The 72,089-nt window shown below is 38.8% G+C and overlaps 1 protein-coding gene, 1 non-coding gene and 1 pseudogene across 2 annotated transcripts; all 3 read right to left on the minus strand.

Moving 5' to 3' along the window:
- Positions 1–23,593: 23,593 nt before the first annotated feature.
- On the minus strand, positions 23,594–23,926 carry LOC110931454 (mulatexin-like). Its single transcript, XM_022174848.1, has one exon. It carries the CDS (start codon positions 23,924–23,926, stop codon positions 23,594–23,596), a length of 333 nt encoding a protein of 110 aa, XP_022030540.1.
- Positions 23,927–29,963: 6,037 nt separating this feature from the next.
- LOC110927668 lies at positions 29,964–37,227 on the minus strand (annotated as a pseudogene).
- Positions 37,228–40,474: 3,247 nt separating this feature from the next.
- On the minus strand, positions 40,475–40,581 carry LOC118490833. Its single transcript, XR_004890058.1, has one exon. It is a non-coding gene; the product is annotated as a small nucleolar RNA R71 (small nucleolar RNA).
- Between the last annotated feature and the right edge of the window lie 31,508 nt (positions 40,582–72,089).

Here is a 72,089-nt window from a genome sequence, read left to right on the forward strand (position 1 = left end):
ATAGGTTTTGTGACTAAATCAGACAGTTTGAATTTTCCCTGTCCAAAACCAATCAATTCTGTTCCAATAAGTGACAATGTCACAAACTTTGACACTGTCAAAGTTGAAGATTGTGATGAGACACCTGATGATGAAAATGTTAAAAAAGAAAAACAAAAATTGTTTTTAAATTTGAAAGAAAAATTTCAGAAAATTGTTTTGCAATCGACCGAAAAAGGTGAATGTTCTAAACAAAAGCCTTTAAAGAAGAAAGTGGAACAGAAACAAAAAGAGAATAAAAGTTCATCAGATCAATCATCCAATCAAAAGAAAAAATTACAAAAAATAAAAAATGAAAATTCAAAATTTGTTGGTAATAAGTGGTGCAGGTTTGACCACAGTGCTCAAGAGACAAATCCAACAATCAAGAGGGGAAAGGAATATCACCAAGCCAAACAGTGCTTTGATCTGAGCGTTTGGTATGAAGATGGTGATTGGTACGATAACAGAATGTGTTACAAATGTGGTTATCAAGGACACATTGTTGTTAACTGCCAGAGACAGAGATTTGAGACAAGAAGATGCTATAATTGTCAAATCAAAGGATACATTGCCAGAGATTGCCCAAGGAAATCAAGTGAAAGATTGAGGGTTAATTCTCAGAAATTGGCAAAGAAACCAGTCACTGTCAAGCCAAAGGAACTGAGAGTTTCAGACCAGAAAGTCAAAAAACAGAAGGTCCAAGAACCTAAAGTTCAAGAAAAGAGAGTGAAGCTTTCTCAGGGGCAAAAAGACAAACTGCGAAAGAAGAGGAAGAAGGCCAGAGAATATCTGGAGAAGATTTTGTCCTCGGGTTCACCCGACAGATCGAATAAGAGTGCTGATGAATCGATTCACTCGACAACAAAGTCAAGTAAACCGAATTCGCCAGATGCAAATCTGAGGACGAAAGAGGAAAAGAAGAAGGAAAAGGTCGGCGATGAATCTGACGTGCCGAAGTCAGACAAGCCACCTTCAGGCGATGAATCTGGCTCATCAAAGGCAGACAAGCCACAGTCAGGCAATGATTCTGGTATGGTAAAACCAGAAGAGCCATGTGTTGAGGTAAATGTCGAGAATTCTAGTTTAGCAATGGATGAGAAGAACTTTCCACCATTGTTGAACAAGAATTCAAAATCACCCAAGGACAGTCAGGCTTGGGTGAAACTTTTCAAATGAAAAACCTGACTTGCCGGAGTTCCCAGGTTGGTAATCGTGGAACATGAATCGGCACATTTCTTGAGAAATTTCACTCTGGTGATTTTTCGTCTTTCAAAAGATTAATCAGGGACATTAAGTTGTACTTGATTCATCTTTCCTACAAGTGGTAATTTGTAAAACAAGGTGATGAAACCCCGAGTTCATGAAATGTCACACAAAACTAATTTTCCGGAAAAACCATTTTGATTAAAACAAACTTAAGTGTTTTGAAATCGTAATGGGAAAATAGTTTGTTGTGAGGGGGAGTTCTGATTGTTTACGCCAAGTGGATGGAGAATTGAAGTGATTCTCATCAAGTTGTCAATTTTTGTATAGTTTGTTTCAAATTTTTCCTAGAAAATCAAAATTGAAACATATTTTGATTTTAGGGGGAGAAAAATTAAAAAAAAAATTAGAAAATTTGAAAATGTCAAAAACATTAAAAATTTAAAAATGAGTTTTGTTGTGAAAAAGAGGAAATGATTGTAAATCAGTGGACTATCACAGCATGCTAAAGAAATGTAATGTAAATGTGATAAACGGTCTCACTGATGATGTGATGATAGGTTTTTGTACATTTAGTAGATTTATTCGGGATATAAACCTAAAATTTCAAACTTGTGAAATTTGTGGGGAACACTACTTGGATATATAGGTAACCCCTGAAATCTCGTTTGAAAGGTCTCGTATTCTGATATACTAGGTGTTTATATTCTATGATGTCTGGGGTATTATTCCGGGACTTCTGCTGAACGGTAGTTCTGACCTAGTCCTTGGCTAATACTTTCCGCAAAATGCTTGAAACATAGCATAAAGCCCTCAGTTGATTAGACAATAAAATTGATAATCATCTGTTGTAGCTGAAAAGATCCTCTAAAGGGGACACACTGTTAAGTCGAAGCTGATATCTCTCTGCTGAACGGAAGTTCTGACCTGAGATCCCTCAGTTCTCGCATTTAACCCCTAATTTATGTACATATATCATTGTAGTATTCTTGCCTGTAAGACTGAATATTGGGATTCTGGATACGGGAGTATATTCAAGAGGTGGGACACATGAATTGAACTAAGTTCATAAAATACCTAAATAGTATCCTGAATAGATTGAAAATTGTATGAAAATTTAAGAGGACAATTATATCGTCAATCTACGTGAATCGTTTAACTTAAAACGATTAAAAGCTTAACGGTGCTTGTGTTATGTCTCAAAAACTGATATGATCCTCTTGCACAAACTCACAAAAATATGTTTGTTTTGCATTTAAATTTCTGTCTTTGCATTTATGTTTCATATTTTCAAAAATCCAAAAAGATTTTCGACAACTGATGGTGAAGAGCTGATTTTCAAAATCTCAAAGGCTAAACTTGATGAACATACATGTTGGTTAAGACATTTGAAATGTTTAAAATGATTCATTAATTTTTTTTAATTTGAATTAGAAATTGGAATGTTTCAAATTTGTGATTAGTGTTTAATTTGTAAAAATTCTCAAATGATTTGTTGATTCATTAAGTTGAATCACAACTTTATTTGTTTGTGATAGAGTGTTTGAGATATACGCAGATGATGCAGATGATGAGCTGAACAGAGAGAAGTCAGGAGATAATTTCTATGGTGGTAACAAATCCCAGATGTCTATCCTAGCAGGGTGATAGGGGAAGTCTGATGAAAGTTATAGCCAAAGAAAGAAAGATCCAGGCAGAATTTCTGAAGAAGACCAAGCTATATCCGAGAATGTCATGTTGAAGACTCTCACTGAAGATTCCGTCAACATTCAATCTGTTGATACGCAAAGCCAGGTGTCGATCCCAAAAGCACGGAAGCTTGACGCAAGGGGGAGCCTGAAGAATCTGAAGAAAGAGAACAACGGAAGCTGAAGACAGATCCATCGGGATTCTGTTTGAGCTAGAGTAGTTGAAGACTCTCACTAAAGATTCCGTCAACATCCAAGGGGGAGTTTGTTAGTGCAGTTGTCTGTCGACTACATCTTTGTTCGAGTTTTAGAGAGAGAGAAAGTCAAGTCGCTACGAGTTTCACTACGAGATTAACTACGGCAATATCCAAGGGGGAGATTGTTGATGCATTTATTGTCTATCGCCTTCGTCAATCCGAGTCGTAGTGAAAAGCCGGAAGGAATCAAGCGCATAATGTCATATTTAGTTAGAAATGGCAAGGTGGCAAACTTGTAATTAGTGTGAACTTTCATTAAATAGCCTTGACCATATAAATAGGGGATTATGTCACTAGTTTAGTTAGTTCTTGAAAGAGTTTAGGAGGAGACTTGGAGGAGAAGACTTTCTAGAGAGAGAAAGTAGAGAGAGAAAGTTGTGTATTTGTGATTCTTGTACCGTACACGTCAAATTTAGCAATGGAATCACATTAGTAGTACGTTATCGTGTGTTCGGTCACGTTCGTTCACGGATTCCGCACGTGAAACGTTCGTTACGCAATCGAACGGTCAAAAAACCGGTCCTACATATAACTCAATCGTTTTCATTAAGTTGACAACTTACCGTCGAATCTTTCGGTTAACGATTCGGTAGAGCTCGGTGACACGTAGTTTAGTTACCACTTTTATTTAGAAACTTATAGATATTCCGTGTTAAGGATATTATAGAATGCACGCTAGCGAATCACGTTTGGAAATGACACTATGGAATGCACATTTAGCTAGCTTTGCACGAGGATATCCAAGTGAGTTCATAACCTCACCTTTTTATGGTTTTGCATTTTTATAAATGTTTTCGGGGTGGAAAGACATGCACATTTTGCAAAAACATACAATGTTTTCGAGGGACAGCAATTTCATACTTCTAAACCATGTTACAAACAGGTTTTAACTCACATAAATGAATTGTGATTTTCAATAAACTCAAATGGTTTACGGACGATTGAACGATGGGTTATAACATGAATGATTGAACAATGGTTTATAACACGGACGATTTGAACGATTTTGGATGATTGGTTTATGGTAAGTGATTAGATAACGGGACGGGTGTAATGTGATAAAAGCCTGGTGGATACACCGTTGGTACTTCCTATATATAAGTGCTTTTATCACATTACATGTCATAGCGTTATCTAGATCACTTGGACGAATGTTTTCAAACAATGTCATACAACGAGGTTTACTTAAAGATATAAACCATACGAGTTTTCATACAAGACGATTTACTACTTGGTTTTACTTATATCCACTTGTAAAGTTGATAAAATATATTGCAATATCAAACACTTTTGATTTCAAGGATTACACTCGTCGACTCTCAAGGTTGGACGAGGTATTGCAATATGAATTCAAACCCATGGATTTGACATACAAAGCCTATGTGCTCGCTGGCATTTTTATTCTGACTGTTTTTCACATATGTTTCAGGTTCTATTATGTGACGATTGTTGATTGTTTGCTTCACATAGGATGGACGCGAGCTTTAGTGACTTAAAAACCTGAAAGACAATTGTTGTACTTATTTGTTTTGTATCAAAACAACGAGTCTATTAATGAAATAAAACAAAACTTCAATTACCATGTGTTATGAAACAATGATTCTGTAACATGACGTACTCCCCGACGTTTCCGCCGCGGTTTGTTGTATTACGTGCGGTCGGGGTGTTACACAAAAGGTGATTCCGGCGTAATGGTGCCGCCGGAATATTTGGTGTGAATCCTAGATTCCGAGTATTCAATGTGACTGAGAGAATAGTCGGAGTTAATGTGCTTGTGAGAGTAAATGATAGGGTTATTCAATGGATACCTTAATGTGAGATAAAGGTGGCTTATGTAGAAGGAACCACTTATCAGTCAGGTGGAGATCACAAAATGATCTAACGGCTCTCTGTCGGACAGAGGGATCCTTGCAGCGCCACAATGTGACCCTTTTCTATTGGAGAGGTGATCTCCGTCATTAATGAGTCATGTACTTTCCTCATACTTCTCTGGCGTCCATGTTCTCTCTCTTCTTGCAGGTATTAAATGGCCTTGCAGGGGAAAAAGGCGTGACAGATGTTCCTGTTCCCGCCTTTTCCCATATAACTTGCCAAGGAACATTACTTGGGCCCGCTAAGAAGCCCAATTGGGACAGTCCAGACGGGGGGCCCAGTCAAGGGGCCCTCAGTCAAGGGGCCCTCGTCGACACTTTATGATATTTTTCCTTGCAATCATTTTCTTTTATATTCAATTGTCGTTACTTATAAGCATATATCTTAAGTAGTTCATAATTGGTTAGTCATGGGAGCCCTAATGAGCTAAGATTACTATGAATAAGTGATTGAAGTTTATAAACATGGGATCATTGATTGGTTTAGCACTAAACCTATTTCTCAATCGATTATATTATCACTTTCTTAGATCTCAGATGCTCATGGTCCTCAACATGATGCACATTATTATGGTTAGATGAGACAAATCCGCCGTTCCGTTAACTTGATGATTATAGAGGTTATCTTAGGTCATATAGATGTGTACGCAACGATTTAGTAAAATATTTTCATCTCTTACCTCAATAAAAATATTTGTAGACCCTTCATATATTTTGAAACTATGCAACTGTGTAGACAAATTTGGGTGAATTAATGTGATTGGTATTTGGTAGCATTTCTACCCTACAGCCTGCTGACATTTTGTGTTTAGCAGGGTAGGGTTTGCTATTTAGAAAGGGGTAGTGGCACAACTTGTTATCCATCTACCTGTCATTAGTCTATAATCATCTATGTTTTAAATGATAACAAAAGTTATTAAAAAAAAGTGGAGGTTGAGTAAACAAAATCCTAAGTATATACAAGCTTGGTTAAATTGATGCCTTGTACTCGCATCAAATATAACAATAGATCATAGACATGCGTAGCAGTATAATGCATAAACAACTATTGCATCACTTTATAATAATATAATGGTAGGGTTAAGTTATTCTACAAATACTCCTAATTGTAAGAAGTGTAAGAAAGATTTATTGGGTGGTGGTGGGTGTTTAAGTTTTTTTTTTAGTCGTTTTTTTAGAAACCTTTATACCCTTCTTACAATTAGGATCCTTCGTGTATTTGATCCTAATCCTATAATGGTATATGTATGTCTCACACAATGACAGGAGTGAGAGATTGCTGGAGTATTGGCATACGTGTACGTAACGTACTAGATATGTTAGCATCAATGTCTTCAAAACCTAAAGGTTCATACGCAAAAACAACACCCTGATCATGAATTATTTTCATAATTATATTTCTTTATGAATATGAATATTTGTAATATGCCTATTAACTTATTAGGTCATAAACCTATAAGGCTGTTATAGAATAAGTTAGATTTTTATTTAAAAAATAATAATTGAATAACTCTGTTCAACAATTTAGAAGGTGTGTCACACACACACATTCTCACACGTTTATTTGAAAACAATGAGTTAATTTTGACCTGAACAAAATAAACCACAAATCATGTACAAAGGAAAAATGAAAACATTTACATGTGAATGTTGACATAAGAATATATATAATGGTTAATTTTTTGTTGCTCATATCTTTTGATAAAATATAAGCTACTTTAAATAATTATTATTATTATTATTATTATTATTATTATTATTATTATTATCATTATTATTATTATTATTATTATTATTATTATTATTATTATTATTATTATTCTCTATCCAACAAACTATATCATATATAGGTTATAGGGGAAGGTTCAAATGAAAACCAATAGTTATTGTCAAAACTCGAAAACTAATTAAAAAGCCAAAAAAACATACCATTTTTTTTTTTTGCATAATAATTTTCGCTACTTTTAATATATAAAAAAAAATTCAAAAATTTTTTTTTTTTGTAGTGCACATGTGTAGTACTACTACACATGTGTATGACATGTGTAGTATTACACATGTGTAATACAATTTTTTTTTTTTTGAAATTTTTTTTTATATACAAAAACCTGCGATTTTTTATAAAAAATTGAAAAAAAAATTTGGTGTGTTTTTTAGGCTTTTTTTAATTAGTTTTCGAGTTTCACAATAAAAGTGGTTTTCATTTGAACCATCCCATAGATTATATTACTAACATATAAAATATAACATATACATCTGTAGATAAAAAGGTAATGATCAAAGACTAAAAATATATGAACTAATTATTTCAATGATTCTTTTCACTACACATTTGTGTTTGTAAGAATAAACTTTTTTAAAATATTAATCATTGACTAAGAAATTAATAGTTTACATTTGTTGTACGTGTAGTAAATTTCTTTGCCCAAACAATATAATATATGTATATATCTGTGTGTATCGACGGTGAGAGAGTGAATGGAATTTGAGGAATAATGCTTATAAGAATCCAATGCTTTAAGTGGGAATTCCATCGCTGAAAGCACACAATCGTTATTCATCATCATGATGAAGTATTGAAAGGAACATGTTATGTCACCATCTCTGGTTTTAAATCATTTTCGACTGACAAAAAGTTTTAAGCCTTTAAGTTTCCACTTTTAAATCAATAATAATAAAAGTCAAAAGGTTCAATTTCACTCCATTTTTACACCCTTTTTAACATTTTCCATAAATAAATGGTTATTTTTTATGGGTTGACTACCAAAAAATCAACATTTGAATTCCATATATCATGGCTTTAAGTATATGAACAAAAGATAAAAGATATAAAACGCATGCAAGTAAATGTTTTGTCTTTTAAGAACATCCATGTTGCACTGGTTTTATTCTCAACCATTAAAAATGAATGAATCATGATCTATGTTTGAAAGATTTCACATCTAAAGATATATTTATATAAAACAGTCTCGTTTAACATTGATCGCAGTAGCACGAAACAAAACGTGAAAATGCATTACTAAGGAAAAAAAGATCTAATATCATGACTTTATATAACCCACAGGAGAAAACCCTAATGTTTAATAACTTAACTACTTCATTTGAGGAAGTTTTTATTGATTTGGCACTTCCACTTTCATCAATATATAACTTGATAGACATAAAATGTAAAACCTCTTAATAGAAGAATGCTTAAGCAATATTATTATAGTTTTTTCCTCTGAGAAAATGAAGAACAAACAATGATGATATTGTGAATAACCCAATATTTCTTTGAACATAAAAGAAACTTAAAGATGAGAGAAAACTAATCAATGGCATTCTAACTTGTGTAGATGATCAGATGATTTTATGGTGGTCTTGATGGAAACTCGAGCAAAACAACTAAGGCCATATGTTATGGGGCGTCGTTAAAGGTGGGGCGTTGTTGGGGCATGGGGTGGGGGCTTAGGGTAAATCACGGGCGCAACAATGGAGAAAAAGAAGGAAAGCCGGGGAGCCGCTAGAAGAAGGGGGCATCGTTGGGGCGTGCGACAAGATGGTTCATCGTGCTTAGGTGGTGTCTACGTGAAGCCTCGTGGCAACGCTTTTTTCTCAACAAACCCCAACATAGCCCCTCCATAACAGATAGTAATAAGATCATACAAGTACGTATCAACTTCATGTGTCGTTTATCTTAACGTCTCTCATGAATAAACTTACAGAGCTAGTTTAGCAGGCTGGCCACCTCCGAACCAGCAATCTTCAACGCCATCAACACGTACATCATGTGGAGGTGGACAGAATGCCAAACTGAACCTGTATGTATGTCCATGAGAAACCCTCCCTCCTTTTAACAAGAGAGATGAATCTTTGAAGTTTGAAAAATAAATAGATAGAAAGAGGGGTGTATATGTATATATATATGGAGAGAGAGAGAGAGAGAGAGAGAGATAGAGATAGAGAGCTAGAGAGAGAAGATCAAGAGTTATCACATTCATGGGATTTTAGTGAGTTCATAACATATGTAAAAAAAACCTTGGCGCAGTAATTTGAAATTGTTCAGACAGTTATGAGCATGTCAAAAAAAAAATTGTTACTCATAATGCATGACATTAGAACGATTAAATTAAACATTTACCAATATATCCTTCACCACACAACTATATATTTATATATCTTAATTCAAGGTAAATTAACCGAACAATCACATACCAGCATACCACCTCCCGATGATGAGCAATCATCTATCCAATTCGCTTATGATCTCTCTTTAATTCCTTATAATATTATTATCAGCGTTAGATATATTTTGAAATGTTTAGAATTCTATCAAATATAAATAAGTACATTCCTTTAATATATATGAAAACACTAGAAAGCAGGCATTTGCGACCCAAAAATCAATCACAAATTTCGGCTGCAAAATAACTACCGGACACAATCACAAGCTGTTGCAAAACACGATTACCCACGAGGATTTTTGCTCATGTCTTTTTGGTCGTAAATAGCCATTTATAGCTGATTTGTGATTAAAAAAAAAAACACGTTAAAAACACCCGAGTTTATATTGGTGTAAACAAGAGAGTCAAGTTAGGTTTGATGAGTAGTTTATAAGTATTAATACTTCACATGTTGGGTCAGTCTGAATAAATGTATTTTCGTAACACACTATTTTATAGTTTGTTCTTTATTTCGTACCAATAAATGTATCAGTCTGAATATAAAGCTATATATATATATATGTAAACACAAATCAAAGTTTTATAAAAAGAAACCAAAAAAAATAAACTGCTATAAGCATTCAAATACAAATTTTAATTCCAGTTAAATTAATAAATAATTTTCTTTTCCATTTTCGACTTGTTATTAACAAAACACGTCCAAATTAACCCGTTTTCACATAATTAGCATCAAATTGTCGGTTTAAATTTTAATGAGATTGATTAAAGTCAATTGTTGACATTGGCAATGGGTTCATATCATATGATGGCACTGGTGGGGACTACTGTGGGGGGTAGAAGAAAGTGAAGAGTGGCTTTTCATGGGAAAGGTGCATGAGCGTGCATGGTTTTTGTACGACCCTCTATTTTTCCTTTACTTGCTTATATGAAATACGTAAAATTATCTAGAAAATACAAGTAATTTCAGTATGATATACTGAAAATTTATATTAATAATCAAATTATATTTTTCTTTCCCTTTTAACTTGTTGATTTTTTTTTTCAAACTATATGCCCATAATGAAGGGCTACATATAAGAGTGTTTATCAGTTGGACTAACAATTGAGTCGATTTATTTGGATTTTATTTTTTTTTTGTCCCTAAAAGATATCCGAATTTGACAGTGTTCTAATCGATCCGAACAAATCAAATTTAGTTTTGATCAGTTTCGGTTAAAAACCAAACAAACCAATTTCAACCGAATAAAGTCAAATGAGCGAAAAGTTCGGGGGGTCGGAAACCCCCCCCCCCCTCTCAAGCAAATCGAACTAAAAAAAGCATATCCGAAAATCTATTCTATGTCTGATTTCCCAATTCGGATTTGGTTATAACTGATCCAAAATCCGAATTCACAAATCGGATTCGGTTTTTTGGGTTACGAATAAGATTCGATTTTATAACAACAAAGAAGGAGGGTAGCCATGAACAAAAACATTGCGCGGACGTCCATGGGAGGTTGACTGGATGAGAGAGAACTTGTCGCCACGGACGCTTAGGGATGAAGATGTGAGCTTTTTTTCATTTTTTTCTGCTTATTTAAATAGCTTAGTTTACTACAATAAATAATTTGGCTAAAAAATACTGTAAATATAAAATACGATGACGATGTATAAAACGTAAAGATAAGTGAAAGCTAGATCACTTGAAAAAATCTTTTTAGAGTGGATGATGAAGGTGTATGACACATTTTTAAGTGAGGGATCACCACTACGTTAGTGTAGATGGTTTTAGAAAGATAACCTTTGAATTTTTGCATTTTGATCCAGCCACTACAAGAAAACGGGGTAATAGCGTGTTTCGCATTTTGAATAAACCCCAGCCGTCCGATCATGATAAGGAATGAGTGGCTAGGGTTTAATGTGGGACACCGTGTTCCGGATCGACCAATAGCGGCGACATATAGCCTGCCGCCGCTATTGCTCAACTTTCTTGTAGTGAGCTACGGTTACTAATTCAATTCATTTTGTTAATATTCCTATTTTAATTCTTGTAGTTTAATTGATACAAAACTACTTAGGTTTCGTTGTTAAAACATTATTGTTATGTATTTTTATTTATGGTTCTCTATTAGATTAGAGAACACGGGTAATCATTAATTTATAAAGAAATATACATATGCTAAACAAATTTTAAAAGCATTTCGTTTTCTTTCTTTTGGTTTTACCATATTATCGTTCCCAAATATAAGGTGTGATTATCTTAAATAAGTGCTGTCACTTGAATGCTAAACACTTAATAATTTGTTTGAATGTCCTGTGTTACACAGACAGAAATATAATTATACAATAACATCATCTATATGAATTTCTCTTTGGTACCAAAATTAATGCCCCTAAATTCCCTTATCTATTGTACAAAATCCAAAAGTACAAATATCAAAGCAAAGAGTACGATTCTCTTTCCATTCCAAACTTCAGGTTTTAGTGGTAGTTCTTAGTGCATGACAAGCTGCAAAAAGGAAATTATGGTAAAACGGGCTTTTTCTTGTCTCCCACTTTCTATTGTCAACTACACATGATGCTTCAAAATTCAATTCTTTTTCACATGTTTTGTCATATTTTTATTTTGCTAATTGATATACTGTATATAACAAGTTAACAACTCTATTTAGTAAATTTCGCCAAAATTAATGGTACGATATGAGGAAATTAAACTATAGAAAAATCATGCATCTATCCTAAAGGAGATAAAAAGTGCTTCTAATAAGATCCTCGACTTCATTTGCATTTTAAATAATTTTATTAAATATTGTATTTTTTAAACAATGTTTGAATGGTTAAAACTTAAATATAATTAAGAGTTAATTGTCCGGATAGTCCCTATGGTTTGCCATGTTTTCACTTTTAGTCCTCACCTTTTCAAAATTACATGTTTGCTTCTTGTGGTTTAACAAATTGTTATTCGGATAGTCCCTACACCAGATGGGGTTTAACTTTTGGTGTTAAGTGGGTATGAATGACCAAAATACCCTTACTAATTTATATAATCAATATTCAATAATTTATGTGGGAAATTTTGTTAAACCACAGGGAGCAAACATACTATTTTGGTCATTTCACACCCACTTAACACCAAAAGTTAACCCTCATCTAGTGTAGGGACTATCCGAGTAACAATTTGTTAAACCACAAAGAGCAAACATGCTACTTTAAAAAGGTGAGGATTAAATGTGAAAAAAATGGCAAATCATACGGACTATCCGGGCAATTAACTCTATAATTAATATATTAGATTATTATCATAACAAAATAGTTCTTTTTTATTAAATAATTTATGTAGTTTTATACTACGAAATATTTTTTGCAAGGTAACTTCAGAGCTGGAAATTCACAACACTTCGTGTCAACAAGATGATGTGACGGGATGTATTAAAAGCTTGCATAACTTAAATGCAAAATTGATGTAATTAAGAAAAAAGTCGATTTATTCTATGTGATTTTAACTAGATGTAAACCCCGTCATGTTGCAGTTAGGGTTTACAAACTTAGATGTAACGTATACCAGGAATACCAATTTTGTCTTTTTGTGATATGTGTTCCTTTCATGTCTACGTATTTCTTTTTTTCTTAAAAAAGTACCTCAAAACATATATAATAATAAAAGGGTGTACCTATTGGCATACCCAAATGCCTATATGCACACTAAAAAGAGTTTTTTTGTCTTATATGCACACCCTGCAGTGTCGAGCTGTGGTCAAAGCGCTGCTTTTTGGTCCGGTCAACCAGAGAAAAGACTGACAGGTCTGTTGACCGGATCAAAACGCCGAGCTTTGGCCGCGTTTTGGTCCTGTCAACCAGACAAAAGACTGACCGGGTGTCTGGTTGACATGACCAAAACGCGACCAAAGATCGGCGTTTTGGTCTGGTCAACAGATCCGTCAGACACCCGTCAGTCTTTGTCTGGTTGACCGGACCAAAACGCCATACTTTGGTCACAGCTCAACACTACAGGTTGTGCATATAGGACAAAAAAAGCCCTTTTTGGGCTGACTATCTACACACCAAGTGTGCAAATAGTCTCCCCCTAATAAAAAAAAAGGTCCTAATAAATCCACATGGTATCATCTTATTTACACATGGTTTATACGGGCCGTATAAGCTTTATACGGCCGTATAGAATAAAGTGAACCGACAAAGGCTGTGCCAGCAACCTTTGTCAGTTCACTTTATTCTATACGGGCCGTATAACCTTATACGGCCCGTATAAACCATGTGTAAATAAGATGATACTCTGGTCGTATATATAGTATACGACTACTTTATACGGGTCGTATATATCTATACGGCTCGTATACAATGAATTTCCTTTATTTTATTGTTTTATTACTATTTGACGCTACGTATTATTCCTCGATTCACGTGCGAGTAGACGTAAGATTCTCTGATTCGATGTTATATTCCTCGATTCTCGTGCGATTTATGTGATTAGACGTTAGATTCCTCGATATTCGTGCGAGTTATTTGATTCGACGTTAGATTCCTCGATTCGCGTGTTAATCATTTGAAACGATGTAATATTCCATAAAATTCTCTATATAAACGACACTAATTTCATTCATTTTCATTCAACTTCTATTCGTTTCTTCTATTTTTCTCTGGATTCAAATTATTTACGCTATAATGTCGGGTTGGGGTAACTTTTTTAATGTGTTTGATAACGAGGCGAATCAGGGGAGTTATGATAACAATGAAGATAACAAAGCGGGCATGTTTGATCTGAATGCTCCGTTTGATCCCATTCTTGCGTCGGATGCAGGTCAGGATAGTTGGGGTTTGGATGCAATTCAGCCTAATTATGCTGGTTATTATCCATCGCAACACCCGGTTAATTTTGAAGCCCCTCCTGTTAGTTTTGGACCACCGACTGATAGTTCTCAGTTTCCTCCCATAAGTGATCGACCGCCGGAGGGTCCAAATGCTGACCAGGAACGTAGTGAGTTTCAAAACAAGCAGGTATAACATTTAATTATACGTTTATTTGTTGTACGTTAACTATTTTAGTGTTTTTACGTTTGATGTTGTTTTTATTAAAACCTTAGATTAGGGTTGCTCAACGGGTCGTGTTCGCGGGTTGGTGGGTTCAACCCGACCTGAACCTGAAAATTTTACACAAACCCGAACTCGACCCGAAGCCGAAAATCGTATCATACATAACAACCCGAACACAACCCGAACTTTCATGGGTTAATTTATGACGTAAAATATATTGTTAAAAAAACATAATATAGTATAAATGTGTAACGGGTCAAGCCGCCAACCCGACCATGTTGACCCAAACCCGACCCGTTAACCCAAATGGGTTCGTAGGTTCAACCTGAAACTGACCCGAACCCGTTTATACTAAAGCTAACCGATTGGTTAATCATTAATTGACACATATAAGTGTTTTCGTTAGAAATTCGCTAGCATGGATGAATTGGTAGAGTGGTGTAGAGACGTTGGACGCGTAAATGGCTACGCCCTCGTCACCAAACACACCATCTACGATAAACAGGGTAGCGGTCAGCCGTTAAAAATCTGGCTTACGTGCGATTGTGCCGGCGAGTACAAATCAACAGCCACGGTCAGACGCAGCGGGACCAGGAAAACCGGTTGCAAGTTCCAACTGATCGGGGCATACAAAAAGAGGTTAGGTTATTTGGAACTAAAGGTTGATGAAGCTAAACATAACCACGAACCATTTCTGTATCCAGAGGGTCATCCGTCCCTAATGAGGCTGACTCCATCAGAAGAGAGGACAGTGGAGCAAATGACGCATCAGAACATAAAACCACGAGACATTCTTGCTGCCATTAAAGAACAGAACCCCCATAATGTCTCAACAAGAAACACCATATACAACGCTCGGGCCAAATTGGGTCGAATGGAACAAGTCGGCGAGACTCCAATGCAGATACTTTTCGACCGGTTGGGGAAGGTTGGGTTTGTTTTTTTACCATAGAGCATCTCAAAACGGCGAACGGGTCGAGGATGTTTTCTTCATCCACCCGGAGTCGAACATGTTGTGGCGCACCTTCCCGCATGTGTTGCTTATAGACGCCACCTACAAGACGAATCGGTACAAAATGCCGCTAGTCCAGATTATCGGCGTTACATCCACGTTGATGTCGTTTTGCATTGCTCATGCGTTTGTAAGCAACGAGAAACAGGAAAACTTCACATGGGTTCTACAGAGGTTGAAACACTCATTAGACAGTGTTATGGAACCTCGTGTAATAGTAACGGATAGAGATCGCGCCCTAATGAACGCATGTGCAACCGTGTTTCCCAGGGCTAGACATTCATTGTGTAGGTGGCACATACAACAAAACATCTTCAAACATTGCAGGAAAAGCTTTAAAACAGATGATAAATGGGAAAGGTTTCTTTACAAGTGGGGCGAGCTAATTAACTCAATGACTGATCATGACTACAACTACTGGTACGAGCGAATACGATCAAACTTGCCACGCAAAAAAACCGACGGTAAGTTTTATATAATTTTTGCTTAATAATCGTTTTTGTTTGACTTGTCTTAACTGCAATTGACTTTGATTACAGAGATTATGAACTATTTGGATTCAATCTGGTTACAACCATATAGAGACCGGTTTGTTTCGTTCTGGAGCGACCAACATCTGAACTTCGGTCAACGTACAACGAACAGGGCAGAGGGTCAACATGCCCTTTTGAAGCACTACCTAGGCGACTCTAATTACACCCTGGAGAAAGTGGTACCACTTATCGATAAGCTCATAAGCAACCAGGTGACAGAAATCAAAGGCCGCATTGAAACAAGCAGGAGCCGAACATTGGGTCATCATAACAAACCAATATTTAATCTCCTACTAAAGAAGGTTTCACATGCCTGCCTAGAGTTGATATCAGACGAAGTAAATGAAATAGAAAAATTAATGTTATATAACCGTACATGCGCGTGCCGTTTATATACAAGTTGTGGGTTGCCGTGCGCGTGTCGGTTGGAACCGTATACAACGAATGGTAATACATTATTCGACCAACCACATTTTATAATCATAGCCTTTCATCACGCAAAATCTTATTGATGTTTTATGTTGTTTGTTGATATGTTTCTTAGGTGAAATGATCTCGTTGGAGTTGATAGACCCTTTTTGGAGAAAGTTAAATTTGGACTCCATAGTGGAACCGAGCAAGGTGGACTTTTTCGACTTAGATGGTGAATTTGCGCTTCTCAAACAACATTTAAGTGCTCAGCCGAGAGAACTCAAGAAAAACTTGATTCAAAAGATGAAGGATTTGGTACAACTCAATAAGACGAAGCTTAAACAACCAGTTGTGCAAAAAAACACACGGGGTCGTCCAACTTTAAAAGCTCAGCAACAAAGGAAGGATGATTCGTTTACGGAGCCTTCTAGACACAACTTTTTTACAACACAGGACCAGTATAGTGATTCACAAGATGGGTTTGGCACACAAGAGTCAGCGATCGAACCTACCAGGCACAGCTCGTTTGTCGAGTCACAAAGTTATTGTACTGAAATACCTATGTTCTTCGGCGAGATTGCGAAAGGCGCTAAGAATTCAAAAACGAAAAACAAGGTGCAAAATCAAAGGAAGAGCCACCAGATTTACCTTTGCTGCCTGTCGGACAAGTTAATATGTTCTTGCACTACCAAAAGTTCATTCCACCGTGCTTCTATCCACACCTCAGTCACATACAAAATGTGCAGGGTGATGGTAATTGTGGGTTTCGATCTATAGCAGTCGGCTTATCACTTAAAGAGTGGCAGTGGCCATTCATACGGCAGAATCTTCATGATGAGTGCAACCGGTTCCACGAAGTTTGGAAAAACATAAATGAAGTTCAGTATCAACAAGTTCTGGAATCATTAGTTTGGTCCGACCAAATAGTCGGAGCACCTGAACATAAGTGGCTACAAATGCCATTCACGGGGATTCTGATAGCAAACCGGTGGAATGTCATTTGTCTCTTATTAAGTGACCTTGGTTGTGCTTCATTTTTTCCCATGTTCAAAACAGCCGAAGAAAGTATTCCGCATCGAACAGTCGCGCTTGTACATGTAAACAGGAACCATTTTATTCACGTCAGATTAGAAGGGGAATATCCAATGCCAACCCCATTAGGATACTGGCGACAACCGACACGGAATACGCCAGCAGAAAGTTGGTATCACTATTACAAGGAACGTATTGACCAATATAATACGATCGTTGATGAATATAGGACCAGGGATTACATAGATATAGGGATGTTGTGAATATAAAATGTTATTTACATGTTTTGACAATTTGTAATGATCAACATACACGTTATATAAATGTTTTGGCAACTTGTTGAAATTGAATTTGAAAAAACGTTTAAACGAATCAACGTTAACGCATACCGACCGTATTTTCGTCAGTTCCGCATATAGTAATTGAAAATAAATGAAAAATACTGAATTGTATACGGGCCATATAAAAATATACGCCTCGTATACAGTGATCGTATATTAAGTATACGACAGAATTATAATAAATTAAATTAACGTATACGAGCCGTATACACTTATACGGCCCGTATACACAAGAAAAAAGATCGTATAAGTTTTATACGACCTCATTTCCACCATACGGCCTCAACATTCCACAAAAAATTCTCTTCGGCGTTTTTGGCGTTTTCTTCTCATTCTTCCTATACGGTACGTTTTCGTATAGTAAACTTTCAAATTCCGTAACATGTTAGATTATGATCTTGTATAGTAAAGCGTAGATAGGCATAACGATTACGATTGTATAATTCAATTTGAAAAAAAAATTGAAACAGAAAATTGTAACTGATTATTCAAGTGTATACGGTTGTATAAATTGTATACGATCGTATAATGTTTGATTATTCAAACTGTATACGATCGTATACAATTTATACGACCGTATACACTTGAATAATCAAAGGTTTGTCGACCGTATACATTATATACGCTCGTATAACCTTTGAATATTCATACATTATACGATCGTATATTTATATACGGTCGTATACCTGTTTGAATATTCAAAGGTTATACGAGCGTATATAATGTATACGGTCGTATATTTGTTGAATATTCAAACATTGTGCGAGCGTATATGATATGTACAATACGTTCGTATACAAGAACAGTATTCGTATAATACGTTAACGATAATCGTATAGTGATTGCTAAGTTGTAATTGTTATTTGTTACAGACGATATGGCTGAGTCATCAGCAGCTGGTGCGGCCCGTAGAGGTCGAGGTCAGGGTCAGGGTCAGGGTCGGGGCCGTGGACGTGGACGTGGACGCGGACGGGGACGTGGACGTGGACAGGAGGAGGAGGTTGTGCCCGATTTTACTGAGACGGGGCAGTTTGTTAGAGATATCCCCCAAGGTACGGTTGCCTATAGGGTTTTGGGCAAATTACGGGAGATGGTGCTGGATGCGCCTCGGACCATAGATTTTCAGTTTTTGACCGATATTGGAGCGATCGGTCGGGTCCGGGAGCTCATGCCAGCTAACTCCCCGTGGGATTACTTATTTGATGCCGCCGCAGAGCGGGCCCACAGGGAGATTACTTTAGAGTTTTTATCTACCTTTTCATTTACAGACACCCGGGGTGGGGGTTTTCAGCATTTTTTTACGGCAGAGGCCGTAGCTTTTTCTATTTGCGGCAAGAGTCAGAGGATGACACTTCCTCAGTTCGTTGTTGCCTTGGGTCTGTACTCACAGGAGGACTCAAGGTCCCGCGCATTTTTTGATGCGCCAGTCAGCACGCACACTGACGTGTTGTAGCCGTATTGGCGCACTATTGGGTTCGGGGAGTTCGCGAAACCGAAGCAGCGATCCCCGAAGGCACAGGCGACTGATCTTTACGACCCGTTACACCGATACCTACATCGGTGTATCGCCGTGACGATCGCCGGTCGTCATGATAGCAGGGAATGGGTCACCCAAAATGACCTATTCTTCTTGCACGACTTACTTAGCGGCGGGAGGGCCAACTTGGCGTACAAGTTGGCCGCATATCTCGCCGACTACGCTTTTAAGCGACCCTCTTCCCACATCAGCTGTGGGGCCTTCGTCACCCGTCTGGCGGAGGGTTTCTTTCGCCTCCTGTCCCCGCAGGTGGCAAGTGATATGACCCTGACACGCCAGCTTGACAGGGTTGGGAGGGACACAGCCCTATCGATGGGTTTGGCTCGCGAGCTCGAGGGAGGGCAGCTGGTTTGGGCTTATGGTGTGGGTGAGGGACCCCGTGGAGAGGGTGGTGATGAGGGTGGTGATGAGGAGGGAGACGATGGTGAGGGAGGCGAGGGGGAGGGAGATGGAGGCGACGAAGAGGGAGGCGACGGAGAGGGGTCGGTCATGCTGGCGATCGATCACAGGTAGCTGCGGAGGAGTTACGGGGTGATCGCCCGTACGTTCGACGCAGCGTGAGACAGCGTGTGATGCCTCCACCAGGGGTGGAGGAGAGACTCGTTCAGGTCGAGTCGGATGTAGCTGCAGTCAGAGGGGATTTAGCTGCAGTCAGGGGGGATTTAGCTGCAGTGAGAGAGGATGTACGGTGGATGGTCGAGGCGATTGTGGCTATGCATTCTGCCGCGCCCCTACCTCCACGAGCTGGCGTAGCACCACCACCACCACCACCGCCGTAGCTGCTTTTTGTATTATTATTATAATTTTTTTTTTGTTATTTTACGTTTGAAATTTTGTAAAAGTTTATCTTTTTTTTGTTTTAGATGTAAAACATTATAAATATTAATCTTGTGTTTAGATGTTAACTTGTTTGTTTAATAATTGTTGTCGTAGTTTATCATAATCATATCACATATTTATCGTTTTACATACTGGAAACTTACTAAACATTATAAATACGTTTAACTATAAACTCGACTCGTAACATAATCCGATATATACAATACTATTTTAAAATTTACAGAACTTATTAAACGGTTTCCCGATTGCAACAAAAAATTAACTATTCTATACATATTTATCGTTTTACAAAGTGGAAACCTATGAAACATAATAAATACGTTTAACTACAAACTCGTAACATAATGCGATATATAAAACACTATTTTAAAATTTTCAAAATTTATTAAATGGTTTCTCGATTGCAACAAAAAATTAACTTTTCTATACATATTTATCGTTTTACAAAGAGGAAACTTATTAAACATAATAAATACGTTTAACTACAAACTCCTAACATAATCCGATATATACAACAAACGGTTTCGCGATTTCAACAAAAAATTAACCTTTCTTGCTATACGGGCCGTATAACATTATACGGCCCGTATACAGATTTCAAAACTAAAAACCCTTGTCCAACCTTCGAAACAATATGCAAGTATGTATACGACCCGTATATAATATACGGCCCGTATACATATAAAAACAAAAAAACATTCCACTCATTAAATTCTGTGCATAAACATTCTATACGGCCCGTATAATTATATACGGCCCGTATACAAATTGGGATGTGAAAATAAGATTATAGGGGTGTGGAAATAGAACAACCCTAAAAAAAGTCTACGATTAATCTATCTTCTTTTAAATATAGATTAACATGTTTTAAATTACTATTTATTATACATCGAGTAAAAACTAAAATAAGATTATAATTTACTTTATAGTGCTTGGTGGTGTTTTTGACGGTGGCTGTGATGGTAATAAACAAAAGGTTTTACCAAAGTTAATTTTTTATTCGATAAAAGAGTTGTTGCTTACCTATATGTATAAACATCCCTAGTTACCCACTATATTTATCTCTCCCCAAAACCTTCCTCTATTTCTCACTCTCTTAAACTCGACTTTTCCTTCAATATTTGATTTCATAAATGTTGTATAACATATCCTCAAATCTTCCAAGAATCTTTACATAAATCTCTTTTTATGAGGTTATACCTACATACATATATAATATGTATCTGTATATGTAACCCCTCAACTGTGTCCAAATTATTGAAAGTTATTTCCAACCCCCACCATCTCAAAACCTCGTCATCAGTGCACTTAACACCAGCACCGCCTCGCCAGAAAATTGGTTGAGGGTTGTTGTTGCCTCCTAGGACCACCCCCTCTCTCATTATGCACTCAACATCTCCTTATTTCTGATTCGACGGTTCGGTTTTTAGATTTTTAATAACCGAAAATTTTGGTTCAGTTTTCAAATAACCATTTTCAATAACCGAAAATAATTGAACCGAACTGATATGTTATAATAGTATGTCAAATCCATATATTTTTATGTTTAAGTTGTTTAAGTGTTTAATCCATGATACTAAGAATTATTATTAATTTTATTCTTGATTGTCAAATATTTATAATAAGAACATAACATGTTTATGTATTATTAAAATGATTTATCCATTCTTTACAAGAAATAACTAAATTTAACATAAAAATTAAATGATTTTCAAAGTATTATAAAAGAAAATGTCTTAATAAAAAAAACATTAAAATGGATTAAAAGGTTATGTTTAGATGAACACTATTAATAAAAAAGACTAAATATATTAACCTAAATGTAATCATTTAAGAAACATTTTTAAACTTTGAGTTATACTTTTAATTTTTGAATCTAACTTAATTTGTTTAATAAACCGAAAAACCGAACCGAACCGTTGTTAAAACCGTAATAACCGAAAACACTGAACCCGAACTGTTTTCAAAAACTGAATTTCGGTTACGGTTTTGATTTTACCCAAACCGAAACGTGCACACCCCTAACCACCACCCAAGAAAACCAATAAAAGGATAAATGGAAAATAATTTGTACAATAAAAGTAATGATGCCTATAATTCTTATAAATTAATAGTATATAAATTACATGTTTAAATAAATTAAAAACATTTATATATTGATATTCCAAAATCCCTTTTGTCAAATTCTTTAGAAAAAAACTAGCAATTCTGATGTAAAGCACCGTATAAAACAAGATGAGCTATCGTCTATGCACCATTTATGCTTTCTTTTGAGGTTGATATTTTGGTGTTGATTTATCATTTATTATTTTTTACAATGAGAATCTATTACCAAAAAATTCATAGGTAAAGAAACACCACGTTAATCCAAAAGTTAACTTGTGGAATTAGTCTCGTTCAAATAAGGTTAATCTTCTTTTTTTCTCTCCTAATGACCGCTTGATCCATGGCTTGTTGGGGTCACGTTTTGGTTGGTACGAGTACCACTGGCGTGTATGGCCCCAACTTCAGTGTATTCTCCCTCGGCATACTTGTCAACTGGGTGGTTTTGGACGTGTGCGTTGTCCAGCTGGTTTTGGACGTGCGCGTTGTCCGCTACCGGTCCAGACTGAGAGTTCAAACCGAGAGGGGAAAAAGGTGTTCTTCGATCTACCAAGAGATCAAAAAATGCCAAGAAGAAAGAAGATAAAAAGTGATAGTAAAAATTGGTGGGCGCAAATGAAGAAACACCAAGTTAATCCAAAGGTTAATCTTCTTTCTTTCTCGCCTAATGACCGCTTGATCCTACAAAACAACACAACACCGTGAATCTCATTACAAGGGAGAGGATTAGGGGGTTCTACTTGAGAATAAGAACTTGTTTTGAGGATACTAAGTGTGTGTCTTAAATGACAGTGCAAGAGAGCAATGCTTAAACTTGGAGGTGAATTCCTCTATTTATAGCCGAAGATAGTAACGAATGAGATGGGCTGATGGGCTTTGGGCTCGACGTCGACATCAAATAATATCCCATTTGTCCCCTTGGACACAATCGTTAGTGTCTGCAGGCAAATGGAAAGATGGCGCATGCTGATTGGATCCACATGGCTTGATAGTTGTCCTTGCTGTCGGGTCTGCCATCAGCAGTTAAAGGAGATCAAAGAGCAGTGAATGGCACACAGTGATTGGTGACATGTCACTGTCCTTTTGTACGTCTTGTCTCCTGCACGATTGTTCATCATGAGCCTCCACTGGACACAGCCTAGCGTGCGTCTATTGGTCGCATGCTCTGTCACTTGTACTGGTTGTACTATGCCTTACTGGCGTGCGCCGTAGAAGCTTGCGCAGATATTCTTGAAGGTGACTAAGGTGCTATTTGTTTTTGCAGGCATAAACTGTCTGCAAGCTGATTCCGTCTGTTTTCATGTCTGCAACTGAAGATATGGTATGAAGCTCTGCAAGCTGAAAATATAAGAGTGTTTATTTTTATAAATTGATACTGTCTGCACAAACAATCATCATACACTTTGTATCTTCACAATTAACATATCCATGATCCAAGTATCCAACTCACATTTTAATTAATGTATCTTCACAATTAATAAATTAAAAAATTATTAACTTAAAAAAAACAACAACCCCATCTTCACATTATTCAACGTGAGCGGCAACTATCTTCAACAACCCCATCTTCTTAAAGATTCAACACCTTCTTCAAGATTCAACACCTTAACGACCCCATCTTCAACAAGCATAGCATACCTCCTGGACCTAACCCTTAACCCAACTGGTGAGGTCAGAGATGGTGATGGTTTGGAGTTCGTCGGAAGAGTCGGTGGTGGTTTGGATTTCGTCGGAAGAGTCGGTGGTGGTTTGGAGTTCGTCGAAGGAATGGGTGGTGGTGGTTGAGGGGGCGGAAGGAAAGGGAGCGGTGGTGGGTGAAGGGGCGGTGGTGGTGGCAGACAGAGGCGACGGCCGGCGTCGTAGCTTCCTCCGAAAGAGGCCTTCATGGTTTTGTGTGGAATTGAGAAGAAGAAGAGGATGCTGGAGATGTTGGTAGCAGGATGTTTAAAGGAGTCGTGTGAAGATGTTTGAAGGAAGGGTTCATAGCTTTTGTTTTAAGATGAAATAAGCCATTTTCAGATCTGTTTAAAAAAACAAACAGTCTTCAAGGGAAACGTCTGCGCGCCTACAGACAACAGTTCCCTTGAAGATGTTTGAAGAAAAAACAAACACCCCCTAAATCTAAAGTTCAAATATTAAGTTCACTTGTTTTGGGTATGACCTTCCGCGCACGACACAACCTTGTTGTTGCGCATGTCGGCGCGCGATTTTGGACCATACCCCTTCAAGTCCCCCAGTCCAGTGCTTCTTCCATGTGTGGATGTAAGGGGGTGGAGCTCTGGACTGGTAAAAAATTGCTATGTGGATGCGTAATCTACTTATTGTCTGAGTTTGGGCTTGATACTGGTTAGAAGCGTGCATTCGTAAACTTAAAATAGTAGCCGGAAAACTCATACGATTTTCAACAATAAAGTTACAGAATGCTATAGTGTAAAGGGTTTGTAAAATATGTTGTAATAGTTGTTTAATCATCAGGTTTTGTTCCAATGGTGTGTTTTGATCAAACGTTGTTCGAGTAATTGATTAATTTTTTTGAAGGATAGTGTTGGTTTAAAAAGATACTTGATTTTACTCTGTTTTTAGGGGTTTTACTCTGTTTTGTAGACTATTTATTAAAAAGATACTTGATCAAACATTTGAATAGGGGTTTTTACTCTGTTTTTAAGGGTTTTTACTCTGTTTTGTAGGCGATTTTACTATGTTTTTAGGGATTTTTACTCTGATTTAAAAAGATACTTGATCAAACATTTGAACAAGGGTTTTTACTCTGTTTTTGTAGGCGATGGTATGATGTTTGTTTGGTTGATTTGTTGTAAACATTTGTACAGGGGTTTTTTATTAATAAACTGGGTTATAAAGATTTATTAATACACTGTGTACACATGTGTATTCGGTGATTTACACTTGTGTATATTGTTATGAAAATCTGTTAATATAGTTGGTTGTACACATATGTACATGGTATTTTTTTTATTTGTTATGAAAGTTTGTTAATACAGTGGGTTGTACACTATGTCCACATGTGTATAAGCAGTCGATATACAGGTGTACAAAAGGTTGTTTATGTCACACCCCAACCGATGGCGGAATCATCGGGACGCGACACTAGGCGAATCAGATTGCTCAAGAGAATCCATAACAACTTTATTGCGACAGTATTTAATGCGTTCATTATCCCATACTAATAAACAATACAATCACATAAGGTATCACAGATTTCTTGTCCTCTCGAACAATACAAATCTGACAATCATAGATTTTAGGTGAGTTTCTAGACTTCCTAGCTTGATTTGATGTAGACTGCGACTAAACCTGCAACATACGTTAAAACAACGTTAATACAAACATATTGGCGAGTATACAAGTTTTGATAGTAGCGAGAAATTGATAAAAAGTGTTGCGAATTACCAAATACATAATGAGATACCTCAACATATATACATACAAGACAGATACTACCAGCTAAGTCACTCGAGCTGCGATTGCGATTGCTATTCATCCTAACAAGACCCCGTCGGGTGCTATAGTACTATACTAGTTAAGGCGGGACCTCGCGAGTATAAGTTCTAACACATATGTAACTAGTATCACGTGTAAATATGCATAACAGTCATTCGCAAGTGATAAACAGTTTGATTGAACAATTCGTTTGATAAATTTGATTTAATAGGAACATATGTTACACCCAAAATGCGTTAAAAAGGGGTTCGAGTATACTCACAGTCGGTGCTCAGCAAGCAAACACAACTTGGTTGGATTGAAGGGAGATCGCCTGAGATTAGCCTGATTGCGTATTAATAGTGTAAGCGTTGCATAGTGCGTTACACGGTGTAAAAGTGTCAATGGATCGGACAGCACTCTGATCGGATGGCAATCCGATCGAGGGGCTGGTCGATCGGGTGACAATCCGTTCGGATGGTCGTCCGATCGGGTGACCATTCGATTAGATTTGCTACCTCGTTTGGGAAAGATGTGTTTGTGTATGATAGTTTGCCTTTTGAAGTTTTCGTTGTAGCATTTTGAAAACAGAGAAGTTTCTCTACCTTTCAGGTCGGTCGATCGGGTGGCAACTCGATCGGATGGCTGTTCGATCGGACGGTGATCTGATTGGCAAGGCACTTTGGTTGATGCTAAGTTCACAGCAGACTGGTCGCTCGATCGGGTGGAAATCCGATCGGGTGACAATCCATCGAAACTGATGTGTGATGAGGTTTTTGTAAAACGTTTAAGTGTTGAGAATCCAAAAGTCAGCCGATCGGATGGTCGTTCGATCGGATGGCAATCCGATCAGACGGCAATCCGTTTGTTGTTCTGATCCTTGAATGTTTGAAAATTTGTTTAAGTCTTGACCCTAAGTGCAACCCGACCGGATTGCAAGTCGATCGGGTGGCAGCCCGATCGGAGGGCAATCCGACCGGACGGTAACCCGTCCCACAATCTGATCGTTTTACAACTTGGCTATTTCGTTAAGCTTTTGCGATTTGATCGAGACAGTACGACTACGAGCCAAACAATGGAACTCCACCAAGTCCGAGTCACCGGATCAGATGGGAATCACCCCGTCCGATCAGTTAACTGTTCTCGACGGTTATTCGTTTTTAACACGACAAGCCGGTCATCTCGTCGATAGGAACCAGTTCTCAAACCGACACTTCACTATAGGAAGAGTAGAAGGTCTGTACGAGCTCTGTTGCTACCGGTTTCGAGTGAAAAGTTAAAAAGTTTAAAGGAAAACTTAGATTCGGCTTAGATCTGGGTGAAATTAGTGTTTATATACCGTTGAATCTATCAGATCCGGACTGTTCTTGATGAGATGAGGTCACACTTCATTGTTCCTAAGAACTCCATGATGACATCACCTTAGAACAGCTCAAATCCGAAGATTTATCGGTGAAAAAGTGAGATTTGATGGTGAAAAAAAGATGAAGGAGTGCGTGTAGATCATAGAAGTACAGGATTTGAGGTAGAAACTTACAAGAATTGCGAGAAATCGAGAGAAAATGGCCCCAAAGCGTGTTGGTCGAGTGACAGCTGTCACATCACTGTTCAAGTGATGTGACAAGGGCTATTTATAGGTGAAGAGGAGAAAAGGGGAAGGGAGTGCCATGGATCGGATGGTTGTCCGATCGGTTGGCTGTCCGATCGACCAGTCATTCGATCGGTGGTCTCCGGTGAATTGTGTTTCAATGTTTTGTTTCGATTGTTAAGCGTTGCGATAGTTTGGTTACACATTCTCATCCACATTTCATATATTTATTATAATTAGCCACGTTGGGTCGTATATACATATCCATATTTCAAAGTTGCGATACAATAACTGGGTTTCGTTTCGAATATACGATTACTTCGCGACGCTTCACGGTCATCGAGGAGGGTAGAATAGGTCCTCTCTCAATGTTATCGTGAACGTTAATGTGTGTTTTTGAGTGATGAGTTGCACTGCGACACATCACGGCTGTCAAGGAGGGTAGAATTGGTCCTCACTCGACATCTTCATGGTTGTCAGCAAGCGCAATGTGGTGTGATAGTGATAAAGTATGCGAAATATGCGAAAAATACTGCGATTTAGCGATATATGCGATATAGCCACATTATGATCCGAATCTCTGGTGCTAGGCGTAACGAGTGTAACGAGTAGTAACAACGCATGAATGTGCGGGTTGTTACAGTCTCCCCCACTTTAGGAAATTTCGTCCCGAAATTAATCCATAAGAAGGGTCGCGAGATTTGATGCGAGCGAGTAAGCGAATAAGCGACGAGATAGCGAGCGATCGATTGAGAACCTAACGCGCGATAGCATTGCGAAGGCTAAGCAAGAGCAACGAGTTAAAGCGATTCGTATAATCAAAGGCGATAACACACACAAGAATGCGATTCCGGAGCGTTTTAAATTTTCGAAAAGTCGATTAATTTAGGAAAAACTTGTTTATGAAAATCTTCTCATGGTGCGGCGTTAACTGTGTTGATATTCATGCCAGCGCTATGAGAAGGGTTTTAGTTAGGTTACCAAAAGATTTCAGGGCGATTAAAACTCGTTTTACGAAATTTTTCTCATCACGCGGTAGTAACTTGAGTCGATTGTCATACCAATATTACAAGGTAATCTCGTTTTGTACAAAGGTTTTGATCAAATTTTTAGAAAAAGTTTTGTAACAAAAGTTCATTTACACAAAAGGTGTTAATGATGTCAAAAAAAAATTTCAAATTTAAAGTCGTCCCCGCATGGCACTTCTCACGAAAGTTCGACAATATGGCTAAAACACTTATATATAGGAAGTACCAGCGGCGTATCCACCATGTTTTAGCCATCCGGCTTCCGTCCCGTGGGGCGGTGTCATGCGTGTCGACTTAGTACTTAATAGATTTGCGATGACTCGGTCCAAGCGAGAAAGGTTAGATCAAGTCTTTGAAAGGCGAACTGAGTGATGAAGTCGATCTCGAACTCAGTTTAGTGACACGAGCGAGTGCGATAAGCGACGAGGGTACGCGATGCTCGATAACACAAACACCAAACACCAAGCATTGCAAGCGAAGACGGTAGTAATAAACGAAAAGCGATAAGCGAAAAGCAATAAGAGATGAGCGATAGCGACAGCCGTCGAGCGATAAGCGACAGTTGATGCGTTGCAAGTGATGGAGGCATGCGATTCGATTAGATTTAACAACACCACAATTTTAACTAACATTAGCCCATATGGCCTTTTCCCACGAAAGTCTGCTGATACGGCTAAAACACCACCATGTCTTTGCCCTATTAGTTTCGTCTCGTGAGGCGAGGTCATGTGTGCTGACATAACACAGGTAACATAGATAACACATATAGTGATACGCGATAGCGATAAGCGATAGGAATATTGAAGTGATGAGATAGATGCGAGGAGCATTAAGGCGAAGAGCGATGAGCGGTACTCGTCAAGCGATCCATGATACGCGATTCGTAGTAAGTGATACACAATAAGCGGTAAGCGATGGAGCGATACACATAAGATATGCGATTAAGCGAAAACATCATAAGTGATAGTGATCCACATAATAAGCGATTGAGATTGCGAACACACAATAAGTGATAGCGCGAGACACATAATAAACGATTGCGATTTGCGAGATAGATTCTAGCGATAATGCGATTGCGAGCGTGTTGACTTACGAAAAGTCTTGCGATCACATGCTTGAGTTGCGATTGAGATTGTTACGCCTTGCGATGTAGTATAGTGTGTCGAAAATAACCACAATAGTATAATAGGTCTATGTTCCAACTCCACATGGCACTTTCTTCACAAAACTTCGGTTGGCACAGCGAAACACCGTCATGTTTCAACCATGCGCCTCTGTTCCGTGAATAGGTGTCACACTTCGTCAGACATGGTCAAGACGCTTATATATAGGAAGTACCAGCGGCGTATCCACCACGCTTAACCATGCCCTGAACGTTGAGGCATCATTGAAACTCACTACGATCTCCGTGCACTAACCAAAATAATCCCTTGTGCACCCGTGATTAATTTGATTCTTGCACGTTTATCGTACCTTATCTCAAGAACACATAGTAGGGGTAAAATACATTATATAGTACATAGTGCTAGCATATAGATTGTGTGCGAGTATTAGAGAGAAATAGAATCCACATGTGTCGAGAGATAGAATAAGTTTCCACACATAAAAAGAAATTGACGGCGAAAAGTCGTATTATTACAACAACATTAGAAGCAAAATAACGTTGCTGTGGAGTACTTCTGCGGAGACTGCGGTGGTTGCTGAAATTCCTCAAGGCTGCGATCCCGTGCGACAGTGTTGCGTAAGATGACCGTACCAGTTGCAATTTGCGCAATAGCGACAGTTAGCTTCTGGCGGGTGATGATACGTACACTTGAAACATAGGGGATGAGCTCCGTTGTAGGCGCGTTTCAAGTGAACCGGAACTGCTTAGAGAGGTTCTGGTTGTGACAGTCCAGTTGTTAAAGAGTCTGGGCCCATGGTCTTTCGTTTACGGCTGGGCTGAGCTTCTTGAGATGATGCGGTTTCTTCGGCGGATTCATCTGATGATTCGCTGGAGACATCGTCGGAGGAATCTTCAGAAGAATCGTCGGTAGGATCGTTGGAAGAATCGTTGGATGAATCGATGACGATTGCTTGAAGTGCTTGTTTGATAGGATTCTTGGAGAAGAATCCGTTCAAGACTCGTTTTTTGTTGATTTCTGCGGCCAAGCGGTAGGCTTCTTCTATGGTAACAGGTCTTGCAGCTTCGACGAAATCGCCCACACATTCCAGCAAGCCACGAATGTACTTCGTGATGGCTTTCTCTGAAGTGTTGACTTGATTCGGGCAGATTATGCTAAGCTGTTTAAACCTTGCGGTGTGGCCATTATTGTCACCTTCGACTTGCTTGATTTTCCAAAACTCGTCTTCTAATTTCTGGACTTCGTGGGGAGGGCAGTACTCTTTCTTCATGAGCTCTTTCAGCTCATCCCATGAGAGAGCGTAAGCTGCGGAGATCCCACGTTTGTTACGTTCAGCTGTCCACCAGTTGAGTGCTCGCGATTGAAATACTCTGGTAGCGCAAGTAGTACGAAAACCGTCGGGACACCCACTCTGATGAAGGGTAACTTCGATAGAATCGAACCACTGGAGTAGTTGGGACACACCTCCTTCACTAGTGAATTCCATCGGATCACAGGCTTTGAAGTGTTTGTAGAGGAAAGCAGATTGCGGCGCTTCAGTCTTGAAGTCTTCCGAGGTTCGAGAGTTGCTGAGAGAGTGCACTTGAGCGACAATTTGAGGAATGGCTTTGGCCACTTCCTTGGCCACAAGCGAGGCAATCCTCTTATCGACGCTTCGTTTGGCTCTTCTCCTAGCTGTTCGTCTCGAGGTAGGGTTGTTGGAAGGCATCTAGATAGAGAGATAGTTGGATTGAGATTCGATCATAATGATTTTTGAGTTTGCGATGCGATTGAGCGCGATCAAAACTTGTAGCGTGCAATATAATATATTTCACATAGGAGCCACATAGGAGACACGAGATTCCTAAGTTCTCACACAATGATTTGCTTGTATTTAGATATAAATAGTTGTAGTTTATACTTACCCACATACATATTGGCGTAGAATACGCGAGGACGCGATGAGAGGGAGAGAGCGAGAGTGTAAGCGTGTAATTAGACATTAGTTTTTGTTGCGAACATTCGGTCTTCGTTTTAGATTGCGATGGTTGCGCGAGTTGTGCGTTTGGTAAAACAAGGAGCGAAAATTGACAAATCGAGAAATCGATAAGGCGTAATTAAACAAATAAAGCGTATTTAAGTTCATTAAAGCGTAAAACCGGCGAGTCGTAGGCTTAGCAAGATAATTGGAGTGCCTCGGGTGTTTAGGCGTCGACTACCCAAAGTAACCCAACTATACCCAACAAGTTCGTGCACGCGCGTTGACCTAGAAGAATTATGCTTCCACTGGGATGCAGCTCATGGCATTCGTCCTCCTAGTCATCGCGTGGCTCGAGTCGTCGTTATGGTCGAGTCCTTGGTGAGAGCTTTTCGAAAACCATTTTAGAGAGTGGAACGGTTTATCAAGATACGGGTTTCACCCCTAACTTAACAACTTCGTTCCTAATTGTGGTTATGCTCTTCGAATAAATTCATGAGTTCCACTAGATTTCGAAATGGAGACTTTCGTCGAGATGTGGATATCACCCCTAACTCGATGAAAGGTTATCGTGCTAGAAAAATGCGCTGAGTGAGCGATCTCATTATGAGTTCTTGGTTTTCACGCCTGGTCTCGACTGGATCACTCGGTTGTGTTATGTGAATATTTTTTGAAAACGTGTGTATTGTGTTGGCCTTAGGAAAGGCTAAGTAATATTCTAGCCTTAGGAAAGGCTCTTCGTGGGTGAAATTGTAGTATGCGGTGTTCATGCGAAGTAGTAGCTTTTAGCGTTTTCGATTAAGAGAATCAGGTAGGCCCAATACGAACCCTACTGGGTTCGTACGAGTCGGCCTGTTGGTACTTAGACTATAGCCTAGGTCAATTTCTAAGACATTGACCCGGACTAGGTCAAGTCTTGCCTAATTCCCTATAGTTATGGCTCTGATACCAATCTGTCACACCCCAACCGATGGCGGAATCATCGGGGCGCGGCACTAGGTGAATCAGATTGCTCAAGAGAATCCATAACAACTTTATTGCGACAGTATTTAATGCGTTCATTATCCCATACTAATAAACAATACAATCACATAAGGTATCACAGATTTCTTGTCCTCTCGAACAATACAAATCTGACAATCATAGATTTTAGGTGAGTTTCTAGACTTCCTAGCTTGATTTGATGTAGACTGTTACTAAACCTGCAACATACGTTAAAACAACGTCAATACAAACGTATTGGCGAATATACAAGTTTTGATAGTAGCGAGAAATTGATAAAAAGTGTTGCGAATTACCAAATACATAATGAGATACCTCAACATATATATGCATACAAGACAGATACTACCAGCTAAGTCACTCGAGCTGCGATTACGATTGTTATTCATCCTAACTAGACCCCGCCGGGTGCTATACTACTATACTAGTTAAGGCGGGACCTTGCGAGTATAAGTCCTAACACATATGTAACTAGTATCACGTGTAAATATGCATAACAATTATTCGCAAGTGATAAACAGTTTGATTGAACAATTCGTTTGATAAATTCGATTTAATAGGAACGTATGTTACACCCAAAATGTGTTAAAAAAGGGTTCGAGTATACTCACAGTCGGTGCTCAGCAAGCAAACACAACTTGGTTGGATTGAAGGGAGATCGCCTGAGATTAGCCTGATTGCAGATTAATAGCGTAAGCGTTGCATAATGCGTTACACGGTGTAAAAGTGTCAATGGATCGTACAGCACTCCGATCGAGGGGCTGGTCGATCGGGTGACAATCCGTTCGGATGGTCATCCGATCGGGTGACCATTCGATTGGATTTGCTACCTCGTTTGGGAAAGATGTGTTTGTGTATGATAGTTTGCCTTTTGAAGTTTTCGTTGTAGCATTTTGAAAACAGAGAAGTTTCTCTACCTTTCAGGTCGGTCGATCGAACGGGCGGTGGATCGAGTGGCAACTCGATCGGATGGCTGTTCGATCGGACGGTGATCCGATTGGCAAGGCACTTTGGTTGATGATAAGTTCACAGCAGACTGGTCGCTCGATCGGGTATAAATCCGATCGGGTGACAATCCATCGGAACTGATGTGTGATGAGGATCTGTAAAACGTTTAAGTGTTGAGAATCCAAAAGTCAGCCGATCGGATGGTCGTTCGATCGGATGGCAATCCGATCGGACGGCAATCCATTCGTTGTTCAGATCCTTGAATGTTTGAAAATTTGTTTAAGTCTTGACCCTAAGTGCAACCCGACCGGATTGCAGGTCGATCGGGTGGCCGCCCGATCGGACGACAATCCGATCGGACGGTAACCCGTCCCGCAATCTGATCGTTTTACAACTTGGCTATTACGTTAAGCTTTTGCGATTTAATCGAGATGGTACGACTACGAGCCAAACAATGGAACTCCACCAAGTCCGAGTCACCAGATCAGATGGGAATCACCGTCCGATCAGTTAACTGTTCTCGACAGTTATTCGTGTTTAACACGACAAGCCGGTCATCTCGTCGATAGGAACCAGTTCTCAAACCGACACTTCACTATAGGAAGAGTAGAAGGTCTGTACGAGCTCTGTTGCTACCGGTTTCGAGTGAAAAGTTAAGAAAGTTTAAAGGAAAACTTAGAAAACTTAGATTTGGCTCAGATCTGGGTGAAATTGGTGTTTATATACAGTTGAATCTATCAGATCCGAACTGTTCTTGATGAGATGAGGTCACACTTCATTGTTCCTAAGAACTCCATGATGACATCACCTTAGAACAGCTCAAATCCGAAGATTTATCGGTGGAAAAGTGGGATTTGATGGTGAAAAAAAGATGAAGGAGTGCGTGTAGATCATAGAAGTACAGGATTTGAGGTAGAAACTTACAAGAATTGCGAGAAATCGAGAGAAAATGGCCCCAAAGCGTGCTGGTCGAGTGAGAGCTGTCACATCACTGTTCAAGTGATGTGACAAGGGCTATTTATAGGTGAAGAGGAGAAAAGGGGAAGGGAGTGCCATGGATCGGATGGTTGTCCGATCGGTTGGTTGTCCGATCAACCAGTCATTCGATCGGTGGTCTCCGGTGAATTGCGTTTCAATGTTTTGTTTCGATTGTTAAGCGTTGCGATAGTTTGGTTACACATTCTCATCCACATTTCATATATTTATTATAATTAGCCACGTTGGGTCGTATATACATATCCATATTTCAAAGTGCGATACAATAACCGGGTTTCGTTTCGAATATGCGATTACTTCGTGACGCTTCACGGTCATCGAGGAGGGTAGAATAGGTCTTCTCTCAATGTCATCGTGAACGTTAATGTGTGTTTCTGAGTGATGAGTTGCACTGCAACACATCACGGCTGTCAAGGAGGGTAGAGTTGGTCCTCACTCGACATCTTCATGGTTGTCAACAAGCGCAATGTGGTGTGGTAGTGATAAAGTATGCGAAATATGCGAAAAATACTGTGATTTAGCGATATATGCGATATAGCCACATTATGATCCGAATCTCTGGTGCTAGGCGTAATGAGTGTAACGAGTAGTAACAACGCACGAATGTGCGGGTTGTTACAGTTTATTTGTCTGCAACCTGGAATAGTATACACTTATGTAACACACTGTTGTGCACATGTGTACAGACTGTTGTACACAGGTGAACATACCAGTGTACACCGAAGAACAAACGGTCTTATCTATAAGTATTATTGTGACAATATAGTTGTTTAATTTTATGGAGCATGTGTAGGAAAAATGGTGTTTCAAACCAAAGATGGAATAGGGCTAATGCATTTTCAAATGAAGGATTTACAAACAAGTGTGTGGATTGGGGCTGCGGTTTTCAATTGCTTTGCTTCTATGTTTAACTTTGAGAAAGTTAATATAACTAATGGAACATAGCCACGCCTTTTCTGTCATACGGATTGCATTGTAAGTAGATGGTAAATTTAGTTGATGCATACCGTAAATGTATAATACAAATAAAAGTGACTAGTACGCCTGTTTTGTGGTACCTTTGATGCAGGCCGACGATTTGTTATGTAACACTGGATATGACGATGCTGAAATTGTGGAAAAGTTCAAAAGGATTTAGAAGGCGTATTTGACACGGTTACGGAAAAAATATGTTGTGAAGTTTTCAAAGGAAAACAAGCACTGTGATCGAATAATGGCCTAAGTGGCTGCATTTGAAAAGGCGAACAAAACTTTTGTTTAGTTGACTGCATGGCAAACCATAAACAACATACATAGACTTTTGTTTGGTAGCCAAAGTGGCTGGTTTATGAAATTTCGCTGTAAACTTTGTTTTAAAGGCTTTAGACGTTGGTTAATGTTTGTATTTTCTTTGTTTATCAAAGTATTATGTGTGTTGCATAATGTGGGTCTTTTGTACAAAATCTTGCTCTGATAAATGGTTTGACACCGAGTGGCATAGTTGGTGTCCAATACCTAGTCCCATTGGGACTTTCGTATACATTACTAGCAACCGATTAAATATACACGAAAAACAGTGAAGGATTAACTAAAAAAATGCATTGTACACATCTGTATATAGAATATACATAAAAACAACTAAAACATACATGATCTGTACATCTGTGTATCACTCGAGGGAAACATAAAACCACTAACTTTAAAAAAGAAATCACTATACAGCTGTGCATATACACATAACTTACTGGTAAAAGAAGGTCGTCATATAATATACACATGTGTATAAAGATGTTATCTACATATTCTTTCTATTGAACGACATCATGTTACATATATACATGTTACAAAACTTGATCTATACTACTACAACAACATCCCAATAAGAAAACCTATCAACAGAATCTCTCTCTTGAATGACAACAACCTGTACATAATGAAAAAACCAAACAAACACTAATCTATACATTGATACCATCATCATAATGAAACAAACAAAAAAACCCAGAAAGTATACAAATCTGATCAATCATCTTCTTTCTCCAAATCAAATACCAAATAATACCAATACAATACTAATTCTTTCAAGTAATCGATAATAATCACTAATCAATTATTCGCTAGTTTTGCATTAAAATGTGACAATAGCGACTCTAAGGTTAATCTGCGGAATTTCGTTGAATAGCTTCCAGACGTTCATGTTCAAGTTCACGAATGCTACTAACTTCAACATCGATTCGATCACCACTCGTATGACCCGTATAAAAGCTACCTAGAATCAGTTATTAGTCCACGTATCATCGAGATCATCATAATGCTAAATCCGAGAAAAGAATTATTCTACAAACGAAGAATATAACTAGAACGATAAAACAAACAACAAAATTAATTAATAAATAGACAATATCTTTACAATGTAAATCAAAAAACCGATAGAAATCAACATTGACATGCCTTTGCTACTGTTCAAAGAAATCATGTGGTTATGCAGAGTGAACTAACAACACAAACTCAAAAAAATAAACGTGTGTATGCATATCGGATACCTTCAAATGAGCAGTGGCTTTGTCCTTGTCAGTGAAAACTCCAGTGGATTCGACGACGTACTCCGCTCCAGTTTGGGACCATGGATCTCTTCAGGATTCCTTCATTATTTCAAAACATAATTTTTCAACAAATTATAAAAAACGTACTACAACATTAACTTTAAAAAGGATGAGTGAGAGATGTACATGGAACCGAAAATAGTCACCAGTTTCTCACCGAAAAGAAGGGTTTGGTCATCCTTCACTTTAAGTTCATGGTGTTTCCACGCACCATGAACACTGTCATACTTAAACATGTAAGTCTGCACAAAAAAATTACAATCAAAATCAAAATTCAAACTCAAAAACCACCATTAACTAACAGATCCACAACCTACTAAACCAAATTCAACATTATTTTACACCGATCAATATCTAAAACCCACCAAACCCCATTTTAGTACTATAGATACAATAAAATTATGAAAATTATTACAAACCATGTACTCCACATAGATAAATGGATCGTTAACAACAACAAGTTCAACATCATCTCTCGGCAAAGCTACTCTAGCCACCAATCGACCGATTCTTCCAAACCCTAAATACCAGTTCAGATTAAATTATCACAACACATAATTCAAGAAGAACAAAAGTAGAAAACACATTGTAAAAACCTGGACAAGATGTTCGTGAACAAGAAATTAATAGATGAGATGATGAATTTCGATAATATTGTTTAAGTTAGGAGCGAATCTTGGAGAAAGTTAAACGAAATCTCATATTTTATTGTAAATCACACTACACCAGCCATCATCATCACCCCATCTGAAACCAACCATCCCACCATTGTAACACCCCGTGTTACGAAAGTCAAAGTCAAAGTCAAGATTGAAGTCAAAGGAAGAAAAGATTGCTAATTGCAATCTGTCACTCCTTGCTCAACTAATGTTTCGACTTCTTTGACTGTAATCGAATCTTTTATTTTAATTACTTTAGTTGTATTATGTGGAGTATCTATTAATAATCGAGGTTTAATCGTTATTTATCGCATGTTTTATCGCTTTATCGCTAATCACATCGCAATCACATTCGTGCTTTGATTAGTAGATTTTGAATATTGTTTTATGTGTGTATGTTGCTTATGTGTTACTTGTGCATGTTTACTTAATGTTTGTGGTGATTAATCGAAACGCAATCGCAACTCTATTGATGTGCACAAAATGCAACATATAAATTACATCAATTGTGTCATAAAACTAACCCTTTTTAGTACAAATGTTGGAAAAAGTGTGTTTTTGTCTTCCTTTTGTATTTTCAAGATTAAATGAGCTCAAATGAACAAAAGAAGCAAAATGGCAGCTAAATCTAACATAAATACAAGAAAAGGAACAAACGTGGCATGCCCGGCCTCCCGACAACATCTTCCCAAGCAAAACAAGAGAACAGAAGGCTGAACACGCCCCGTGCTCAGTGAGCACGGGGGCGTGCCCAAGTGTCAGTAGAAAAGACAAAGCTGTAGAAGCTTCTATCACTCACCACGGGGGTGTGCCCACTGGACACGGGGCCATGGTCAACTCTAAGATTTGCAGAATCTGAGGAAATCTTGATAGTACAGATACGCTTCTGCACACGGGGTCGTGCCCAGCGGACACGGGGGCGTGGTCAACTAATGCAGACAAACTGCAATTAATGAAGAAAGAGAAGGAGGATGGACACGGGGCCGTGCCCGAGCTACTGTTCAGGCTATAAATATGGGTGCTTGGCTCATTTGCAAACCATCCCTTGGCACACCACCTCTCTCACACTTCACCCACCACCCACCACAATCACAACACCATCATCCACCACCATCATCCATTGTCCATCATAGAGTGTGTGAGTCGTCTCGGGATCCAAGATTGATCGTAAGAGTTCTTGACAATCAAAGGCCATGTTTGCCTAAGTCTCTTACATCACTTGGTGAAGATAGGTGTTTAGTGTAATACTTTTTATTTTTAATCTTTTCGCACTTTTTATTTGGTTATGTATTAATGACTTTAATAACTAGTTTCTTATGTTGAAGGTGATTCTTCCTTATCGTTTGTCCGTGGTGTCTTGGCATTATTTTACTGTCTATATAAAATAAAAGATTTTCACCATTCATATCTCCACGGTCTATATGGAGATATGTTGGCTACCTGGTCGGGGGTTAAGGAAACGGTTTGCTAAGAGTCTTGCCATTGTTCAGTCTATAGATCCTGCAAAGGACTTGGGTCAAATTTAGTAGGACCTCCTTCAATACCCACCGGTATTAGATGGCTGGGGTCCAAACTCTTTGATCCCCTCATAAGTAAGCTACTATTAAAACTTTAACCCGGCTACTTAGGACTGTATCCCTGTCGACTCAGAGTACTTAGCCGAGGGTATCATCACCTTCAAAAGAGGGGCCTACCACATTATGCATTAATAACTTAATTAATCATCTTTCAATAATCCGATCCTTTAGGATTGTATCCTTGCTGACTCAAACTACTGGGTTGAGGGTAACGTCACATTCAAAAGAGGGGCCTACTACAATAACTAAGATAATCTCTTAAAAAGTGCAAAAGTGCGAAAATAATCAAAGGTTACACTACACACGAGTCGGAGCCAAGTGATTCATCTTGTCTATCTGTTTTTACTTTTATTTTTATTTTCAGCATTTTAGTTAGTTTTATTTTTTTAGTTTAAAAACCTTTTTCTAACTTTTGATTTGATTAGACGTTGAGGATAAACTGGTACTAAAAGCTCGTGTGTCCTTGGACGACCTCGGTATCTTACCAACACTAAACTACGCTCACGATGGGTGCACTTGCCCATAAGTGTGTTTAGTGTTAGTAAATATCGTGTTTTATAAATTTAAAACTTGACTAAAACAGTGTAAAAGGACTTAAAATATACATTAAAAACTATTACACCACACACACATCAAGTTTTTGGCGCCGTTGCCGGGGACACAAGGATTTTAAGAAAGTTAGGAATCAACGGCCTAATCGTTTTTTCTAATTTTTCCGTTTTTTTAGGATTTTCTTAATTTTTCAGTTTCTGCAGAGCTCAGCACGGGCCGTGCCTGGTCGGACACGGGCCATGCCCAACATTGTCACTGGCAGTTTTTATTTTCCGAGTTACAGAGAGCTGAGCATGGGGCCGTGCCGGTGCAACACAGGGCCGTGTCCAACTCCCCAGTAACAGGGATCCGGAAAACAATCACTGTATCTCCGACCACGGGCCGTGTTCATCTGAGCACGGGGCCGTGGTGAACCTTCTGACCAACGTTCTTTTCTGTTTTTATTGCAGGACTTGGAACCCAGGCGCCACATCTGGACTTTCTACATAGTGTATGAGCTCCAGTTCTAGTAGAGACATAAAAGAACCTCTAGAAGAACCCAAACGCTTTCTCAGAAATAGACTTAAAGCTAAAAACCAAGAGAAAGTTTGGGGGACCCACTCCCAATGGCGGACTAACGTACCCTTATGGATTACCTACGACCCAACGTAGGTAATTTCGGCGCCGCTATCAATGCACCGAATGTCAAAGCTAACAACTTCAAACTTCGGCCACATTTGATACAAATGCTTCAAAACTCCGCAACCTTCCATGGGCTTGCGGACGAGGATCCTCATCTACATATTACTAATTTCTTAGAAATATGTGATACCTTCCAGATCAATGGAGCATCAAACGACGCCATCCGCCTTCGCATGTTTCCATTTTCACTAAAAGACCGAGCTAAGGCTTGGCTCAACGCCCTCCCAGTTGGCTCGGTAAACACCTGGGATGAACTAGCCCAAAAGTTTCTATATAAGTATTTCCCTCCTGCTAAAACGGCTAAATTAATGACTGAAATTAATACATATTCACAAGAGGATGGGGAATCCTTATATGAAACTTGGGAAAGGTTCAAGGAGCTACTACGAAAGTGTCCTCGTCATCGTCTTGCGGTGTGGCAACAAGTATCCACTTTCTACAATGGGTTGTTGCCACACACAAGACAAACACTTGACTCTAGCTCCGGGGGACTTTTAGGTAATATTCGCCCAAATGAAATATACAATCAAATTGAGGAAATTGCTCAAACCAATTTTCAGTGGCACACTCCCCGAGGCAATAAAACTATTGCCCCGGGCGCCCATAAGGTTGACGAATGCACTTCTTTACAAGCCCAAATCGAGGCCTTTTCTTCAAAAATCAAAAAGTTAGAAATGACAAAAACGGTCTCGATTATTGCTTGTGAAGGGTGTGGTGGGCAACATGAAAATTGGAGTTGTATGAAAGAAGTAGATGATCAAACCGAGTCGGTAAACTACATTGACAATAGACCTAGGCCGTCGGGTCCTCCAACGGGAACCTACAGCCAAGGATGGCGTAATCACCCTAACCTTGGTAGGAGAGAACCCAGCAATAGTAGTAACCAACAAAATCTAAACCAACGAACAAACTTTCAAAAACCAAGAAGCGAGTCACAAAATTTCTCTCAACAACAAGGTGGACGAGAAAGGCTTGAAGATACTGTATCTCGCCTTATCTCCGACGCCGAAAAGAAAAACTCGGATCGATTTCAACAATTGGAATAGAATTTTAGAAATCAACAAGCTAGTATGCAAAACATTGAAAAACAATTAAATCAAATAGCTCAAAATTTCTCCGAGAGACCATAAGGCGCGTTACCAAGTAATACCGAAACCAACCCAAAGGCACAAGTACATCTCATAGCATTGAGAAACCGTACCGTGAGTTCCGAAGAGGCTCCGTCACCAACTGAAAGAAGCCAATCCACAGCTCCACCCACGCTACAGCAAGAGAAGGCTTCTCCGCCAATTCAAGAGCCTACTAAGACTCCTCCGGTCCCATACCCCGATCGGTTAATTCGTCAAAAGACCGATGAGCAATTCGCAAAGTTCAAAAATTTACTAAAAAAATTGCATGTTAATATTCCATTTATCGAAGTCCTAACTCAAATGCCTAAATACTCAAAATTTATGAGGGACTTCCTCACTCATAAAAGGAAAATTGATTCATTGCAATTAGTTAACTTAAGCGAAGAATGCTCCGCCTTACTACTCAACAAACTCCCGCAGAAGAAGATTGATCCTGGAAGCTTCACAATTCCTTGCTCAATTGGGGAATCCCCCATTCGCAATGCACTAGCCGATCTTGGGGCTAGCATAAACCTCATGCCCGCATCAATGTTCAAACGACTCTGCCTAGGAAAAACGAGCCCTACAAAGATGAGCATACAACTTGCAGACCAATCCGTCAAATATCCACAAGGTGTCGCTGAAAATCTATTGGTCAAAGTCGACAATTTCGTCTTCTCAGCCGACCTTGTCATACTAGACATGGAAGAAGATGCCAAAGTCCCTCTCATCCTAGGGAGGCCATTTCTAGCCACAACACAAGCAGTGGTAGACATGAATGACGGAACACTGACATTGAAGTTTTGGGACGAGGAAGTGAAGTTTGGGGTTGGAAAAAGATTAGAAGACGAAGACCCGGTCAACTACATGAAGGTCATCGACTCAAGCTTGGATGATGCTCTCTGACGGTTTAGCATGGGATGCAAAACATCCCACTTGGGTAACATATGACCAGGATTTGGGTCTAGCCAAGGACCCTTATAAACGTGGCGCACCACGGAGGCATTCCGCAGAACTATCCTTAGTTTAGTTTAGATTATTTTTTATGTTTTCTAGTTTAGTTTTAATTTTCAGGAATAAAACACACTCGGGATGGTGAAGGATAACAAGGGAAACTTGAACCAGCACCCCATGCACAAAAACAGAGCCATCCGACAATTTTTTTTCGTTACAGCAAGTTCAGCACGGGCTATGCCCGCCCAACACGGCCCCGTGCTACACAGTCTGCAGAAAATTCCCACTTCAGGTAACTGGATGTTGGACCGTGTCGTAACCCTAAATAGTCAGTAAAGGCAGTTCATCTTCATTTACTAAGGCGGAATCAAAGTAAACAAAGTCAAAACAACTTGTTTCCTCTTAATCTCCTTTCTATTACTGATATCAAAGCTTTTTACAACATTTTCTGACAAAATTTTGACAGCACCTCGGCTCTGATTTCGCTCCAAAATTACAAATGAATCGAACCTATCACTTATTTATAGTGCCTCTGATTCCGCTCGAAATGGTTCAAGCAGAACCATCTGATTTCGCTCCAGGTGACTCAAGCGGAATCACCAAAATGATTTCGAGCGGAATCATCTAAGACTTACTCGAGCGGAACCACATGGATACCTGATTTCACTTGAAATGACACACCAGTCATTTCAAGCGGAATTACATTCTAAAATCCACTTTTCATGTTTTCCGACTCCAAACACCTATCAAGACCTAAGACTCGATTAAGACGCAGTAAACAGACATTCAGTGCACCAACAGACTCCCCCTTGGATGTTGACGAAGTCTTCGGCGTTGAGTCTTCAGTCTTTGTATCTTTCCAACTCTGTCTTCTCATTGTAAAAACTCTCTCTTCACAGGTTCAGGATCTTGACCCAGCTCTTTCTTCAGTCTCCCCTTTGATTGTTGAACCAAAACTCTAACTCCCCCTTTCACAGACTCCCCCTCTCGGAATGCTGGGACTTAGGATCTTGATCTGGTTCAAACTTTGACTTTTGAGCCATGGGGATGATGAAATCCATAACCTGTTACTCAACCATAACGTTACAAACTATACTAACTAACAAAAACTTTTCAACTTTACATCATTTCTAGAAATCCACTTAAGTATTCAGGTCCAAGTTAATGACCCTGATTACTCAATTAATCTACCAAGTCCAACTTAATGACCTTGGTTGATCTTTGTCAAATCAAACTGATTTTAGTTAAAAAAATTTCAAACATATTCTGAAAATAACAAGTTTCAAGTTAATGAACTTGTTTTTGTCTTTTCAACAATTGAGACTTTATCAATATAAGCTCTCCTCATTCTCCAGTCCAGAAATTTCCTGCATCTGCTTCAACTCCAAGAATCCAACAATCAATTCTCCACTTTGTTTTGTCGAAAAATAAAGCAGAAATAAAATCTTTTTGGATTTTTAATAATGTTTCTAAACTAGAAATGAAATACAGAAACTTAAATTGCAGAATGTAACAAAAAAAAACTATTAACAAACATATTTTTAGTGAGCGTGTTAGGGAATCATATCAGTTATCAGACAAGTCACTAGTACCGTTAAGCTTTAATTTCATACTCAGAATTAAACAATTCACGTAGATTATCGATATACTGGTCCACTTAAATTCTCACACAATTTTCAATCTATTTAGGATACGAATTAGATGTTTTAAGAACTTAACTCATTCATGTGTCCCACCTCTTGAATATACTCCCGTATCCATATCCCAATATTCTGTCTTACAGGTGAGTATACCACAGATGATATCTGTAAGGGGTTAGATGCGAGGGCTGTGAGAGCTCAAATCGATACTTCCGTATACACAGAGAGATGACGGCTTCGTCTTTTCGGTGTGTCCCCTTTAGAGGATCTTTTTTACAACAACAATGACTATCAATTTTATTGTTTCATCAATTTGCTGAGGGTGATGTTGTGTTTCAAGCAATGCGGAAAGTATTATTCGGGGACCAGGTCAGAACTTCCATTCAGCAGAAGTCCTGGAATAATACCCCAGATATCACTGAGTATAAAGACCTAATATTTCAGAAAGAGGGATCTTTCAAATGAGATTTCAGGGGTTACCTATATATCCAAGTAGTGTTCCCCACGAAATACGCAAGTTTGAATTTTTATGTTTATATCCCGAACAAATCTACTAAATGTGTAAGAACCTATCGACACATCATCAGTGAGACTGTTCAACGCTTTAAACTTTACAAATCTTTAGCGTACAGTAACTGTCAAACTGATGTACTATCATTTTCCCTTTTTCACACAAGCTCTTTTTCAATTTTCTATTGTTTTTGGATTTTTTAATTTTCTCATGTTTTTGTATTTTTGAATTTTTTTACTGTTTTTGTATTTTCTTAAAATATTTACTCCCCCTAAATACCAAAACAAGTAAAAAATCGACAAACCATTGCAGATTGTTTCTCATCGTCATCTACAACAGTACCCTCATCAACGCCAATAATGCCATCCGACACCGAGAAAAGCTTCATACCATTCAGTTTTAAAAGAAATTTAAAACGTTTTTTGTCAAAAGCTTTGGTATGTAAATCAGCTTTCTGATTGTCAGTGTGGATTTTCTCAATTCGAATCAACTTCTTCTCGAAGTAATCTTGGATGAAGTGATGTCGAATTTCTATATGTTTAGTTTTAGCATGATGTACTGGAGTTTTCGTTATATTAATAGCGGCCTCATTATCGACAAATAGAGGTGTGTTAAGAAACTTCAAACCGTAGTAAATATTTTCAGAAAATATAAAAACAGAAAAAAATTCAAAAATACAAAAACATGAGAAAATTAAAAAATCCAAAAACAATAGAAAATTGAAAAAGAGCTTGTGTGAAAAAGGGAAAATGATAGTACATCAGTTTGACAGTTACTGTACGCTAAAGATTTGTAAAGTTTAAAGCGTTGAACAGTCTCACTGATGTGTCGATAGGTTTTTACACATTTAGTAGATTTGTTCGGGATATAAACATAAAAATTCAAACTTGCTTATTTCGTGGGGAACACTACTTGGATATATAGGTAACCCCTGAAATCTCGTTTGAAAGATCCCTCTTTCTGAAATATTAGGTCTTTATACTCAGTGATATCTGGGGTATTATTCCAGGACTTCTGCTGAATGGAAGTTCTGACCTAGTCCCCGAATAATACTTTCCGCATCGCTTGAAACACAGCATCACCCTCAGCAAATTGATGAAACAATAAAATTGATAGTCATTGATGTTGTAAAAAAGATACTTTAAAGGGGACACACCGAAAAGACGAAGCCGTCATCTCTCTGCATATACGGAAGTATCGACCTGAGCTCTCACGGCCCTCGCATCTAACCCCTTACAGATATCATCTGTGGTATACTCACCTGTAAGACAGAATATTGGGATATGGATACGGGAGTATATTCAAGAGGTGGGACACATGAATGAGTTAAGTTCTTAAAACATCTAATTCGTATCCTAAATAGATTGAAAATTGTGTGAGAATTTAAGTGGACCAGTATATCGATAATCTACGTGAATTGTTTAATTCTGAGTATGAAATTAAAGCTTAACGGTACTAGTGACTTGTCTGATAACTGATATGATTCCCTAACATGCTCACTAAAAATATGTTTGTAAATAGTTTGTTTTTTGTTACATTCTGCAATTTAAGTTTCTGTATTTCGTTTCTAGTTTAGAAACATTATTAAAATCCAAAAAGATTTTATTTCTGCTTTATTTTCTGACAAACCAAAGTGGAGAGTTGATTGTTGGATTCTTGGAGTTGAAGCAGATGCAGGAAATTTCTGGACTGGAGAATGAGGAGAGCTAATATTGATGAAGTCTGAATTGTTGAAAAGACAAAAACAAGTTCATTAACTTGAAACTTATTATTTTCAGAATATGTTTGAAAATTTTTGAACTAAAAGCAGTTTGATTTGTCAAAGATCAACCAAGGTCATTAAGTTAGACTTGGTAGATTAATTGAGTAATCAGGGTCATTAACTTGGACCCGAATACTTAAGTGGATTTCTAGAACTGATGTAAAGTTGAAAAGTTTTTGTTAGTTAGTATAGTTTGTAATGTTATGGTTGAGTAACAGGTTGTGGATTTCATCATCCCCATGGCTCAAAAGTCAAAGTTTGAACCAGATCAAGATCCTAAGTCCCAGCATTCCGAGAGGGGGAGTCTGTGAAAAGGGGAGTTAGAGTTTTGGTTCAACAATCAAAGGGGAGACTGAAGAAAGAGCTGGGTCAAGATCCTGAACCTGTGAAGAGAGAGTTTTTACAATGAGAAGACAGAGTTGGAAAGATACAAAGACTGAAGACTCGATGCCGAAGACTTCGTCAACATCCAAGGGGGAGTCTGTTGGTGCACTGAATGTCTGTTTACTGCGTCTTAATCGAGTCTTAGGTCTAGATAGGTGTTTGGAGTCGGAAAACATGAAATTGGATTTTAGAATGTAATTCCGCTTGAAATGACTGGTGTGTCATTTCAAGCGAAATCAGGTATCCATGTGATTCCGCTCGAGTAAGTCTTAGATGATTCCGCTCGAAATCATTTTGGTGATTCCACTTGAGTCACCTGGAGCGAAATCAGATGGTTCCGCTTGAACCATTTCGAGCGGAATCAGAGGCACTATAAATAAGTGATAGGTTCGATTCATTTGTAATTTTGGAGCGAAATCAGAGCCGAGGTGCTGTCAAAATTCTGTCAGAAAATGTTGTAAAAAGCTTTGATTTCAGTAATAGAAAGGAGATTAAGAGGAAACAAGTTGTTTTGACTTTGTTTACTTTGATTCCGCCTTATTAAATGAAGATGAACTGCCTTTACTGACTATTTAGGGTCACGACATGGTCCAACAAGTGGTATCAGAGCTCAGGACGAGGAGTTCATACCAATTCAGCTTGATTCTACCAGATTTTCTCATTTCTACTCACTTCTTCTCATACTTTTCTGATTTGAAAAAGTTCTAACGGTTGAAATGGCCTGATTTTCACATATGTTGTGTAAAGCATAGTATTAACAAACCCTATAAAGAATCAGATTAAAATACGGATTAAAAATGGTAAAAAAGGTCCTAAAACCTGATTCCGCTTCAAAAGTTGTTCGCAGATTCCGCTTGAAAATCGAACATTCTGCTTGAAAATCAGAGGCCATTACAAGCGAAATTATAGATTCTGCTTGAAAATTTTGATCCCGCTTGAAATTTAACATCTGATTCCGCTTGAATCAGATTTCGTTTGAAAACGTGTGATTTCGCTTGAGAATCAGATTTCGCTTGAAATTCCAAGCGAAATAAGAGATATCGCTTGAAAAGCTATTCCACTTGAATAGCTGATTTCGCTTGAAATTGCTCTTAGTTTGAAAAGCTGATTCCGCTTCAGCTTATTTCGCTTGAAATTTCTGTTTTTCAAAAACCTAAAAATTTTCTAAGTGTTTGCTGATTTTTCAGGTACGTGCAAGATGGATGATCTATTCATGAACCCGTTCAGTGATATGTATGCTTTTGCTGGAAACTCTGGAGATGATACTTCTTCAAATAATACCAATGAGAACACGCCAAGTAGAAAGAAAAGTTTATCAGATGTATTGGGTGTGGATAGTGCTTTCGGAACATATAACAAACCCCCGAAATTGATGGTTATTGAAGAGTACAGTCGGTGGGAAAAGAAGTTTGAAGAATGGTTGAAGGCTTTTGCTTATCCCAGCTGGAAGAGTCTAAAGAATGGATATGCTGATGGAGGCAAAAAGGGTGAAAGCTTGACATCAATTGAAGAAATAGAATCGTTTGTTGCTGAGCAAAAATGCATCGCACTGCTGTTTCAGTCTGTTCGAGAAGAAATAACTTCTTTGATCGAGTACAAGAATTCAACAGATCTCTGGAAAAGTTGAAAGATAAATGTTTGGGAAGTGCAGAAATAGTGAAAAACAAAAAGAAACTGCTAAGAAAAGAATATGATTTATTTGGTTATTTAAAGAATGAATCAATTTGTAAAATGATTGAGAGGTTTGGGCGTTTAAAGCTGGAACTGGCGAGACATGAAATTTTCTATTCTCAAGATGAGCTGGTCGACAAATTGTTTGATTCATTGCCAGATGAGATGGATTGGCAATATTATGCCTTGATGCTGAAAAATACTATCAAGCCGCCAGAAGTGTTGACTGTAGATTTGCTGATTGAGAGACTAGAAAGTCACGAGCTGGAGTTAAAGAAAACAGGTATCCATGTGATTCCGTCACATGATGCCAAAGAATACATCTCCCAAGACAGCCTTTTCTGCTGAGAATTCTAACACGTCAAACAAAGAAAGTCAAAGCAGTGGTTTTCACAGTGGTTGTTCATCACATTCAAGTCAATCAGATGCAAAGAACCTATTCCATTGCAACATCGCTATAGATTTAAAGAACGCTCAAAATTTCAGCGAGGAATCGGCAAAGCAACAGATGGTTTTCTTAGCGTCAGTGCTAGAATCGTATGAAAGTCTTGTAGCTGGCAAGATAGGCAACACTAACTTGACAAAAGAAGACTACGATCAGATAGATCCTAAGGAGATGGAACTGATCGACATAAGATGGTGTATGGCCAGTGCAGTTCGTCGGGCGCAACGCTTCATGGAGATCACAGGGAGGAAGTCTATTGGTGGATGTTCTACCAAGTTGGGCTTTGATAAGTGTAAAGTGACATGCTTTAAGTGCAAACAGAAAGGTCACTTTAAGCGTGAATGTCGAAATGCTTATGCTGATGAGTCTGAGAACCCGTTCAGGGAAGACTACTACAAGAAAGCAATTTATCATCAGAATAAATCGGAGCCGCCAAGAATGAAGCAGCTTGAGGATAACAAAGAAAAATCTAGAGCTCTTGCGGTGATTCATGACGATGAAGGTTTCGACTGGAGCGAGTTGTTACCTGAGGAGGATGCGGTTGGGTATGCATTCATGGCAAAATCTGAACCTGTTCCTTGGAAAGACACTAGACCTGAAGAACAGAGGTATGCTTACAGGAAGATGATAGCTCAACATAGAATGATAAATATATCCAGAATCTATCTTGAAGCAAAAAGAGCGAGGAGATCGGATCCAGACAGAGAATGTTATCTTGACCCCGATGGAAACATTGCCATTGATCATAACACTCTTGATATGGAAACCATAATTAGAGAAATGAAAGAAGAAGATAATTATTGGCAGAGGAAATGGTGGGGAAGCGGAGAAGAGAAAGAAAAAGAAGAGAATGAGAAAGAAGAGAAAGAGAAGCCAAAGAAGGTTGATACTGGAGTCATTGACACGACTCAAGAGTTGAATGCTGAAAACCTTGGAAAGATGGCTGGCAAGGTGCTGGCTGCTAAGGCACTTGAGGTAGACGCTAAATCCATCTCTGAGTCTAAAAGCCAGGTCAGTTCAAATGCGTCAACGACTGAGTCAGGTAAGAAAGTCAGTAGTGATGTTGACTGCAAAAATTGCATCAAAGAGTGCAAAGTTTGTAGTACAGTCACTTATCTCAACGGTAAGAAGGTTGATGATCTGACTGCTAGAGTCAGAAGTGTTGAGGATCAAATTCTTGATCGTGATAAAATGGTGAAAGCTTCAACTGAACGATTAAAAGAATTAACTGACAAAATTGAAAATGATAAAATTGATCTAGACAAAGTTAGAAACGAAAATGAAAGGTTAATTCTTGAAAATCGTCACATCACTGAAAAATTTGAGAAGCTTAAAAGCACAGTTAAAGATAATGATGACAGAAATGGTAAAACATATAAAGAAAATGTTCATTTTTCAAGTGTTCTTCGGATAAAAGAAGAATTAATCAACCAACAACCGGATGAAATTGCTAAATTGAAACTAAAATTTCAAGAAGCCGAAATTGAAAATGAGCGAATCCAAGTGAAGCTAAAAAGTTACAACTCCGCAAGTTTTGTTTTGTGATGTATTGCAAAATACATCATTTATTCGTGTACAGTTTGTATAGTTTTATTTATATTTAGTTTTGTTTTTCGTTAGAATATGCATGCTATTGATCAAATCGTGTTTCGCAGGTCTTGATGTTCAAATATGCGAGAAAGCGAGTAAAACGAGTAAAAATATTGAAGTGTCAAGTCTTGAAGCAAGTTGGAAAGGTCGAGGAGTTGAAATAGAGTTAAAGAGCTGAAAAATCACTCTTTGGCACCCCATCACCCACTAAGCAAGTCTGTGGCACCAGGGGAGAGACTGAAGTTAGTACATGAGCTGAAAAACAAGGTGGCACCCCACCACCCAGTCCCTGATTTTGTGGCGCCCAGCCAGAAGCTTCTGGCTGGCAATTATTACGAATTTAATAAGGGTTTTTATGGGAAATCATATATAAGCATCTTAAAACGTGGAAAAACCCTAATTTTCGACTAAGGGGACTTCTTGGGCGATTGTTGAGCATTCTTGGAGCTTTTTCGGAGATCTTGAAGCCTAGGAATCACCGGTACGAGTTCGGGGAAGAAGACTTGAAGATCTCATCGGGTTTTCTAGTTCTTTGTTCTTGACTTTTCTTACGAAACTTGTTACAATGAATTCTTTGTTAAACATCTTTGAATTGTTTTCGTTTATGAACATGCTCGGCTAAATTTACTAACCGCCTAGACTTGATGAATGGATTAAAATAAAGTTTTTACCGTTTATGTTATTTGCATGATTGTTATGGATTAATTGTGTTTTATAAGCGGTTTGATTTAATGGTTTGATGTGTATGCGTACTTTGAATTGGTTTATCGTTATTATTTGCTTCATATGATTCTTAGTGATGGTCTATATCACAACATAGAGTCATATTAGGGTTTAGGATTTCGGTGAGTGTCTATATCACATAAGAAAACCTTAACTCTTTAGGGAGAATTGGCCAATAACCCCTAGAAGTAACTAGTAATTATTTACTAAGTCTTAATGTTCTACTAGTCCTAATACCTGGAAAGTGAGGGGCTATTGGTAGGTCTTACCCGGCGAATTGCTTTAGATAGTCCTTGGAAAAGGTCATGTCTTGGTTTACCTGTCGGTTTTATTAGTCTATCAAGTCAAATTAATTACTTCAAACTACCCTAGATCTAGGATTGGAAAAGAATAGGTCAACATTAGGGTACTTACACAATAATTAGACAACTGGAAAGGCGTCTAATAACCGGTAGGATTAACAGCCTAGGTAGCTCCACAGGTTTCTCCTTGAGAAGGGTCGAGGGGCCTCGATGGTTCTTAATAGGTTTAGTACTTTAAGATCCCGGTTTCATAACTCGTGCATTTAACTTAATCGGTAATTTCTTAAAAACAATCCAGGATTCTTGTCTTGGTGGTCTCGTTCTCGCATAAAGAAAGTCTTCAATCTTATTTCGTATTAGTCTAGTTCTAGTTTAATTTAGTAGTTTATTATAGATTTCCTTAGTTTTCGTAACCCCCCCCCAAACAATTAAAACAAGTTAAGTCGTGTCTGTCGGTGTCTGTCAGAGTCTAATTTGCGTGATACATAGAGTCCTGTGGTTCGATATCCGAACTTCCTAGGTTATACTACATTGATCGGTACACTTGCCGATTGTGTGGTTTTAGGTCGAGTCTAGAATTAAAGCTTTTTAGTGTCTAGCTTAGAGAGTCTAATTTAGGTAATTTTTATAGTCTGTTCAGCACACATCAAGTTTTTGGCGCTGTTGCCGGGGACTCTTGGCAATCGCGTTTATTAGCTTTGATAGACCTTATTTGACATATACGTGCTACGTGTTTAGTTTGTTTGAGTCTTTTATTTTCGTTTGAGTCGTAGTGACTATTGTTGCTTTTCTCACATTCAGGTTTTTGCGGATAGTGGATGCCACATCTGCGCTCGCACGGACCGCCACCGAAGCCACCAGTCACCGAGTCATCATCATCGTCTCGTTTGGGCCAAGGCCCACAGGTTGGTATTTCATTCACGTCCCAGTTCCCCAATTTCGATTCCACTCCATTACCCACCCCACCCAATTCTCCCAAAACATCACCTAAGCTTTCACCCACCCGAATGACATTATCCTTAGCTGATAGATCCGTGAAACACCCTAGGGGCATAGTCGAGAATTTGCTTGTTAAGGTGGACAGGTTCGTTTTTCCAGCTGACTTCGTCATTCTCGACATGGAAGCCGATGAAAACGTACCGTTAATCTTAGGACGCCCGTTCTTGAACACCGCTAAAGCTCTCATAGATGTATTTTTAGGCACCATCACACTTAGAGCGGGCGAGGAATCGGTAATCTTTAAGGTTATGAATTCGAGAGGGTCAAGTGATAAAGTGGAGGCGGTATCGTTAGTAGGGGAGTGCGAGAAGGATGAGAGAGATGAAGAGAAAGTGGTGAGTGGTCCGAGTCAAGAAAAAGTAACAGAACTCAAGTGTGGGGATCCACCGGATAGGAGTGTAGAAGAATTAGAGGAGAGAATCGTACGTTTAGAATCTAAGATAGAAACACTGAGCAAGGCTCAGTGTGGGGATGGAGTTCGATATGAAGAGTATAGGTTCAAACCGCCAAGTGAGGAGTTGAGAGGTTGTGAGAGAGATAAGAGTGTTTGGGTTGATTCGGGCAATAAATATAATGGTGCTACAGCCCGTGAGTGTGTGTTTGGAGGTGAGCTGCATCTCTATGATCCTCCATAAGTATGTGAAAAGTTGATATCCCAAGTGTATGTTTTGTACCGTTTGTATCTTCGTTTATTTTTCGTAATTTTTAGTAGCAAACGGTCGTTTTTGTTAGTTTTTCGGGTCCTTGTTTGTGTTTTGAGTCGTTTGCAGGAGGGCATTACTGAGGATTTGCAGGAAATTGCGAGAGAAATTAAGGTTCCAGGTGAGTTTTGATACTTAGAAACATTTTTGGACTGAGTTTTGATGGGTTGAAAGGAAAACTAAAAAAACTAAAAATTTTTCGGAAACTAATACGTGGTAGCGGGCCGCCACCAACTACTGAAATACCTGGCGGGCGGCCAGAAGCCATGTCTGCAGCCCACCACATAAGCATAACTGCGGTTCTTTTCTGTTTTCGAAAATTAATTCGTGTTGGCGGGCCGCCACCTGCCTCATTATTCACTCGCGGCAGCCATCACGTTTATAATTTTTTTTCGGTAATCCTTCATACGGTGGCGGGCCGCCACCAACCTTTCATAAGAGTAGCGGCCGCCAGGGACTATGTCTGCATCCTGAATTAATTTCATAAACCCAGCAACGTTAAACCTTCACCCACCTCTCCACTTTACACCCATTGTAACCCTAAGCCTCCTCCCTCTTCCAACCAACACTCCCTTCCTTCTCCTCCCTTACACCGATTACCCCATATCACCCCATCTCCCTCCTCACTGCCGGTAACATATCACTTCAACCGCCGGAAACCCCAACCCTCCTAATTCACCGCCGGTGCCGACCCCCTCACCCTCCTCCCAACCGCCGACCATCCCCCTTACTGATACCCACCCAAACATCACCGATAACCTCTCCTCTCCACCGCCATTCTACCTCCCAACCGCCAAAACCCACCTTCCCCACCTCGCCACCTAATTCTTCTCCACTGTTGTGCCGATCGCCCCTTAAACTCACCATGTTTCACCGATTAACCTCCATTGTCACCAAAAGAGTCGTTCCCCGTTCATCTATCACTTCCACACATCCGATTTCCACCGTCAAATCCATCAGATTTCACCATTAAAATCGGATTTCGTTTTGGGGCTTAAAGGTTCAACCGAAAAATCTCTATATTTCTTCCTGGTTTTTGCGAATCTCAGGTATGTTTTTTCTTTTTTTTTTCCTGTAACTGTTGTAATTTGAGTCTCGTAGTTTAGTTTTTGCTTAGAGTCATGATAATTTTAGGGTTATTTCTTGTGGAGTCGACTGTTTAGTTCGTGTTGGTGTTCGAATAAGAGTGCGAATGGTTCGATTTGGGTTGTGATGTGATGACAATGGTTACACCATTTTAGTCTAGGGTTATCCGACATTAAGTGTGGGGAGGTGTTTGGGAAATTTTTGAGCTTGAACTTAGATTTATAACATTCGTTTGTAACCCGTTTCACTAAGGCAACATTAAAGCTTTCAACTTTATATCAGTAAACAATTAATGTCGGTTTGGATTGTGGTTTGTTTTTGGGATGTTTATGATGTCGGATAGGATTTGGGACTTGCTTTGCTAAAATTTTTTTGGTTTGGTATACGTTGAAGCGTAAAGTGAAAAACTTGCATGTTTGAATTAGAATTTTTGCAAAGGATAACAACCTCCTTTAATTAGGCGGCACTTTTCGATGCTTAAATTTGTTTTAAACTACTACATGGCTGATTTTAAGCAAGTTTGGATGTCGATTTCGGTTTGTAGGCACTTGGGATTACTTGAGGGCAAGTAAAGTGCCGGGAGGAGGTAGGGTTGTAAGTCTTGTATTTTGCGTCTAGTTTAGGTCGAGTTGAGTTTTGCGTTTTTAGATTTTTTTGTGTCGTTTTAAGTGTGTTTCGAGTCTTGTTAGTGTCGTGTAGTGTCGATATGCTCACTTGATATTCAAGCCGTTTCGCTCGTACTCAATCTCCATTCGGGCGGAGTCGGTTTGTAATTGTGTTGCATAAAGTCACTTGTTTTCGAACAACGGCCGCGAACGAAATGCTATACGGCCGTTGTTTTTGTATATATTTGTTTATGTTAAAAAATCAAAAAAAAAATCAAAAATACAAAAAAATAATTTGTGACTAATATTCTGTTTGCTTCGTATTGCCATTATTGAATTGTTTTGCAGAATGTCACGTGCAGGAACTTCAAGTCGGGCCAACAGGAAACGAGGCTGAGACACTCGCTCAGGAGAGGGCCCAGTGGGACACAGGCGGGTGATGAGGTGTTGGGTGATGCGGAGTAGAGCGAGGATGCAGCGAGGATGACAGCTTATATCTTTTGTTTATTTTTATCTTTATGCTGTTTTTAATCCTCGTCTATTGGTTTGTACTTAAATACATTAAACAAGTTGGTTGGGATTTTGGGGTTGGTTGATATAATTGTGGATGGTTGTTGAACGTGATATATTATATTATCTTTTGCTAGTGTTTGGTGTTTGAGTGATTAGGTTGGTATTTGTAGCCGCTTTCGTTCGCGTGTCTGAGATTAGAGTTGTTTGCTGAGCACGTATCGAATTGGAGGGCTTATGTGGAAACGACTGGCACTCTGACAGTCTCACATACTCAACTAAGTCGTTTTCTTGTTGTTGTTGTTGTACATTTTTATTTATTTAGTTTGCAGCTTTGATTTTTAGGTAGTTGTTGAGTCGTATTTTCGTTCTTGCATTAGGGACAATCCAATCTCTAAGTGTGGGGATGGGATACATGTAAATAATTGAGTCTTAAATTTGAAAAATACAAAAAAATTAAAATTTTGAAAAATCCAAAAAAATTGAAAAACCAGAAAATGACTTTCGAATAAAAAAGAAGTTTGCATTTTTAAACGGAAAATGATAGAAAAGATGAATTTTTGCTCGGGTTAGAATAATAATAATATGAGATTATAATAAATCGAGCTTGCGTCTAGTTAGGGATATGTGGATAGGCCCGGGTTTGGTTTTAAGTCCCTTTGATCTAATATACCTTAATTGTCGGTTTACTAGTGGGTTTTCGCCTGCGAGATATGGGAAATCAAAACTGCCAATAATAGTATAAGGGGCACCGTTATAAATGAAAACCGTTAGAGTTTTTGATCATGAAAAAAAATATAATAAAAAGTGGGCTAGAAACTAAATGAAAGTAGTGCATTCCTATGTAGTCTGAGCTGGGGATAGCGACTCTACAGCAAGATTACCGCTAGGGTGTGTGAAATCGACTGTGCAAAAAAAAAAGAAAAAAGTACCGAAACCTAAGTAATCTGTGGTTGGGGATAGCGACTCTACAGCCGGATTGCCTCTTGGTTAGGGAAAGCATCGTCTACGCTCACTTAGAAAAAAAAAAGCGAAAGAAAAAGAAAGAAAAAAAATGAAAATAAAAAGAAAAATATGATTGTAAACTCTTCTGGTTTTGATATAAGACGGTTGGGAATTGGTCCAGTGATCGCTCCTTTAGTCCTATAAGCTTGAGGCGGGAGTAGGTGGACTGTAGATTCTAGCGTGAGACCCTAGGTAGACTGACCGCACTTAAATTAAATTCACATGATAAGGGCTTAGGATTGGATTCGGGTTTAAGGGGACAAGTATATTCGCAATCGCAGCTAACGTAAGTCTTGGTTTTAATTAAATATACCTATGCTTTTCACCCGAGTGAATATTTGTCTATGATTCCGTTGCATAATTCTTTTTCGAGGACGAAAAAAGAGTAAGTGTGGGGATGTTTGATGTATTGCAAAATACATCATTTATTCGTGTACAGTTTGTATAGTTTTATTTATATTTAGTTTTGTTTTTCGTTAGAATATGCATGCTATTGATCAAATCGTGTTTCGCAGGTCTTGATGTTCAAATATGCGAGAAAGCGAGTAAAACGAGTAAAAACATTGAAGTGTCAAGTCTTGAAGCAAGTTGGAAAGGTCGAGGAGTTGAAATAGAGTTAAAGAGCTGAAAAATCACTCTCTGGCACCCCATCACCCACTAAGCAAGTCTGTGGCACCAGGCGAGAGACTGAAGTTAGTACATGAGCTGAAAAACAAGGTGGCACCCCACCACCCAGTCCCTGATTTTGTGGCGCCCAGCCAGAAGCTTCTGGCTAGCAATTATTACGAATTTAATAAGGGTTTTTATGGGAAATCATATATAAGCATCTTAAAACGTGGAAAAACCCTAATTTTCGACTAAGGGGACTTCTTGGGCGATTGTTGAGCATTCTTGGAGCTTTTTCGGAGATCTTGAAGCCTAGGAATCATCGGTACGAGTTCGGGGAAGAAGACTTGAAGATCTAATCGGGTTTTCTAGTTCTTTGTTCTTGACTTTTCTTACGAAACTTGTTACAATGAATTCTTTGTTAAACATCTTTGAATTGTTTTCGTTTATGAACATGCTCGGCTAAATTTATTAACCGCCTAGACTTGATGAATGGATTAAAATAAAGTTTTTACCGTTTATGTTATTTGCATGATTGTTATGGATTAATTGTGTTTTGTAAGCGGTTTGATTTAATGGTTTGATGTGTATGCGTACTTTGAATTGGTTTATCGTTATTATTTGCTTCATATGATTCTTAGTGACGGTCTATATCACAACATAGAGTCATATTAGGGTTTAGGATTTCGGTGAGTGTCTATATCACATAAGAAAACCTTAACTCTTTAGGGAGAATTGGCCAATAACCCCTAGAAGTAACTAGTAATTATTTACTAAGTCTTAATGTTCTACTAGTCCTAATACCTGGAAAGTGAGGGGCTATTGGTAGGTCTTACCCGGCGAATTGCTTTAGATAGACCTTGGAAAAGGTCATGTCTTGGTTTACCTGTCGGTTTTATTAGTCTATCAAGTCAAATTAATTACTTCAAACTACCCTAGATCCAGGATTGGAAAAGAATAGGTCAACATTAGGGTACTTACACAATAATTAGACAACTGGAAAGGCGTCTAATAACCGGTAGGATTAACAGCCTAGGTAGCTCCACAGGTTTCTCCTTGAGAAGGGTTGAGGGGCCTCGATGGTTCTTAATAGGTTTAGTACTTTAAGATCCCGGTTCCATAACTCGTGCATTTAACTTAATCGGTAATTTCTTAAAAACAATCCAGGATTCTTGTCTAGGTGGTCTCGTTCTCGCATAAAGAAAGTCTTCAATCTTATTTCGTATTAGTCTAGTTCTAGTTTAATTTAGTAGTTTATTATAGATTTCCTTAGTTTTCGTAACCCCCCCCCCCCCAAACAATTAAAACAAGTTAAGTCGTGTCTGTCGGTGTCTGTCAGAGTCTAATTTGCGTGATACATAGAGTCCTGTGGTTCGATATCCGGACTTCCTAGGTTATACAACATTGATCGGTACACTTGCCGATTGTGTGGTTTTAGGTCGAGTCTAGAATTAAAGCTTTTTAGTGTCTAGCTTAGAGAGTCTAATTTAGGTAATTTTTATAGTCTGTTCAGCACACATCAAGTTTTTGGCGCCGTTGCCGGGACTCTTGGCAATCGCGTTTATTAGCTTTGATAGACCTTATTTGACATATACGTGCTACGTGTTTAGTTTGTTTGAGTCTTTTATTTTCGTTTGAGTCGTAGTGACTACTGTTGCTTTTCTCACATTCAGGTTTTTGCGGATAGTGGATGCCACATCTGCGCTCGCACGGACCGCCACCGAAGCCACCAGTCACCGAGTCATCATCATCATCTCGTTTGGGCCAGGGCCCACAGGTTGGTATTTCATTCACGTCCCAGTTCCCCAATTTCGATTCCACTCCATTACCCACCCCACCCCATTCACCCAAAACATCGCCTAAGCTTTCACCCACCCGAATGACATTTTCCTTAGCTGATAGATCCGTGAAACACCCTAGGGGCATAGTCGAGAATTTGCTTGTTAAGGTGGACAGGTTCGTTTTTCCGGCTGACTTCGTCATTCTCGGCATGGAAGCCGATGAAAACGTACCGTTAATCTTAGGACGCCCGTTCTTGAACACCGCTAAAGCTCTCATAGATGTATTTTTAGGCACCATCACACTTAGAGCGGGCGAGGAATCGGTAATTTTTAAGGTTATGAATTCGAGAGGGTCAAGTGATAAAGTGGAGGCGGTATCGTTAGTAGGGGAATGCGAGAAGGATGAGAGAGATGAAGAGAAAGTGGTGAGTGGTCCGAGTCTAGAAAAAGTAATAGAACTCAAGTGTGGGGATCCACCGGATAGGAGAGTAGAAGAATTAGAGGAGAGAATCGTGCGTTTAGAATCTAAGATAGAAACACTGAGCAAGGCTCAGTGTGGGGATGGAGTTCGATATGAAGAGTATAGGTTCAAACCGCCAAGTGAGGAGTTGAGAGGTTGTGAGAGAGATAAGAGTGTTTTGGTTGATTCGGGCAATAAGTATAATGGTGCTACAGCCCGTGAGTGTGTGTTTGGAGGTGAGCTGCATCTCTATGATCCTCCATAAGTATGTGAAAAGTTGATATCCCAAGTGTATGTTTTGTACCGTTTGTATCTTCGTTTATTTTTCGTAATTTTTAGTAGCTAACGGTCATTTTTGCTAGTTTTTCGGGTCCTTGTTTGTGTATTGAGTCGTTTGCAGGAGGGCATTACTGAGGATTTGCAGGAAATTGTGAGAGAAATTAAGGTTCCAGGTGAGTTTTGATACTTAGAAACATTTTTGGACTGAGTTTTGATGGGTTGAAAGGAAAACTAAAAAAACTAAAATTTTTCGGAAACTAATACGTGGTAGCGGGCCGCCACCAACTACTGAAATACCTGGCGGGCGGCCAGAAGCCATGTCTGCAGCCCACCACATAAGCATAACTGTGGTTCTTTTTTGTTTTCGAAAATTATTTCGTGTTGGCGGGCCGCCACCCGCCTCATTATTCACTCGCGGCAGCCATCACGTTTATAATTTTTTTTCGGTAATCCTTCATACGGTGGCGGGCCGCCACCAACCTTTCATAAGAGTAGCGGCCGCCAGGGACTATGTCTGCATCCTGAATTAATTTCATAAACCCAGCAACGTTAAACCTTCACCCACCTCTCCACTTTACACCCACTGTAACCCTAAGCCTCCTCCCTCTTCCAACCAACACTCCCTTCCTTCTCCTCCCTTACACTGATTACCCCATATCACCCCATCTCCCTCCTCACTGCCGGTAACATATCACTTCAACCGCCGGAAACCCCAACCCTCCTAATTCACCGCCGGTGCCGACCCCCTCACCCTCCTCCCAACCGCCGACCATCCCCCTTACTGATACCCACCCAAACATCACCGATAACCTCTCCTCTCCACCGCCATTCTACCTCCCAACCGCCAAAACCCACCTTCCCCACCTCGCCACCTAATTCTTCTCCACTGTTGTGCCGATCGCCCCTTAAACTCACCATGTTTCACCGATTAACCTCCATTGTCACCAAAAGAGTCGTTCCCCGTTCATCTATCACTTCCACACATCCGATTTCCACCGTCAAATCCATCAGATTTCACCATTAAAATCGGATTTCGTTTTGGGGCTTAAAGGTTCAACCGAAAAATCTCTCTATTTCTTCCTAGTTTTTGCGAATCTCAGGTATGTTTTTTTTTTCCTGTAACTGTTGTAATTTGAGTCTCGTAGTTTAGTTTTTGCTTAGAGTCATGATAATTTTAGGGTTATTTCTTGTGGAGTCGACTGTTTAGTTCGTGTTGGTGTTCGAATAAGAGTGCGAATGGTTCGGTTTGGGTTGTGATGTGATGACAATGGTTACACCATTTTAGTCTAGGGTTATCTGACATTAAGTGTGGGGAGGCGTTTGGGAAATTTTTGAGCTTGAACTTAGATTTATAACATTTGTTTGTAACCCGTTTCACTACGGCAACATTAAAGCTTTCAACTTTATATCAGTAAACAATTAATGTCGGTTTGGATTGTGGTTTGTTTTTGGGATGTTTATGATGTTGGATAGGATTTGGGACTTGCTTTGCTAAAATTTTTTTGGTTTGGTATACGTTGAAGCGTAAAGTGAAAAACTTGCATGTTTGAATCGGAATTTTTGCAAAGGATAACAACCTCCTTTAATTAGGCGGCACTTTTCGATGCTTAAATTTGTTTTAAACTACTACATGGCTGATTTTAAGCAAGTTTGGATGTCGATTTCGGTTTGTAGGCACTTGGGATTACTTGAGGGCAAGTAAAGTGCTGGGAGGAGGTAGGGTTGTAAGTCTTGTATTTTGCGTCTAGTTTAGGTCGAGTTGAGTTTTGCGTTTTTAGATTTTTTGTGTCGTTTTAAGTGTGTTTCGAGTCTTGTTAGTGTCGTGTAGTGTCGATATGCTCACTTGATATTCAAGCCGTTTCGCTCGTACTCAATCTCCATTCGGGCGGAGTCGGTTTGTAATTGTGTTGCATAAAGTCACTTGTTTTCGAACAACGGCCGCGAACGAAATGCTATACGGCCGTTGTTTTTGTATATATTTGTTTATGTTAAAAAATCAAAAAAAAATCAAAAATACAAAAAAATAATTTGTGACTAATATTCTGTTTGCTTCGTATTGCCATTATTGAATTGTTTTGCAGAATGTCACATGCAGGAACTTCAAGTCGGGCCAACAGGAAACGAGGCTGAGACACTCGCTCAGGAGAGGGCCCAGTGGGACACAGGCGGATGATGAGGTGTTGGGTGATGCGGAGTAGAGCGAGGATGCAGCGAGGATGACAGCTTATATCTTTTGTTTATTTTTATCTTTATGCTGTTTTTAATCCTCGTCTATTGGTTTGTACTTAAATACATTAAACAAGTTGGTTGGGATTTTGGGGTTGGTTGATATAATTGTGGATGGTTGTTGAACGTGATATATTATATTATCTTTTGCTAGTGTTTGGTGTTTGCGTGATTAGGTTGGTATTTGTAGCCGCTTTCGTTCGCGTGTCCGAGATTAGAGTTGTTTGCTGAGCACGTATCGAATTGGAGGGCTTATGTGGAAACGTCTGGCACTTTGACAGTCTCACATACTCAGCTAAGTCGTTTTCTTGTTGTTGTTGTTGTACATTTTTATTTATTTAGTTTGCAGCTTTGATTTTTAGGTAGTTGTTGAGTCGTATTTTCGTTCTTGCATTAGGGACAATGCAATCTCTAAGTGTGGGGATGGGATACATGTAAATAGTCGAGTCTTAAATTTGAAAAATACAAAAAAATTAAAATTTTGAAAAATCCAAAAAAATTGAAAAACCAGAAAATGTCTTTGGAATAAAAAAGAAGTTTGCATTTTTAAACGGAAAATGATAGAAAAGATGAATTTTTGCTCGGGTTGGAATAATAATAATATGAGATTATAATAAATCGAGCTTGCGTCTAGTTAGGGATATGTGGATAGGCCCGGGTTTAGTTTTAAGTCCCTTTGATCTAATATACCTTAATTGTCGGTTTACTAGTGGGTTTTCGCCTGCGAGATATGGGAAATCAAAACTGCCAATAATAGTATAAGGGGCACCGTTATAAATGAAAACCGTTAGAGTTTTTGATCATGAAAAAAAATATAATAAAAAGTGGGCTAGAAACTAAATGAAAGTAGTGCATTCCTATGTAGTCTGAGCTGGGGATAGCGACTCTACAGCAAGATTACCGCTAGGGTGTGTGAAATCGACTGTGCAAAAAAAAAAGAAAAAAGTACCGAAACCTAAGTAATCTGTGGTTGGGGATAGCGACTCTACAGCCGGATTGCCTCTTGGTTAGGGAAAGCATCGTCTACGCTCACTTAGAAAAAAAAAAGCGAAAGAAAAAGAAAGAAAAAAAATGAAAATAAAAAGAAAAATATGATTGTAAACTCTTCTGGTTTTGATATAAGACGGTTGGGAATTGGTCCAGTGATCGCTCCTTTAGTCCTATAAGCTTGAGGCAGGAGTAGGTGGACTGTAGATTCTAGCGTGAGACCCTAGGTAGACTGACCGCACTTAAATTAAATTCACATGATAAGGGCTTAGGATTGGATTCGGGTTTAAGGGGACAAGTATATTCGCAATCGCAGCTAACGCAAGTCTTGGTTTTTATTAAATATACCTATGCTTTTCACCCGAGTGAATATTTGTCTATGATTCCGTTGCATAATTCTTTTTCGAGGACGAAAAAAGAGTAAGTGTGGGGATGTTTGATGTATTGCAAAATACATCATTTATTCGTGTACAATTTGTATAGTTTTATTTATATTTAGTTTTGTTTTTCGTTAGAATATGCATGCTATTGATCAAATCGTGTTTCGCAGGTCTTGATGTTCAAATATGCGAGAAAGCGAGTAAAACGAGTAAAAATATTGAAGTGTCAAGTCTTGAAGCAAGTTGGAAAGTTCGAGGAGTTGAAATAGAGTTAAAGAGCTGAAAAATCACTCTCTGGCACCCCATCACCCACTAAGCAAGTCTGTGGCACCAGGCGAGAGACTGAAGTTAGTACATGAGCTGAAAAACAAGGTGGCACCCCACCACCCAGTCCCTGATTTTGTGGCGCCCAGCCAGAAGCTTCTGGCTGGAAATTATTACGAATTTAATAAGGGTTTTTATAGGAAATCATATATAAGCATCTTAACGTGGAAAAACCCTAATTTTCGACTAAGGGGACTTCTTGGGCGATTGTTGAGCATTCTTGGAGCTTTTTCGGAGATCTTGAAGCCTAGGAATCATCGGTAAGAGTTCGGGGAAGAAGACTTGAAGATCTAATCGGGTTTTCTAGTTCTTTGTTCTTGACTTTTCTTACGAAACTTGTTACAATGAATTCTTTGTTAAACATCTTTGAATTGTTTTCGTTTATGAACATGCTCGGCTAAATTTATTAACCGCCTAGACTTGATGAATGGATTAAAATAAAGTTTTTACCGTTTATGTTATTTGCATGATTGTTATGGATTAATTGTGTTTTGTAAGCGGTTTGATTTAATGGTTTGATGTGTATGCGTACTTTGAATTGGTTTATCGTTGTTATTTGCTTCATATGATTCTTAGTGACGGTCTATATCACAACATAGAGTCATATTAGGGTTTAGGATTTCGGTGAGTGTCTATATCACATAAGAAAACCTTAACTCTTTAGGGAGAATTGGCCAATAACCCCTAGAAGTAACTAGTAATTATTTACTAAGTCTTAATATTCTACTAGTCCTAATACCTGGAAAGTGAGGGGCTATTGGTAGGTCTTACCCGGCGAATTGCTTTAGATAGTCCTCGGAAAAGGTCATGTCTTGGTTTACCTGTCGGTTTTATTAGTCTATCAAGTCAAATTAATTACTTCAAACTACCCTAGATCTAGGATTGGAAAAGAATAGGTCAACATTAGGGTACTTACACAATAATTAGAAAACTGGGAAGGCGTCTAATAACCGGTAGGATTAACAGCCTAGGTAGCTCCACAGGTTTCTCCTTGAGAAGGGTCGAGGGGCCTCGATGGTTCTTAATAGGTTTAGTACTTTAAGATCCCGGTTCCATAACTCGTGCATTTAACTTAATCGGTAATTTCTTAAAAACAATCCAGGATTCTTATTTCGTATTAGTCTAGTTCTAGTTTAATTTAGTAGTTTATTATAGATTTCCTTAGTTTTGTAACCCCCCCCCCCCAAACAATTAAAACAAGTTAAGTCGTGTCTGTCGGTGTCTGTCAGAGTCTAATTTGCGTGATACATAGAGTCCTGTGGTTCGATATCCAGACTTCCTAGGTTATACTACATTGATCGGTACACTTGCCTATTGTGTGGTTTTAGGTCGAGTCTAGAATTAAAGCTTTTTAGTGTCTAGCTTAGAGAGTCTAATTTAGGTAATTTTTATAGTCTGTTCAGCACACATCATTTTGCAACACATTGTTCCAAAACCCATAGGCAAAAACAAAGCTGGCGAAGATGTCTTTTCTGATGGAACCAGGGTGGTTTACCATCAAGTTCCACCACCAGTTCTGGACAATTATTCGAAAAAGCAATCTGGGTTGGTTGTTCTTGAAAATGAAAATGAGGTGAAACTTCCTGACACAATAGATGTCACGTTCACTTCATCTTCCGATGACGATAGTATCCAAACTGATGTTGTAAAAAGTGTTGTTGAAAATGTTCTAAAATCTGAAAGTGATACTACTGAGGAAGATGAATGTTTCTTGGACAAGTACATTCCGAAACAAAAGTCCAAGAACAACTTAAATGAAGGACCAAATCTTGTCATGTACAAGATGTTGGGTTCGGATAAGTTGTTTTCGGATTCTAAGTTTCCAATTGAGAATGTTAATGTGAACAAATTGACAAATGTTTTCAAATTGGTTGAAGTTGAGTTGTCAGAAGTGAACAGTTTGAATCAAACCAAGAGGCAAATGAATTTTGAAAAAGACAAAGCTTACTACAAGAAGCCTGTTGTTCCACCACGTTTTTATAACAACAATCGAAACAGATGATCGGGTGGTTATCAGGGTGGTAAGAGTTTTCAAAAGAGAAATGCTCAAAACAAGAAGTTCGTTGAGAAGAAAGTTTTTGTGAACAGTTCAAGTTCACTTTCTGATGAAGAGTCAAAAAAATTTTCGAAATCAAATGAAGAGTTCTTTGAGAAGAAAGCTTCACAGCCTCAGTCTGAAGGCACAAGTCGAGTAGCTGACACTCAAACATGCTTCAGATGTAATCAAGTTGGACATATTGCAAGAAAGTGTACCAACTTGAAGCCTAAGACTGAAGTTGTGAAGATTCAGAAAAAGAAAGTTGATGAGAAAGGAAAAGCTCTAGTGGTTGTTGGGAAAAAGATTTTGAAAAATGATAACATCAAAGTCAAAACTGAACCTGTTAAGAAAGTGGTAACTAAAATTGACAAGTTTTACAAACGGGTTGCGTCATCTCAACAAATTTGGAAGCCTAAAGCAGAGAAACAAACTTCAACTTCACAAGTGAAAAAGGTGGTGAATTTAGTTCCAATTGTGGATGATACAAATTTTCCACCACTTCAAGCTAAAGATTCTAAGTAACAAAATGGGAAAATTGAAGGCAACACGGTAACACCCAAGGCTGGTCATGCTTGGGTGGATATATTCTTCGTTGAATGAAAACCTGACTTGCCGGAGCTTCCTTGATCGCGAATCATGAATCGACATCTTTATTGAAATGTTTTTAAGTCAATTTGTGATATGTGCAGGAACTTCCGAGATTAGTTTCACGATGGATTATGGATAGTGGAGCTTCTCGACATATGACAGGGAAGACTGCATTGTTGTATGATGTTAGGAATTTCAATGGAGGTTATGTAGGATTCGCAGATAATCGAGGTGGTAGGATTATTGGTGAAGGAACGTTATCTAATGGGATTGTGACGTTTGAAAGAGTTAACTACATTGCTGAGCTGGAGAACAATCTGCTGAGTATCTCGAAGATCTGTGACAGGATGTATACCACTCACTTCACTGACAAAGAATGTTTGATCTTGAAGCCAGGATTTGTTATCCCTGAGGAGTGGATTATCATGAGGGCACCAAGAGTCAATGATTTGTACGTGTTGGATATGAGTATAGCTACTACAACCACGGGTCAGGCTCATTGTTTTGTGTCTAGAGCAACGGAAAAAGAATCGAGATTGTGGCATAGAAAAATGGGTCACATTCACCTACGAAAGATGAATCACCTGGTGCATAACGATTTAGTTTTGGGTGTTCATGTGAAAGATTTTCGCCTGGAAGGGGAGTGCATTAGCTGCATCAAAGGCAAGCAAAAGAAAAAGTCACACCCTAAAAAGCAAGTCAATTTAGTCTCAAGAGCTCTGGAGAGACTTCACATGGATTTGTTTGGTCCTGTGAATGTCAAAAGTATTACAAAAGATGTCTACTGTCTTGTGGTTACTGATGATTATTCCAGATTTTCGTGGGTTTCATTCTTGAAGTCGAAATATGAAACGTTTGACAGTTTGATGGCGTTGTTCATAAAGATTGAAAATTTGTACCAAAGGCGTATCAAAAGAATTCGAAGTGATAATGGTACCGAATTCAAGAACAACAAGATGGAAGAATTTTGTGATGAAAGAGGTATATTGCATGAGTTTAGTGCTCCGTACACTCCGCAACAGAATGGAGTCGCAGAACGCAAAAACAGGACGCTAATCGAGACGGCTAGAACAATGCTTGTTGATTCAAAGTTACCGATAAATTTTTGGGCAGAAGCTATTTCCGCCGCATGCTATACGCTCAACAGAGTTCTCACTGTCAAAAAATTCAACAAAACATGCTTTGAGTTGATCAATAACCGCAAACCAAATCTAAAGTATCTTGAACCGTTCGGGTCACCCTGTACTGTTCTAGAGCCTTTTGGAAAGTTTGGTCCGAAGAGTGTTGAGGGAATATTCATTGGTTATGCAAGTCCATTACGACGTGTCTTCGTTCCAAGTTTGAAGCGGATTATTGAAGCTCCAAATGTTGAATGCCAAGGTTATACAATGCCGCTGCAGAATCCTGGAGATTCATGGCGTTATCATTACGACAAGTTGTGGGATTCGTTTGACATGATGGAAGAACAAGAAGAAGAAGAGGATTTCTTTGATGAGTTGGATATTTTGCGTGAGTATGAGTCATCGCAGGAAAGGTTCCCAGCCGAGTATTTAATTCTACCACGGCAGACTTCGAACGACGATGAAGCAGGTCCAAGCAATGCTGGTGAACATGATGATGTCCAACAAGATGAAGTTGCTCAAGATAATCAGACGGCAGAGAATGATAATCAAGAATCTGAGAACATGCCCGTATTTGATCATGGTTATTCAAATTCTGAGGGGGAGCAAATTCAGCTTTCGATTCAAACAAACCCAGTTGATGAACATGGTGCAAATTAGAATGTTACTAATCTGGAAGGTGATGTAGATGTTCCAAGCGAAGTAATGCCACGAACTCTTTCATACCATCCAGAGGAGCTGATCATTAGAGAATTGCAATCGGGCGTTTGCACGAGACGTCAAATTAACCAGGGCCTTACATATTTTTATTCTACAGTAGCACTTTTACAAACTGAATTTTCATTGTGTTGTTTTATTTCGCAGATCGAACCACGAACTTACAAAGAGGCGCTTACTGAAGATTCTTGGGTCAATGCGATGCAAGAAGAATTGAGTCAGATTGAGAAATTGGGAGTGTGGAAGCTATTAGATTTACTGGATGGTCACAGGAAGATCAACACAAAATGGGTATTCAAGTGTAAGAGAGATGATCGAGGAGTAGTTGTGCGAAACAAGGCTCGACTCGTAGTCCAGGGCTTTAGTCAACAGGAGGGGATTGATTTTACTGAAGTGTACGCTCCTGTAGCTCGCCTAGAAGCGATCAGAATTTTCCTGGCATTTGCATCTTGGAAAAACTTCAAAGTATATCAGCTAGATGTAAAATCGGTGTTTCTTTATGGGAAGGTCAAAGAGGAGGTTTATGTCAGACAACCGCCGGGCTTCACCGACCCAATCCACAAAAACAAGGTTTATCTGCTGGACAAAGCACTGTATGGTTTACATCAGGCCCCGAGAGCTTGGTACGAGACTTTGTCTCAACACCTGCTATCCAACAGCTTTATCCGAGGGAACGTGGATGCCACTCTCTTCACCAAAGAGGTCGACGGACATCTTCTGATAGTTCATATTTATGTGGACGACATAATATTTGGGTCAACGAATGAAAATCTATGCAAAGATTTTGAACAAATGATGAAGCAAAAATTCGAAATGTCATCGATGGGGGAGATGAAATTCTTATTGGGACTTCAAGTTGAACAACTACCTGAGGGAATTTTCATTCACCAGACGAAGTACATTCATGATATTCTGGAGAAATTTGGAATGTCAAGTTCTACTCCAGCTGCTACCCCTTTAGCAACAAATCATGGGATTCACCCAGATCTCACCGGAGACAAGGCTGATGAGACATTTTATCATTCCATGATCGGTTCATTGATGTACTTAACTGCTTCATGACCCGATATCATGTACCCAACGTGCCTCGTAGCAAGATTTCAATCTAACCCGAGAGCTTCGCACATGATTATTGTGAAGAGGATATTACGCTACCTGAAAGGAACTCCAACATTGGGGTTGTGGTATCCTAACACGGGGCGTGCTCACTGAACACGCCCCCGTGTCTAGGCTTCTGTTTCTCTTTAAGAATTTTTGTTACTGGCGATCTGAACACGGGGCCATGTCCAGACGCCCAGTAACATAAAATTTTGCTTTTTCACACCTTTTCACACGTTCCATCAACCTAAAAACTTATTTTTGGGACACATTGAGGACAATGTGTAATTTAAGTTTGGGGGGGGGGGATGCTAAAACCTTGAATCTTGCAAGTCCTAATTAACAAGCCTTACACAAAACTCTATTGGAACCGCTAATCACTCCAAATTTTTTTAAAAATTTTCAATTTTTTCTTAGTTGTCTCGGTTTAATTTGGGAAATTCAAATTCTAAAAAGGTTATATTTTTACAAATTTACAACCGATAGCGTCGTGATAAAAAGAACCAACATAAGAAAATTATGAAACGGCATGACAAGTTTAATTAAAATTTGATTATATATACTTGATCACATAAAAACCCATTCCCATAAAAAGTGAGTTTTGAGCCTTTATTGAGCATACAAATACATATCTTTAAACTAAATGCTCATTTTTCGTTTCTTGTGTGAATAGCCGCTTGGTTCTTACAACTCTAGAACTTGCCACGACGATACATTCCCGGTCCTTACCAACTTAAACCCAAGTAAGTAAATGATGGAGGCATTAGAACTAACCCCTTTTTTATTTCTACACCATTATTTTTCGTTTTTTTTACCACCTACCCAAAATCCCCCTAGGTAACCCCTTTGAGCCTAAATTTTTTCATTTCTTAACCTAAACCAAACACCCTTTTTACCCACCTAAACCCCTTTTCATTTTTAACCCTTTATTTTAGTAACAAAGCTCGGTTTTTTTTATGATTCTTCCTAAAAAAAATTGATGATGATGAAGCCAAAAGAAATAAACAAACAAATTGATCAAAAATAACTTTGTTTGAAAGAAATGCTTCATCAAAATAAAAAAAGCTACGAAAAATAAAAAGTCTTCCAAAAACCGATGCTTTTTACGCTTTTCGCCCTTTTACTAACCACTAACCCAACCACCCACCTTTAGCCCAAGCCTAACCCTTCACCCGAAAGTCCTCTTGATATTTACAAAGGTTTATAGTTAAAAAGGAGGAGGATTGATTACTTAGGACTGTATCTCTGCTGACTCAGACTACTTAGCCGAGGGTAACGTCACCTTCAAAAGATAGGCCTACCACATTATGCATTAATAACTTAATTAATTATCTTTCAATAATCCGACCCTTTAGGATTGTATCCTTGCTGACTCAAACTACTGGGTTGAGGGTAACGTCACCTTCAAAAGAGGGGCTTACTACAATAACTAAGATAATCTTTTAAATAGTGCAAAAGTGCGGAAATAATCAAAGGTTACACTACACACGAGTCGGAGCCAAGTGATTCATCTTGTCTATCTGTTTTTACTTTTATTTTTATTTTCAGCATTTTAGTTAGTTTTATTTTTCTAGTTTAAAAACCTTTTTCTAACATTTGATTTGATTAGACGTTGAGGATAAACCGGTACTAAAAGCTCTTGTGTCCTTGGACGACCTCAGTATCTTACCAACACTATACTACGCTCACGATGGGTGCACTTGCCCATATGTGTGTTTAGTGTTAGTAAATATCATGTTTTATAAATTTAAAACTTGGCTAAAAGAGTGTAAAAGGGCTTAAAATATACATTAAAAACTATTACACCACACACACATCACTATCGTAACGCAATTCAATCACAAACGCTAAACGCAAGTTATTTACAGTGATTGTATGTTAGATATAGTAGTTAGGTTATTTGTGTAACTAATGGGAAACTCTATCGCATCGCTTGCTCGAAACGCATCGCAACGCTCAACACGTGAAACGAAACGCCGAAACTCAACTCACCAAACTCACTCGATCGAGTGGCCAATCAATCGAATGGCCAGCCTATCGGATGACCATCCGATCAAGTAGCCATCCGATCGAGGTGCTGTTCGACACTTGCTCCCTTTCCTCTTTTGGAAACCCTATAAATACCCTCCTGTCACATCATTTGTGATGTGATAGCTCCTCCACTCGACCAGCTGCTTCCAAGTCTTGTTTCTCTCGATTTCTCGCGATTCTTGTAAGTTTTCAGCCTAAATCTTGTACTTCTATGATATACACACACTTCTTCATCATTTTCTCTTTTGAACCTCAACTTTTAACCGTGAAATCAGCGGATTTGGGGTGTTTAAGGGTGATACCATCATGGAGTTCTTATGAACTTCAAGTCTTGACCTCATTCCACCAATAAACAACTCAGATCTGAAGAATTTCCACAAGATTAAACAATGTTTTCGCATAGATCTACACAAATTCATGGTTAAAAGGATTGAAAGATGGTTTTCTAACTTAATTGCAACTCTTTTACACTCAATGCACTGAAAACCGATAGAACCGAAGCTCGTTCTGATCTTCTACTCTATCTTAGTGATGTGTTGCTTCAAGATCTGGTTTCCATCAAAGAGACTACCGATTTCGGGTTAAACACGAACAGCCGTCCTAAACAGTTAACTGATCGGACCAGAGTGATTCCTGTTCGATCGGATCACTGGGGTCATGATGGGATTCTGTTGTCTAGCACGTTATCACACCGTCTCGATCAAGACTGCAAAAATAATCAAGTTCAAGATGATTTGGTTCGTTGGGATGGATTACCGCCCGATCGGATAGCCATCCGATCGAACGACTATCCGATCGGCTTGCACTTGGTTCCACACTTAAACTTTTATTCAACTTTTCAGAGGTCTGAATGTCGAACGGATTGCCGCCCGATCGGATAGCTATCCGATCGAACGACCATCCGACCATGTGACATTGGGAACTTCGACACTTAATCTGTCACACCCCAACCGATGGCGGAATCTTCGGGGCATGGCACTGAGCGTAACAGATTGTCCAAAAGTTTCCACAACAACTATTAATACTATTCCGTTAAATGATACGTCCCATACCTTATCCCAAATAATACAATATATTATTACAGATAACAACTAGTCAAGTAATTCTATTCCGACAACTCAGATATAAATAAAACAAATAAATATTGTTCAAATGCTCCTAAAGACCCGGTCGGACGAGATCTACAGACAACTATGCTCTAGACGCTTGTTCCTGACAGACAACTATTTGTTGGGGCCTCTAGAGCTTTATTCTAGCCTCGCTTTCCTAGCAAGCAAACATCTT

Source organism: Helianthus annuus, chromosome 3, assembly GCF_002127325.2.
Source record: "Helianthus annuus cultivar XRQ/B chromosome 3, HanXRQr2.0-SUNRISE, whole genome shotgun sequence".
NCBI classification, from domain to species: Eukaryota; Viridiplantae; Streptophyta; class Magnoliopsida; order Asterales; family Asteraceae; genus Helianthus; species Helianthus annuus.

What these genes read in the sequence shown, in the direction of transcription:
- LOC110931454 (XM_022174848.1), bottom strand. Translation starts at nt 23,926, where the DNA reads ATGAAGGCCTCTTTCGGAGGAAGCTACGACGCCGGCCGTCGCCTCTGT.